The sequence below is a fragment of the Hordeum vulgare genome, chromosome 7H (genome assembly GCF_904849725.1).
Source record: "Hordeum vulgare subsp. vulgare chromosome 7H, MorexV3_pseudomolecules_assembly, whole genome shotgun sequence".
Taxonomy (NCBI): domain Eukaryota; kingdom Viridiplantae; phylum Streptophyta; class Magnoliopsida; order Poales; family Poaceae; genus Hordeum; species Hordeum vulgare.
The window spans coordinates 52,907,457-52,978,461 of NC_058524.1; the positions used below are offsets into that span (position 1 = coordinate 52,907,457).

Below are 71,005 nucleotides of genomic sequence, written 5' to 3' on the forward strand. Positions count from 1 at the left end.
TCAACCAATCCATAAAGAATCAACAAGTTTGATTGGCTAGGGAGAGAGATCGGGCACTTTTGAGCTTAGGGAGCAACAATGGAGCTTGGGAGGGAAAGAGATGGGGTTCCACAGCTAGAAGAACCCTTTATATAGTGGGGGGGGGGAATCCAACCGTTTTCCACTCACAGCCCGTGCCTAGCGGTACTACCGCTGGATGCAGTGGTACTACCGCTAGCACTCTAGCGGTACTACCGCTGGCTGCATCGGTACTACCGTTGGCACTCCAGCGGTACTACCGCTGGCTGCAGCGGTACTACCGCTGGGCCCCTGGTAGTGCATAAGCACTACCACCGCCAAGAAAGTCTTCGCAAAAAGGTCCGTCCACGTACAACCGCTAGGCAGGCGGTACTAAGTGTTGGGGAACGTCGCAAGGGAAACAAAAAAAATTCCTACGCGCACGAAGACCTATCATGGTGATGTCCATCTACGAGAGGGGATGTGTGATCTACGTACCCTTGTAGACCGTACAGTAAAAGCGTTAGTGAACGTGGTTGATGTAGTGGAACATCCTCACGTCCCTCGATCCGCCCCGCGAACTATCCCGCGATCAGTCCCACGATCTAGTGCCGAACGGACGGCACCTCCGCGTTCAGCACACGTACAGCTCGATGATGATCTCGGCCTTCTTGATCCAGCAAGAGAGACGGAGAGGTAGAAGAGTTCTCCGGCAGCGTGACGGCGCTCCGGAGGTTGGTGATGATCTTGTCTCAGCAGGGCTCCGCCCGAGCTCCGCAGAAACGCGATCTAGAGGAAAAACCGTGGAGGTATGTAGTCGGACTGCCGTGGCAAAAGTTGTCTCAAATCAGCCCTAAAACCCCACTATATATAGGAGGAGGAGGGGGGAGACTTTCCTTGGGGTCCAAGGACTCCCAAGGGAGTCGGCCGAGCCAAGGGGGAAGGTCTCCCCCTCCCAAACCGAAATCCACTTGGTTTGGAAGGTGGAGTCCTTCTTCCCTTTCCCACCTCCTTCTTTTTTTTCCTTTCCTCTTTGATTTTCTTTCCTATGCGCATAGGCCTCTCTTGGGCTGTCTCACCAGCCCACTAAGGGCTGGTGCGGCACCCCAAATACCCATGGGCTTCCCCGGGGTGGGTGGGCCCCCCCGGTGAACTCCCGGAACACATTCGTCATTCCCGGTACATTCCCGGTAACTCCGAAAACCTTCCGGTAATCAAATGAGGTCATCCTATATATCAATCTTCGTTTCCGGAACATTCCGGAAACCCTCGTGACGTCCGTGATCTCATCCGGGACTCCGAACAACATTCGGTAACCAACCATATAACTCAAATACGCATAAAACAACGTCGAACCTTAAGTGTGCAGACCCTGCGGGTTCGAGAACTATGTAGACATGACCCGAGAGACTCCTCGGTCAATATCCAATAGCGGGACCTGGATGCCCATATTGGATCCTACATATTCTACGAAGATCTTATCGTTTGAACCTCAGTGCCAAGTATTCATATAATCCCGTATGTCATTCCCTTTGTCCTTCGGTATGTTACTTGCCCGAGATTCGATCGTCAGTATCCGCATACCTATTTCAATCTCGTTTACCGGCAAGTCTCTTTACTCGTTCCGTAATACAAGATCCCGTAACTTATACTAAGTCACATTTCTTGCAAGGCTTGTGTGTGATGTTGTATTACCGAGTGGGCCCCGAGATACCTCTCCGTCACACGGAGTGACAAATCCCAGTCTCAATCCATACTAACTCAACGAACACCTTCGGAGATACCTGTAGAGCATCTTTATAGTCACCTAGTTACGCTGCGACGTTTGATACACACAAAGCATTCCTCCGGTGTCCGTGAGTTATATGATCTCATGGTCATAGGAACAAATACTTGACACGCAGAAAACAGTAGCAACAAAATGACACGATCAACATGCTACGTCTATTAGTTTGGGTCTAGTCCATCACATGATTCTCCTAATGATGTGATCCCGTTATCAAGCAACACTTGCCTATGGCCAGGAAACCTTGACCATCTTTGATCAACGAGCTAGTCAACTAGAGGCTTACTAGGGACAGTGTTTTGTCTATGTATCCACACAAGTATTGTGTTTCCAATCAATACAATTATAGCATGGATAGTAAACGATTATCATGAACTAAGAAATATAATAATAACTAATTTATTATTGCCTCTAGGGCATATTTCCAACACTAAGCTCCTGGAGCGGTACTACCGCTGACCAGGGGCGGTACTACCGCCAGCTAGCGGTACTACCGCTGGATGCAGTAGTACTACCGCTAGCACTCCAGCAGTACTACCGCTAGGGCCAGCGGTACTACCGCTAGGCCCAGCGGTACTACCGCTGGGGGACCCTTTGCAAAGATGAAGGAAACACTACGGCGGGAGCCACTCCAAAATTGTCGGCAAGGGGGAAAATATGTGAAGTGTGCGCGTGCAAAATTGATTCCACCCAAACCTTTCCACTACGGTTCCCCTCTTAATAGTACGGCTTTCCTATGACTCAAATAAAGAGAATCGTAGAGAACACCGTGCTTTTGTTCCACGAAAGAGGGGGCGAGTCATCTTGTGTCGTTGACGTGTGTTATCTGAAATCTTAATACACACGGTTAGTCCTTTGCGGTACTGTCATCAATCACCAAAATTACTTAGGCATAAACTATGCCCCAACAACTGGAGGCCATGAAACCCGAGAGAGGATCCATGTATAAAACAAGGTGTAGACTTTGGAAGAACTACTTGATGGTAGTAAGACTAATAAGTAAAGATGGATCTTTAAAAGAAAGACAGACGATGATGGTGATAAGTCACTATTAAGAAAATCTCGACTTGTCGCAAAAATGTTTTCGACAAGATCAAAGAGTTGACTAGGATGTGACTTTCTCACTCGTAGCGATGCTAAAAGTCTGTTAGAATTATGTTAGTAGTTGCTGCATTATTTGTGAAATATTGCACATAGGAACACAAGACATTGTTTCCTCGACGGTTTCCTTGAGGAAAGATTGTATGTGATACAATCAGAAGGTTTTGTCGATCCTAAGGATACTAACAAGTATGCAAGCTCCAGCGATCCTTTTATGGACTGGTACAAGCATCTCGGAGTTGGAATATATGCTTTGATGAGATGATCAAAGCTTTTGGGTTTGTACAAGGTTTATGAGAAACTTGTATTTCCAAAGAAGTGAGTGGGAGCACTATAGTTTTTCTGATAAAGTATATGTGGTTGACATATTGTTGATCAGAAGTAATGTAGAATTTCTGTAAAGCATAAAGGTTGTTTGAAAGGGGTTTTTCAAAGGAAGGCCTGGATAGAGCTACTTGAAACATTAAGCATCAAGATCTATGGAGATAGATCAAAATGCTGAAACAGAACTTTCAAATGAAATGCATACCTTGACAAGTTTTTGAAGGGGTTCAAAATAGATCAGTAAAGAAGGAGTTCTTGGCTGTATTGTAAGGTGTGAACATGAGTAAGACTCAAAAGCCCGACCACAGAAGAAAGAGAAAGGACGAAGGTCGTCCCCTATGCCTTAGCCGTAGACTCTACAGTATGCCATGCTGTGTACCGCACCTGATATGTGCCTTGCCACAAGTCCGTTAAGAGGTACAGAGAGTGATCCAGGATTGAATCACTGAATAGCGGTCAAAGTTATCCTTAGTAACTAATGGACTAAGGAATTTTTCTCGATTATGGAGGTGGTTAAAGAGTTCGTCATAAAGGGTTACGTCGATGCAAGCTTTGACACTAATCTGAATAACTATGAGTAGTAAAACGGATTCGTATAGTAGAGTAGATATTTGGAGTATTTCCGAATAGCACGTAGTAGCAGCATCTATAAGATGACATAAAGATTTGTAAAGAACACACGGATCTGAAAGTTTCAGAACCGTTGACTAAAACCTCTCTCACGAGCAAGACGTTCGTGGGACGGATCGAAACGGATCATGAGACGGATCGCAAGACGGTTCATGCAACGGATCGCGAGACGGTTCGTGGGACGGATCGCGGGACGGATCTTGGGACAGATCGCGGGACGGTTCGTGGGGTGGTTTGAGGGACGTGAAGACGTTCCACTACATCAACCGCATTTCTTAACGCTTCCTGTTGTGCGATCTACAAGGGTACGTAGATCCAAAATCTCCTCTCGTAGATGGACATCACCATGATAGATCTTCGTGTGCGTAGGAAATTTTTTGTTTCCCATGCAACGTTCCCCAACAGAAACTCACCAGGTTGAACCTACTACAACGCACCTCTCTCATCGAAGAAATAGCAATCTGGTTGGCCAAACTATTTCAATAGATCAGAGAGAATTACGAAGCTATAATAATCATGCACATAATAATCATATTATATATCAGAGCAGGCTCAAATATTTATCATGAATAATCTGAACATAAACCCATAATTCATCGGATCCCAACAAACGCACCGTACAAAAGAGTTACATCATATGGATCAAAGCGAAGATGCGATGATCATTGTATTGAAGATAAAAGAGAGAGATTGTCATTTAGGTGCTGGCTATGGACACGTAGGTCTGTGGTGAACTACTCACGCATCAGCAAGAGGGCAGCAAGGTTGGTGAAGAAGCCCTCCTGATCAACCCCCCTCTGACAGAGTGTCGGAACGGAGCTCTAGATGGCCTCTCATCAGAACACAGACTTGCGGTGACGTAAAAAGTGTTTCGGGACCTCCCTCAAAGGATTTAGGGTAGATAAGAATTTATAGGCCACACAACAGGGTCAGGAGAGCCAAGAGGGGTCCACAAGCCATCAGGGTGCCCCCAGGTCGCACCCTCTTGGGTTAGTGGGGTCTTGTGCGCCTTTCGACCCTCTTCTAATGCTCCATGGTCTAGGTTTGGTCCAAAATAATCACAAAAAATTCAGGTCAATTGGACTTCATTTGGTACTAGAACCTCTAAAGTGGAAAAACATGCAGAAAATAGCAACTGTCACGGGGCAGTGGGTCAATAGGTTAGTGATCAAAAGTAATATAAATTGGTAGATAAGTGCATAAAAAGTGTTCTAAAATGACAACATAATATCATGGAACAATCAAACATTATAGATACGTTGGAGATGTATCAAGCATCCTCAAGCTTAATTTATGCTCGTCCTCGAGTAGGTAAATGATAAAAACAGAATTTTTTATTTGACATGTTATCCATGATGTATTCTTAGGCATGTATGCTCACTGAGAAACGATAAATTAACAAATATTAACACAATAATATATATAAGTATAAGCAGCAAAACAATTAATTTTTCAAAGTGTACGATCCTCAAAGATTATTTCAACCCTATCCATCTTTATTATATTAGCAAGGTATGGCTCCATCTTCATCACATAACTACAAATGTAAAGCACCACGGTGCCCAAGTCAGGTAATTGGATCGTACCTTTTCAATATGCATCAACTTTTTATTCTTCACGCAATACATGAGCGTGAACCATTGGACATAGTATAATGGTGGAATAGAATAAGGTGGTAGGTTTCAAAGGGTTGAAAAGTGGAGAAGATAGTCTCGTATCAACTAGGCGTACCAACGGGCTATGGAGATGCCCATCGATAGATATTGACACAAGGAGTTGGGATTTCCATGCAAATGATGCACTAGAGCTATAAGTGTATGAAAGCTCCACTAAAGCTAGCTGGGGTGTGCATCCAAGTTGCTTGCTCATGAAGACCTCGGGCATTTGAGGAAGCCCGTTATCGGAATATACAAGCCAAGTTTATAAATGTTTTGACTCTGAACATGGTGCCACTTTGAGGCACAAGTGCGGTAAAGGATAGTAGCAAAGTCCCTTCTCTCTTTTTCTCTCATTCATTTTTTTATATAAGGTGGGCTCATTTGAATTCCCCCATCTTTATTTCGTCACTGGGACAATGCTCCATTAATGATGATTATCACACTTCTATTTACTTACAACTCATGGATAACTTGATATGATGAACTATGAAGCAACATGACTCCAATATAAATATCTCTGGCACTGTACCAGGATGTGCAATGATCTAGCGTGACATGTATTCAGCATATGATATTTAGTGGCATTGCCACAAATGCTATTATAAACGGTGGCTTTGCCAGAAATACTTCGTCAGCTCTAGATGATCATACAAAGTAATATGATGATGAACGAACTAGTCATTTGGAGTGACGATGGAATTTGCATGAAAATATATCTCAGAATGGCTATGAAATGCCATAATAGGTACGTATGGTGGATGTTTTGAGGAGGATATAATAAGGCTTATGTGCAACAGAGCATATCATGTCACGGGTTTGGATGCACCGACGAAAGTTGCAGCAATCCTCGAGGTGAGAGTGGGCTATGCGCGGTACTGGAGAGGTTAGCAAATATGAGGAGGTGAGATTGCGTGTGTCCAAGATGTCACATTAGTCATAAAGAACTCATATACTTATTGCAAAGTTTTATTAGTCTTATCACAAATCAAAGTACTACTCGGATGTCCCGAGGGAGAGGGTTGGTAGGAATTAACCATCGTGCGACTCTGACTCCAAACAACACTAGGTTTTCAATGAGGAATAGAAATGCACACACATAATCACCATGCCATTTTAATTTTTGAGATGTTCAACAAGTTTTAGCATCTCTTAATATCAACACCTCTGTGAATTAATGATTATGCACTCACACCTTTTCATATCACCATATCAATATCATTTACCACAATTTCCCTATGTGTGCTACATGATGGTTTTAATTATCACTCATTGAACACACGTTATTTTTTATCTACTCTTATGACCAATGCAAATTACCGTCACTATTCATTAACTCTCAAACAAATATAAGTTTTGATCTTGTCGTGCCCTGTTGGCTTATGGGCCCCTAGAGGCCTTCCCGACTCCGTTCTCTCGCTTATAAATTCCCATATACACCAGAAATACCAGAAAGAGTCCCGAAACACTTTTTATGCCATCGGAAGTCTCTGTTTCGACGGGAGGCCATCTGGAGCTCCGTTCCGGCACCCTGTCAAAGGGGGATCGATCATGGAGGGCCTCTTCATCAACCTTGCTGCCCTCACAATGATGTGTGAGTAATTCACCACAGACCTACGGGTCGATAGCCAGTACCTAGATGGCAATATCTCTCTCTTTGATCTTCAATACAATGATCATCGCATCTCCACTTTGATCCACATGATGTAAATTCTTTTGTGCGGTGCGTTTGTTGGGATCCAATGAATTGTGGATTTATGTTCAGATTATTCATGATAAATATTTGAGTCTCCTCTCAATACTTATATGATTCTTATGTGCATGTTTATGATAGCTTCATAATTCTCTCTGATCCATTGAAATAGTTTGGCCAACTAGATTGATGTTTCTTGATGAGAGAGGTGCATTGTAGTAGGTTTAACCTGGTGAATTTTTATATCCCTATGACGAAAGGGGACAAGATGTTTCTTTGTATTGCTGCTACTAAGGATAAAACGATGGGGTTTATCCATATTGCTTCAGTTTACTTTATCTAAATCATGTCATTTTTCTCCATGCATTACTCTGTTTTACTTAATACTCTAAATTCATGCGGGATAGTGGTCGATGAGTGGAGTAATAGTAATAGGTGCAAGCAGGATTCGGTCTATTTGTTTATGGACGTGATGCCTATATATACATGATCATTGTCGTGAATATCGCATAGCTATCTCCTTTTTTGTCAAGTGCGCAACAATAATTTATTTACCCACCGTATGCTATTTTTCATGAGAGATGTCATTAGGGAAAACTATGGCCCCCCGAGTCTATTCAGAACATGTTGATAAGACCTTCAATACCTTGTTTCCATTTACTTGTTTTTATTTTATCTTGCTATCTACAATTATCTACACACCTCACTCGCTTGCAAATAACAAGAACAAGAGGATTGAAAACCCTCTTGCCCGCATTCGGTGCAAGTTCTTTGTTCTTTTGTGTACAACCATTGAAGACGGTTGTGGCTGATATTCCTATTGATTCGATAAACCTTGGTTTCATAACTGAGGAAAATATTTACCCACATTATGATGCGATAACCCGTTCCTCTTCACGGAAAACCCAACGCAGATCACAAGTATCATACCACCACAGCAGACACCAAAAAAAAGAACGATGGATCACCTACTCACCCGAGCTCGACACGGCTTCATGGCTAATATGCAGATTTGTGGACCTCCAAGGTGGCTCACAAAATGTGAAAGTCTTACCGTTGAACGAATCAGACCGGGGCAACACCTCGGACATGCCAACGAACTCGAGATCTGGCACCCCACCATGACTAAGACTTCGAAAGAGGAAACCATACATGTCATCCACTAACCACAAACCCAACACACGTTTCGTTTTCAAAATGTCCTCGATGCCAAGCTTCGACATTTGTTTTGTGTCTAAAATATTGTACGTGCACCGCACCCTGGGCCCACCATACCATATTCTTGTATCCATGAAATATGTTATTAAGGTACTTTATTAAAAAAATGTTTACTTAACTTGCCAAAATGTTTTATAGAAAATAGGACAAACTTAGTTATCTTAAATTTAAACTTCTTTTTAATAGAAATGAGTTATACTATCAAAATAAATATTTTACACAATAAATAGATCAGTGAAACTGTATTGCTTGACCATTTTCATAAATAGATCCATAATAAGTTATCTAAATATATGAAACACAAAAGACACTACCAAATAGCATTATGGTAATAACGATAATAAAAAAACAAAGGAACAAAAAAACTAACGAGTTTATAAAATGGGGCCTGCTACGCTTCTCCCAGATGATGTTTACAACACATCCTCCGCCTTGATAGCCATAGGATCGGGAGCTTGTTCGATCTTCTTCCCGTGCGCATGCCGAACCTTTTATGTTTGAAACAATACCTGTGTTTTTCAAACAAGAACGCTGCTCCAGAAATGGTAGCCGTAGAATCAGGAGCTCGACAATTGGTTTTTGATTATACGATCGTAAGCAAGCCTCTTTGTATTCACATTTTTCTGCAACTGAGCATTTGTTTCAGAAAAAGAGAGTTTGCAACGGCGGAGACTCGTGCGGCTGGGAGCGCAACGATGACGAGGATTTCCAGCCGGATTTCTACAACAAGACATGTGTTGCAAAGATTTCTTTAACAAGACCTATGTTGCAAAATATTCTGCAACAACTTTGTTGCAGTGATGAAAGACGCCACTCTGCCGCACGATTATGGATCTTTTTTTTTTGCAGAAGCGTTCTTGTTTCAGAAACATAGGTCTTGTTTCAAAGAAAAAACGGTTTGGCACACGCACCGGAAGAAGATCAGACGGTTGTCGAGCTCGTGATCATACAACTACCATTTCTGCAGCAACGCTCTTGTTTCAACGAAAAAATGATTTGGTACGCGCACGGAAAGAAGATCGGATGGTTGTGGATCTCGAGATCCTATGGCTATCATTTTTGCAACAACGTTATTGTTTCAGAAATATAGGTCTTGTTTCAAAGAAAAACCGGTTCAGCACGCGTACGGAAAGAAGATTGGACGGTCGTCGAGCTCGTGATCCTACGACTACCATTTGTACAGCAACGTTCCTGTTTTAGAAACATAGGTCTTGTTTTAAAGAAAAAATGGTTCGGCACGCGCACGGGAAGAAGAAGATCGGACGGTTGTCGAGCTCGCGATCCTACGACAACCATTTGTGCAATAGCGTTTTTGTTTCAAAAACATAGGTATTGTCTCAAAGAAAAATGGTTCGACACGCACACGGGAAGAAGATCGGACGGTTGTCGAGCTCGCGATCCTACGACTATCATTTCTGCAGCAACGTTCTTGTTTGAAAAACATAGGTCTTGTTTCAAAGAAAAAACGGTTCGGCATGTGCATGAAAAGAAGACCGAACAAGCTCGCGATCCTATGGCTATCAAGGCGAAAGACGTTTTGTAAACATCATCCAGCAAATGCGTAGCAGGCCCTTTATAAAATAGGGTTGACCAACGAGAAAAAGCTCGGCCCAAGTAGGAGTGTGGCACAAAAAAGGAGAAGCAGCAAGGCACTTCAGGACCAAGGACATGGTGCACGCTACATATGGACTTTGGTTGGCCAGGAACGAAGCAAGGGACGGGAAGCGAATCGCTCCACCACATGCGATATTAGAATCTGTTTCTGCTTTGGTAAGAGAGTGGAAGAACACACACGAGCAACCTGCGGGTCAGCCAAAGCATAGGCCGATTCAGAAATGGACAGTGCCGGAAGAAGGGTGGATTAAGGTCAATTCAGATGGTGCTATGTCTAAATCTGCTACGAAGGGGGGCGGTGGTGTGGTGTTGCGGGACCATAATGGAGCTTTCCTGGCTGGTGCTACTCATTTCTTCGGCGATGTCAGGGACGCGGAAGCGGCTGAGATCCTGGCTTGCAAACGGGCGGTGCAATTGGCAGGACAGCGGGGAGTCGTAAAGATACACCTTGAGCTTGATAATCAAGGTTTGGTCCTGAGGCTGAAGGAACAACAGATGAATATGGCTGTTGTGGGGCCTTGGATCCAGGAAATTAAATCGCTGTTATCGACCTTTGAAGCCTGTAGAGTGGACTGGGTTAGGCGATCAGCTAATGGTGTAGCACATAAGTTTGCTAGGGTTAGAGTGGGTGATGAACTTTGTAAGGTGTGGGTGGGGTACCCCGGACTTTGTGTTAGCTGTAATCTCCGATGACATTCCTAGCTTTGTTGGCTAGATTATAAAGGGTCAGTAAGTTTAAAAAAAAAGGACCAAGGACAAACAGTTCCTCCCGTTCAGTTGAGAAAAAGGAAACCCTGACAAGGAATCGGAACAATACCGAGACGAGGAGAATACGGACCCGGCGGGAGGAGGACGGCCGAATCATGCAGGCACTCGGAGACCAAAACTCACTATAAGAGCAGAGGCACCAAACGAACCAGGCCATCAATCAATCCATCGAACAAACACAACAACATCACCAATCGATCGAAACAAGCTCTTCAGCCAGCGAAACACCTACGGGATCGTCCTAGCGAAGCAAGTCAACAATGGCGAGCGGCACGAGGGGTGTCGCCGCGGCGACCATCTCGCTCGCCGTGCTGCTCCTTATCTTTTGCTTCTCGCCAAGCACCGCCGCCGCCGCCGCCGTCCCCAGCATCGACGCCACGCGGACGCGCCACCTGCCGCTGCCGCGCGGACTGCTGCGCGGCCCGGAGAGCGTCGCCTTCGACGCCAAGGGGCACGGCCCATACAGCGGCGTCTCCGACGGCCGCGTGCTCAAGTGGAACGGCGACGCCCTCGGCTGGTCGACGTACACCTACAACCCCGACTACAGCAGTGAGGCGTGCACGGCGTCTCTCCTTCGCCCGGAGACGGCCACGGAGAGCCACTGCGGCCGTCCGCTCGGTCTGCGGTTCCACCTAAAGTCTGGGTACCTGTACATTGCCGACGCCTACAAGGGGCTCATGAGGGTCGCGCCGGGCGGCGGGGAGGCCACCGTGTTGGTCACGGAGGTTGATAGCGTACCTCTCCGCTTCACCAACGGCGTGGACATCGACCAAGTCACCGGCGAGGTTTATTTCACAGACAGCTCCATGAACTTCAACAGGTCACAACATGAGATGGTTACCAGAACCGGAGACTCGTCGGGCCGGCTAATGAGGTACGACCCACGGACGGGAAAGGCCGTCGTGCTCCAGGCAGGCATCACTTACCCCAATGGACTTGCCATCAGCGCTGATAGGACTCATCTCATCATCTCGTCGACCGGGCCGTGTAAGCTGCTACGATACTGGATCAAGGGATCCAAGACGGGCACGATGGAGCTATTCGCCGACCTTCCTGGCTATCCAGACAACGTGAGGCCCGACAAGAAAGGAGGATATTGGGTGGCACTACACCGTGAGAAGAATGAGCTCCCCTTTGGCGTTGATAGCCATCTGCTAGCCTTGAGGATCGACGCGGAAGGTAAAATAATCGAGGAGATGAGGGGGCCCAAGAGCGTGAGGCCGACCGAGGTGGTGGAGAGGAAAGGCGGCAAATTGTTCATGGGATCCGTCGAGCTTCGCTATGTGTCCGTCGTTATACGCAAGTAGGGAAATCAATTAATATGTAAATTAAGGGTTTTTTCTTAGGATATGCTTGCTTTTTCACTGTTGGGATATTGTTTTGTCATATTTTAGTTGTGTAGTCTGTTAAGTGGAGTTTTCTGTTGGACAAGGATCATGTATATTTTAGTATAATAAAGTGGTATCAAACTATCTTCTACTCCCACCGTTCACAAATTTAAGATGTTCTAACTTTTTCCTGAATCAGATGCATATATTTATATATATGTTTTAGTATATTTATTCACTTATTTCAATTTATATATAGTCTATACTAGAAGGATTAAGCACGTGTTGCTGCGTCGTTGGTGTTGTTGTGTTCTTATAAAATAAATTAGTCTCTTTGTTTTAAAATATTGGTGCATTGGATTTTTAAAAAATATTGGTGTATTAGTCTCTTCAAGTTTGACCAAATTTGTAGAGAACTACATTAATATCCATAACATCTCATTGCATCATTAAATTCATTATGAAATGAATTTTCATTTTATTTATTAGTACTGTGGATGTCGATATTTTTTATTTTAAACTTAGTCAAAGTTAGATAATTTGAGTGTTCAAGAACAAAATCACACCTTATATCTTAGAACCGAGGGAGAATTTGATTTGGCTAGTGTGAGAGATGATGGAGTATTTTATTTTGTTTTATTTATAATGCGGTGTTTTGATGGGCTTTTTATGGTGTGATTCTGTGTTATGTGCTAATCAACCGGTATTTACATCTAAAACTTTTCTGCGTAATTCTCTGCATGTACTGTTTAGTGCTACAATAATATATTTCTAGGTGACAAGGGGGTGCACGGAATTGATATATTTTTATAAGTCAGTTGCTCCCGATTGATTTTGAAAATCATTGTCCGAGTCTAAATCATGAACCAAATCCCAAATCAATAAAAAAGCTTCAAAATTACAGAGCATAGTGAATTAGAAGAATTGAATGGAAAAGCTTATTGAGAAATTATTGACTCTCATTAAAACTGGGTGACCAAATTTCAATTGAAGACCTTAATTGATTGCGAGGCCTTCAATCCTAAAAAGTTTTGTATTATAGAGGATATTGAAGTACAATTGCGACTTGTAAAGAGCAAAATACACAAAAGGCACTAGAATTGTTGTGAATATATATCTGAACGGAGGAAGTACTAAGCACTATATGGAAGTACAGTTGCGACTTGCAAAGAGCAAAAGACACAAAAAGCACTAGAATTGTTGTGAAACAAATTGTTCAAAAAACAGAGACGGTCTAGATAGTTGTACAAGTTAACACGCACAAAAACAAAAAATAATCGATTCTTACAAAAGTAAAATGATTTGTTAAGAGAAATCACCTGCGACGGTATGAAAATTGGTTAAATGACTTTAAGCAAAATTCTACAGGTGCATCAACATACTCGTTTGCAATTTCATCCAGAACAAGAAAAGACAGTTCACCGAGCAACACGAGGCAAAGCATATGTTGCACAAGAACATCACGGTTCTTCCATTTTACACTACAAAGAATCGTCACATTATTGTTCATCGTCGCACCAAACATCCATGAATAATCCAATCCGCCAACGTATATATATCCCCCAGACTCACCTGCACATACGAGAAACGCCATATACAAAATACACAAGCGCCTACACGGATCGATCCGAATCCGACAAACCAGCTACACTCCTTTGCTCCCGATCAACGGCCGTGTCACTCCCCCCATTCCTACCTGAGCTACAAAGCCGTCACAATGGCAGCCAAGAAAAAAGAACATGGGCAGAACAAAGTTTTCATCTGTGAACCACCGGCTAGATCAGCCCGGTGTACGCATTGCCCTGGACGGCGTGGAGGGGCATCATCCCGGTGCCAGCGCCGCCGTAAGGGTGTTGGGCACCGGCGGGCGCAAACGGGTTGGCACCGAATGGGTTCGCCGGGGCTGCTTGTGCCTGGTGGTGGTACTGTTGGGCCTGAGGGTGGTGGTTGGCCATCATCATCTGCTGCTGAAGCATGAAAGCCTGCTGCTGCTGGGCCATGGCGGCCATCTGCACCGCATGGGGCGCCGCGTACCCGTTCGAGCCGTAGAACGGGTCCTGCATTGCTGCTGGCTGTTGCATCATCGGGGCCGGGGCGGCACCGGTGGTCTCCCAGGGGTTGTAGCTTGCGGGCTGGCTCGCTCGTCGGTTCGCGTCTTCGTATAGGCTGTCAAGGGTGAGCAAGTCCAGTCCACCAGCCTGCAAAAGGAGTCAAATTTAGTATGACCAAAGGATAATCAGCAAGACAGGATATAATTGTTGCATCTGTAGAAAAATGTATCATACCAATTTTTTGCCTGAAGCGACGGCAGTTTCATTTGAACTGGGTGCAGTGACAAGGGCCAGTTCCCAGCCTGTGACTCCATTTTCAAAAGCAGGAGCGGCCTTGGGTACGTCATCTGGAGCGATCAAAAAAGATTAAGGGCTGTGTATTGACCAGATTCCAAGCAATGAAAAGAAAAACATCTGGTTTTAGTTCACAGGAGAGAAATGTGTACCTATTGGAACAATCGCCAGCGCTAGAGCATTCCTCTCGTCTATCTCAGCCACAGCAGGGTGTGTTTCATTCAGACCCTGACAAGCAAAGGAAGTGTTAGCAGAATCTATGCATGGGTAGTGACCTCTTTGTGAGTGGCAGTGTAGCACAGTATGTTACCAGCAAGTCTGTTGGTTCAGCAGCAGGTGCTTCCTCTTTTACTGGCTCTGGTTCTGGTTCGGGCTCCGGCTCTTGTTCCACTTCAGGTTCAGAAACCGGAGGCGGTGAAGTTGGCTTGACTTCCTCCTCTGGCTCTTTGTTGTATTCTATAGCCAGTATGGCCTGAAAACAAATCAAATGGGTCAGGGCAAACTCAACAAGAAACACATAAGGAAAATCATCAAAAGGAAATGATCGAAATAGTTGCAGGGCCAAAGTAACTCCTAGCAATTTGCATCACATGAGAAGTTCCAAATTATGTGCAATTAAACACATACCTGATCATGCTAATCATTTACTAGGATGAACATGCAACTTTCTTTTCTTTTTTGCTTAAGGCTCATTCAGCAACCGGCATACACAACATTAATTTAGCTGCACTTCTCTAATATATTCACTCGGCTCTAACAGACACTGTTACAAGAAAGCTAACTGAAACGAAGTACAGAGAACTGCCTAGCAACCCAGATAACAGAAGTACGCAACAATGCTAGTTACTTTGTTAGAAACTAGTTCTGGACTAAATGCATTGTCCTCCTGATAGTGGAGATTCTGATAACTACATGATGATGTCTTACTTGATATCTATAACAAAGTTCTGGTTTTAAACAGTTTTCGAACCTTATCTTTCATCGCAGGAGCATCTCTCACATATTCCTCCATGGTTTGCATGAATGATGCCGGAGGCTGCAGAAGTTATCAACAGAATACTGTCAGCTGCTTGGTAACATGGAAAACAGATACCAAAGACTTGCAAATCAAGTATTTAACAAACCTGTTCAATTTTCAAGAACTTCTCACCACGTGCTACGTGTATTGTTTTACACACTTCATAAAATTCTGACAGTCTCTCAGACTGCGAAAGAAAAAAGTAAAAGAGAAGATGAAGTTAGATCACATATTCTTATTCAACACAGTTCACAAGGATTAAATCAGTGGTTCAGAATTTCAGTTTTAAAATCGATCAGCGTCAGTGGAGCTGATGAGGTTGAAGGGGAAAAACATGCTTTTATGATGGGTTTTATTAATATTCCATACATTGGTATCTAAAACTAAATTAAACAGAAGCTTTTGAATCCCCATGCTGAACACTTGCTTGAGAATGCATATAACTAATCCTCATTAAAGAGAGATATCATATGGAGAAGCAATAGAATGGGCTGACATGGCTGCCCTAAGATTTTTTCTAACAGTTTTCATCGATCAAGCACTGAAGCAATAGTCTGTCCACAATAATTAGTGGGTTATCCCATTGTATTCCTATGTCTCCTAAGTGCTAACAGATAACCAAGGCACTTTATACGTGCAAGAATTTTGAGTTATGTTCGTTCAATAAAAGGAATTTTAGTTGTGTTGCTATAAACAGGGGAGGAAATCGAGTGAACAATATAATAGCAGATCAGCAACAGAGAAGGGGTATGGATTTTACCTGGTTAGTTGCTCTTTTGTATATGTCAAGGGCCCTAACAGCGTCATTTCTTTGCATTTCAAAGAACTGCAACAGGTAATAAGGTGTAAATTGGATGGGCAAAATAATAAAAGAGCTTGTGATTTAAGAAGTTCCACAAACACCCTAAGCGACAGCACAGAAGTTCACCTTGTCAACAAGATTTATTGTCCCATCACTAATGGCAGTGTAGATCTTGACACTCTCCAGAGCAACCTTTCAGTAATGCATGAAACAAAGTCATTGAATGCCAAACCACTCATATACAATGCCTAAAAATGAAACGCGTGTGACATCGAGGCCGGGGCGATGCCTCCTTTTCTAAAAAAAATCTCAAAATAAGAAACAGAGGAAGCGAGCATCCTACTTACCATTGAAAGTGCATGCTGGATTATGACATTATAAGATGATGCCCCTTGTGGCTGCAAAATTTCAGTAATTTGTATTTAACATGTCAAGAACATCGCATGAAGAAAGGATTTGGTGAAATTAAAGAAATTGTAGTTGGCAAATAGCTCGTTACCTGGCAAGCAAGAAGCCGGAAAAGAAGTTGCTGCAGTGGTGGCAGATGATCTAGCACACCAACAGTATCAAGATCCCGGGTCCTCTGCAGATATCAGAATTTTCCATAGAATTAGATGCGAAACTGAACTATTGGAACATAAACATTTTATGTTAACGTGTATTTTAAATAGGATAAAATAACTAGTTTTAAGTTTTGGCTTCAGGGTGTACTATCCGTTGTGCATTGAAATTCTTGATCTAGGTATTAATCAAGCACATGAAGCATGCTCCACATAATTACATCAGCAATTAAGAAAGTCTCATAGATGCAGGTAAGAGGAATAAGTAGGACTAGCATTGTATTTATGATTATTTTGCTGTTGAGGGGAAACAATCCTGGTATACATACCGGAGGATCTGACTCCACATCATACTTCAGCACTCTGAAACATTCAAGTCTCTCTTCCAAATATGAAGCATAAGTGCGTACCCATGCAGAATAATCCCAAGCTGAACCAACAAGTAGAGAGCAAACAATCATGAAAAGTTTCTCAAAACTAGAATTTCCAGTATATGTATACAAATGACGGTACTGGTAGGAATGTCAAGGCGGCACCCAAGATAACAAAACTACTAGCAATTAGTACCTCCTGAACTAGAATCATCCTTAAAGTAGGCCATGTTTAGCATATGTGATCTAGATCTGCCATAATTAATAAGCTCTTCACGAAACGTGGGGTCAACTTCTCGAAGGGCACGATGTATGACAATTAATGTCTTCAGTGCAACCTGAGGAATAAGTAACCAAGCAAAGAATGTTTATAAGTTCTTTATTGCATCACATACGAAAAGCATTATAAAAAAAACAAGGAAACCATCCACCATTCAAATAAAGTTTTTTCTTCTAGGAAAATTAATAAAGAATCAACAAGTTGATTTGCTAAGTTCAAACAATATATTATGGGCCTCAGAAGTTAGAATATAAAATTTCATTCAGAATTAAGCACCATGAGGGAGGAGATATGTTAGTTTAACAAGAAAAAATTAGGTCTGAACCTGAATTTGAAATTAAATATGGAAAGTTACAGAGAATCATTTTGCATAGTTAAGTACAATAGGAATCTCCAGCTCACAAGCATGCCAGGACAAACCATCCACCCCATTCCAAGTACATATCAGTACGAATTTTGAAATTTAGGCATTTCAAGTTTTGCATATTGTTACCATAGCCTTATGAACATCACAAAGTTTACAAGATTGCACCGAGATACAATATGTAAAAAGAGTTTTTGATATTGGTACATTCTAACAGAACAGCAATCATAAGAACACAAAGATGACAGGGGTTTTATTTGACAATCTTAAATGGAAGAAATAAATCCATACCGCCCAGTTCCGTGTCTTTGAAAGGCGCCTCGCAAGGGCATGAATGCAGTAAGCTACGTCTGCCCTTGGCCTTGCAGCAGAAATGGAAAGGAAAATTTCTGCAAACCAACAAACATGTTACTTATGGCAGCTATAGAAGATATCTACTAACAACTAGAGAGAAAATTAGCGTGTCTGCAACATGAATATCAGGTTTCTACCGACAAAAGTATCTAAGAGACAGGATAAACCATTACCTCTTATGTACTTCTCCCTCGATGGACGCTCGCTATGGTTTGTGGCCTTCACAATTGCAATGTCCAGTTCCTGTTGTTCCCAAGAAACGGTAAGCCAGCAGCGAATGAAGCACGATGGAAGTAGAGGTTCAGATATGGAAAGCTTCAAATACAATTCAACATTCAAAGGAGTCATGAAAGCGGCCCGACCTTGTAATCGCTGTTCACTTTCGCCAGGCTCACAGTTGTGGTGTCCTTGAGGGCACCAAGGTACTTCCTGAGGCTCTGCTGAGTGCCACCACCCGCCATTATCCCCGGTTCACGTGTGATGTCCTAGCTGGCCTGATTGTGAAGCAAAGCAGCAAACAGTATGAATGAGATGTGCGCCAAACGCAAGCCAAATAAATGCTGCTTTCTCAGACTGAACTAGACAATGTAACAGATGCATGGGGCCTGGAACAATTGCAGCTTTGCTTGAGCAAAAACTACTTGTCACCAAACTAGAAGCATTTACTACAAATCTACAGGCATAAGATGGAAGCAATTACTACATGATTTTAGCCGGAACACGCAAGATCAATACGGCAACGGATCCAGAAGAAGATAACCAGAAAAGCGGATCGAAACGAGCTGCAGACAGAAGAGGGCGACAGAGGGGATCAAACGCCGCCAAAATCTCTGACGCACCCAAGGGATATATCCCGCGAGATAAAGAGGAACAGGATACCAAACCAAAGTGAACTCCACCGAATACTTGTGCAGGACAATCGATCAAAATTGGTGGGATAGAAAGTGGTCAGGACCACGAATCATATCTACCAAGGACCATCTCCGGCAAGGCACCCACTCACCTACGGAGCAGAATCACAAGAACAGCGACAGGATCGAAGTAACAGAGCTGGTGTGTGTGATTGCAGAAGGCTGCCGAGACAAATGGTCGAACGGAGGCTGCGCCGATGATACTATCGGTCAGCCAGCGTAATAACCATATACAGTACTACGAATGAACGAGATGAAAACAGGGGAGCCGAGAGGATGGTTCCTCCAAACCGAGCGGGACAAGGCGGGGCAGGAATCCCGTCCGGATTCCCCGGAGAAAGCGGCGCAAACTTCTATGCCCGACAAAGAACAAGGGGACAAGCATAAATTCAAGCTTGGATTCAACGCAATGGACAATTCAATTCAGCGCAGCATACTAGTATTACTGACGCCGACGGAGGAAGGAGCCCAGCTGAGCTGACCCGCTCCGGCAAGCAATCCCTGGGAGGCCGGTGGTCGGATCCAGCCGCGAGACCAGGGATCCAGCTGAGCAACGGTAATCAAGAAGGAGTCGGACGGGACGGAAATATAGCGAATTTCAAACCGGAGCTCTAGCAAAGAAACAAGAAAGCAAATAGACAATCATTCGCCGGCGCGGCGCCCCAGGAAAAGAAATGGCCTTTAATCAGGGCTCGAGCCCTGCGCCGCCACGGCACGGCCAGGCCAGAATCGCCCAAAAAGCTGGCACCGCCACGCGCAGCGCCGCAACCGAGAAACCGTAGACCCGTAGCACAAAATTACTCTAGTGTTAAGCAGGAAGGAAATTGAGCAGCTTCTTGGCGCACCTCCGCGGAGCCGCGGGGGGGAATCCGGACGGACGGGGAGGGGGGTGGAGGAGCCTTTGCTGCACGGGGCGTGGGAGGAGAGGGGGGGTGCGGGGTGGGGTGGGTTCTTGGCGACGGGGAGAGGAAGAGGAGGGGGAGGAGGGGAGGTCGCTTTCGCGGCTCGGCCAACCCGGACGCGAACCACCACCCGGTGGCCGGACAGGGACGCGGTACCGGAGATTAAACTATGGGGAGGGAGGAGGGAGACGACGGCCGCACACAGCGCAGCCGCAGCCCACAGCCGGAACTACTTACTTACTTCCACCACGGATCAGCGTACGAGCTCGGCTCAGCTGGATTAATTAATCGGGAATTATTATGGACCAAGTAGTACTACTCGTTGTAGTGTTGCTAAGTGCACATTAAGGCATCCCTACTAAAATGTGGATTAGTTCTCTCTCTTTTCATTTAACTCCTCTCCTTTAACACAGACGAGTTTTGAATTGGAGGGTTTGGAGGATAATAAATGCTCGTTAACTTAGGCCCTGTTTGGAACCATCCAGATTATATAATCTGGTTTTTATAATCTATTGTATTTCCAAACAGGACAGTTTATATTGTAGATTTTATAAACTAGATGACCAGATTATTATAATCTCATAATCTCCTCTACCCCAGCTAAAATGAGATTATGGGTTACAAATGATGTGTTATCCTTGTAAACTTCAAGAGAATTACGCAGTGACACCGCCACTTTCCTATTTTTCCTTGTAAACTGAGGGCAAACATGTCATTGTACAATTTAAAAGCTGGTTTACGGTTTATATAATCTGACCTCCAAACATGTCCATCTAGATTATTTTTATAAACCAGATTATATAATCTATGTTCATAATCTAGATTATTATAATCTATTATGGTTTCAAACAGGGCCTTAATTTTTAGTCTCTTTAGTATTTGGATCCAAACATGGGTGAGGCTAACAAGTTTTAGTCTCACTATTTTTAGTCATGGGACTAAAACGTATTCAAGCACCCTCCTAGTCCCTATCCGTTTGTTTTCATGGACTAAACAAGGACTATAGGTTATTAAATGACATGCAAAAAGATCATGTTACTCATACTAATGTACTAGAAGATATTAAATGGCATGTTAAAAATAGGGGCACCGTTGAAAAAAGTGTTAAAAAAGTCTAAAAAAACCCTCTCATAGGGACTTTTTATTTAGTCTCAAATACCCCATTTTAAGTCTCTAAAAGTCTTTTCTGTTTGTTTTATATGAGAGTAAAAATAACTTTTTTTAGTCCTACATCGAAATGTGCGTGGAAATAAACACCCTCTAAGCTTAGCTCACCCGGCTGTCTTTTCCGTTTGTGTTTGATAAGTGGGTGGTTGATTGGTTTGGAGCCCCTTTTCCGTTTTCCATATCTTTTCTTTGCGCCGTCCTCCTTTTTCCTTGATTCGTTGCCTCCCCTCCTCGTCGGTGGAGAGGAATAGAATGGAAAGGAATATTGGGATGCGTTTTTTGTTGTGGGATTTCAGCTTGATTTTTAAACCATTTTTTTGTGGAAGGAGGAGGGGGGGGGGGGGGGGGTGACGGTGACTTTGTTTCGGTCAGCGTCATGGTCCCTAGTACTTTTCTCCTCTCCTCCTGAAACGTTGAAATGCATAGGAGGCGCCGTTATCGTTTTGATTTTTCAAGATGGCTAAGTTTGGTGGAAAGTGCCCTTTTGCTACCGAGTTTAAATGAGCTCCGCATTTTCAGAGTATTGGTTTTTTTAATTTTTTTGTCATGCCTTATAGAAATGTTATTTGGGGCTGAATTTTTACGCGCACTTAAAACTTTTATCAATGTTGTTCATAGAACTTTTTTGGAATTTTTGGAATTTTATTTAAATTATTTTCAATTTTACTGTTTATCAAACTGAAATGAGCTCTGGAGTAATCCAAGTTTGGTCCTGATTTGAAGCTAGCGCGCGATACAATAAATCAAGTTTGGTCCTGATTCTGCACATGTGGCACGAATGACGAAGCAATTCCGTTCTGACGTTTTTTGATGAAAACTTTAGTTATTCGAGGATGACAATTTTAGTTGTAAAGCATGACAACTTCTCTGTTTTGGTTAACTATAGTTGTCATGTCTAATTGACGATAGTTGCCATGTGGGGTCAATCCATAGTTTTCATTTATGGTCAATCATAGTTGTCATGTGTGATTAGCTAGTTGTCACATGTGGTCCAATCATAGTTGTAATGTGTGATTAACTAGTTACCACGTGTGGTCCAATCATAGTTATCATGTGTGATTAACTAGTTACCACGTGTGGTCCAACCATAATTATCATGTATGATTAACTACTTGACACATATGCATAACTGTAATTGCCAACTATCACCGTACGAGCGTCATGTGAGCGAAGACCATCGCCCACACGACATGGACTCGATGGTGTCCATGTGGGTGAAGAGCAGTTCACAACACGACGTGGACTGAATAGTGTATGTGTGGGCGAGGACTGATTCACCCACACGACGCAGCGACAACGGCGCGCCGTGGGTCGTGTGGACGAACGCTCTAACGCCCACACAGCACACTACGTTTACATAGTACTTCAATCTCGTCAAAAATCAACAAGATTCGTGCAAATCAAAATAAACGAAAATTAAAACGTGTGAACAAAATATAAAGATGTCATACATATGGACGTTATCGTTCGGCAACTTCTATGCTCTACGAATAAGCATTGATGCAGGCCGAGGTAATCCCCTTTTCAAAGATAAAAAACAAACGCCGATGCAAACAAAAATAGAGTTGTTTCTTCTAAGCACCTTGCATGGTTGAAAGACTGGTTGTTTGAGTGACTCGTCGCGGTCGTATGTAGCCCCACCCGTTTCTCCCCGTGATCACTTTCTTTGCACCGTCCTATTTACTTAATTTAATTGGTCTTTGTCGGTGGAGAGGAATGGGATGCGTTTTTGTTGGGGTTTAGTTTGATTTCTTCAAGGATTTTGTGGTAGGAGGGGATGAGCGCGACTTTGTTTTGGTAGTCAACATCATAGTGCCTACTTTTCCTTCCAAAATACGAAGAACGCATTGGAGGCGTCGTTATTATTTTGTTATTTTTAAGTTGGCTAGTCCCGATTTCAAGCGAGTGCGTATCCGATCCTACAATTTCTAAGTGACTCATCACGGTCCTATCTAGCGCAACTCGTCTATTGCCTCAACTGTTGTGCCGAAATAAGGACCCGCAACATGGCATTTTCTGTCGTTGGCAATTAAGTAATTTTGCAACAAGGGCTTCTATGACATGCTTCCACTTCTTGGGCTTCTTCTTCTTTCATCCATGCAACCCCTAATCACTCCACCTATGGCCATCAATGGGCATGCGTGCTACGTTATCGACGGAGACATGAGGCAAGAAGGAGAAAGGGGCGCTACTGCTGGTGCTATGGTTTTCATTGGTTTGTTGTTGCCACTGTATGACCATCGTGTGTCATGTCTCCAGACTAGTGTTATACAAACGCCCTAATCCCGACAAGAATTGACACTGTCGAATTAGTTTTACTTAACTAGGTTTCATTACAAAAACTCTCATTTGCCAATACATTTATGGCCCTTTCCAAGTTGGGATTCAACAGAGGGGTCACGGTGGTTCCAAACTCTGCCATCAAAAAATGAACAAGATAACTATGTCGATTATTTGGCATCGGTCAGCATCCAAGGTTTAGAGGCTATTATTAATTGATAGTGCGGGGGGTTACTAAAGAAAAAGAGAAGTAAGTACCGGAGGAAGATGAAGGCGAAGGATTTGAGGTCATGCCCACGCAAAACCAAATCCACGGCATCAACGGTGAGATGACCGAGGTGGCCAACAAGATAGACGAACTCATATTGTTGTGAAGGATGGTCTTTTGTGTATTTGGGATTTTTGGGGCATACCAAAAGTTTCTGTAGATTGTCATGTGCTAGCTTGCAAGATTCATGTGCGGTCTTTTGTAATATTAGGATCAACTAGGGACCTCCGGAATATTGTTGGGACTTTATATGCACTTTGCACTTTCCCAAGGATGAAATGACATTGTTAATTTTTCTTTTTCAACCTAGTCTTAACTACTTTCTAAAAAAAATATAAGTTCAATCATGTCATACTATTATAAACTTTACCCATGGTATGTTTGTAAGAAGAGAAAATATATTGATGTAGTCTCAACTAAGAATCGTTTTCGCTTTACCACCTAATGGTGAAATCATATCAGAGAGAAAGCATAAAATAGTGAGGGCCAAATAAAAATTATGTATTAGACTCAAAGAAAATTATAAAAACATTTTCCAAAAATATAGCTTGAAAATTTATGTGAACATGGATCAAACCAGCCTATCCAATGATTTTATAAGACCCAAAAGAACCACCGTAAAATCTTTCAAATCATGTTTTCAAATATGTCCGAGCAAATACCCGATCCGCGACTAATCTACCTTTGCGCCTCTTATCTTATGATGAAGCAGGGCAGGAGGGTGTGGCAGATGAAACAATTGTTGATCTTTTTTAAGGAAGATGGAGCAAGGTGTTGGCCAACCTTTGGTTGCATGAAAGAAACCAGAAAAGATAAACATGAGAGTGCGTGGATTAGCACTGTCAGGGTTGAATTCTTATATCCATGGATGACTCGAAACGGTGGGCAGATAAATTAACATGCCACTATCATATATAGCGTCCCCAAGCGTACGTGTGTTACTCCAAGCAGGTTAATTGGTTGCACACTGGCTGGCAGGGCGGCGTCGTGGGTTTAGTTTAAGCGGTATGATTAGAGTGAGTGACCGGTGACGCACGAGGGACAACCAACACCGGAGTGGCAGGGGGTTAGATCAGCTAGGCCATCAATCAGTGCATGCTGCTAACCTTTTATTATTCCATGGAAGGGAAGGCATAACAATAATACGTGTAAGTAAAGTAGTGTGTGGTATTTTATGGGCAGCCCACCGTAGCCGCTGGTGAGTCGAAGAGAGGGGAGTGGGATGATAATTGGGGCGCACCATCAAACGTGGGTGGTGCTGCTGAGTAGGAGTTGCTTGTCTCGGCTGTGAGCCTTTTCTCGCCGTTGCTAGACATTATTTTTCTGCCTTGCACTTGCACGCAGGTGCATGCGCAGCTCCACGTTTCGCCGTCCCGCTTCGGTACGTGCACGTGTACGGTCGCGCCTTGCTTGTATATATGCTCCGCTTGGTCACGTGGCGAAGTTGCATATATGCCCTCCGCACATTTCACTTGCCCAAAAGCCCAAATGACACCCTGTATTTTGAAACCTATTTTACACCCCCCCCTACCCCACCCCCCTCTTCTCTCCCCGGCATCTATATGAGCTGCGAGGAGCGACCCCGTTTCGAAAGTGTGCAAGCCTTGTGCAACGAGCGAGCGGGTCTTATGGGTGGCTCGCCAAGCCGGCGGAGGCGACAATAGCAGCTGTTGGAGCTAGGAGGCATTGAAACGAAGTTGAACGTGATTGTGTGAGAGCCGCCGCAGAATCGGAGGCAGAGAAGAAGGCAAGAGCGATGGTGCGGCGACGAAGGATTTAGGAGAGCGACCAACGTGAGAGAAGAATTCTGTGGAGCAAGAGATTTTTCGAAGAGTCGGTGTCGTTGCCGCCCAAAGCAATGCAACAATGTGGAAAGAGGTGGTGGTGGTAGGACGGTCTAAGAGGCGGAGACGGATAGGGGCTACCGAGAGAGGAAGGGAGAGAGCGTTCGTGTCTTGCACACAAATTGTAAAATGTGCAATTCCCTTCTTTCTTTAGGAGGGGGTATGGAAAGCAGTTTCAAACCTACCTATAGGTAAATTTATCCAAAGCCCCTCGGTGAACAAGACATAAAGCTACGGCAAAAAGGCCACATGACATGGTTCCTTAATATGAAATGATCCCTGATCACCCGAACCATCTAGCTTGAACGGGAAGGGAGGAATACACTTGTCAACCTGTGGCAAGTTCCCCATTTTACGATCCGGCGTCGTGCACCCAGGCAGTGCTCCACCCAACCCAAGCCGAACGAAGGCATGCAGCACCCCACTTCACCAATGCAAGGCACGCGGATCATACCTACTTGTAAGCCACTGGAGAACCATGGGGTCTAACCCAGTCGATGATCGATCATCTTTGTGAAAGGAAAGGAAAGCCGGTGGATGGATCGTTTTCCAGGGTCTGCAACGCGAAAGCGGCGCCTTCACCTACCACCCCGCCGAATCCAGTTGTCCCTAGCTAGCTCTTAGCTTGTGGCCGTACCGCATGTATGGTTTTCGCTTGGACGGCATCGTTGGCGACCGACCGACCGACCGAGAGAGAGATGATTAGATCAGCCACCGAATAAACAAGGCCCTAGATGGGATCATTGGGGTTGAGTAGAATGTGGGGGAGGAAGCTGCGTGCAGCGCGGAGACGAATACAGAAGGGAGGGAGGCGGACATGAAAGTCAGAATTGGGTAAAGCATCTAATCCTGCTGGCTGGCTAGATCGGCCGGCGCCATCATCGCCAGCAGGACAGAGCGGAGGATGCCACCAGCTAGCTAGCTAGCTGCTGCTATGCTAGCGCCGACATTCCCTGATCGAGCGATCGATCGCCCGATTTCACATTCTCTCCTTCACTGCTGGCAGTTAATTGTGGTGGCAGTAGTTAATTGTAGTGTACTATACAATGATTGAGCTGTGTGTGTGTGTGTGTGGTGGGAGCGGGATCATGTCTTTTTTAGAAAGGAAGCAAGGTCATGGAGTCGTTTCGTATGGGAGGATCCATGGTGCATGGGGGTAGGTAGATTGTGTTGCCGTTTGCTCTCTTTTTTCGAGGATCAAGCGTAGGCGTAGCGTACTCCATATGTTAGCGGGTGGCCCGTCGACGGCCCGGTCCCTGCTCCATTTTTCAGTACGAAACCTTGAAAGCCCATGTGAGCGGTATGTTTCCCGTTAAGCGAGATGGTAGCAGCTCTCGCTTGAAGGTGTTTCCTCACCCCCGCGTCGTATTGGACCGGCCCATTCACAGGCACATACTCCCTCCGTTTTTAAATATAAGTAGTTTTAGAAATTTCATTAGAGGACTACATACGGATGTACATAAACATATTTTAGAACATAGATTCACTCATTTTTGTTTTGTATGTAGTTCACTAGTACAATCTTTAAAAAGACCTATATTTAGAAACGGAGGGAGTAGTAGTAAGTAAAAGGAGCACACAGAGAAGTAAGGATCGATCCCTGTTCTTTGGGGAGATTGCAGGCGCTGCTAGCCTCTCCGACAAACTCCCATTCGTGGTAAGTAGTAGGCGCGTCTTACTTGAGGCGATTCGACAGGTTTTCCTCGGGGAGGGGGGGGGGGGGGGTTCTTTTTGTTTCTTTTATTTTTTGCTTTCTTCATTTTTTTTCCTTATTTTTTCAGTTTTCTTTGTTCTGTTGGTAATTATTCTATATTTTTTTGTATATGTGAACAAACCAATTCTAATACATGTCTAACATTTTACCAATACAATTAAACGTTTTTGTAATACATGGTCAATATTTTTTCTATACACATTTTTAACTTTTTAATTGCTTGATTAACATTTTCTCAATATAAGATTAACATTTTATGAATACATGGTCAATATTTTTTCTTTATTTTTTAAAATACTCGATTACCAGTTTTGGAATATAAATGTACTTTTAAATACATGGTCAACATTTTATATATGAACATTTCACATTTTTCAAACGCTTGGTTAATATTTTTTTCCTTCGGATAAATATTTATATATATGTTCATTTTATATGTGAACATGGTCAACGGTGTCACGCTCTGAGTGTTTTCCTCGGATTTTATTATTTTTATATATTTTTGATTTTTATTTTCGCATGCGTTTTTGGTTTTTTAGATTGATTTTTTGGGTGTTTGTTGTGTTTGTTTTTTCATCGATCTTTCATACCTTTTTGACAAAAAAAATTCAAAAAATTATGTGAAAAAAATGTGTTCTTTAACGAGAGGCATGGTTTTGTGTTCACGAGAGGCACGATCGTGCCTTTCAAAAACGAAAAAAATGTGTTTTCTGTTTTTTTAGAGAAGCGCGATTTTGCTTCCCTGAGAGGCACAGTTTTGCGTTCGCGAGAGGAATGTTCGTGCCTCTTCGAAATAGAAAAAAAATATGTTTTTTGTTTTTTTTCTGAGAGGCACGATTTTGCTTTCACGAGAGACACAGTTTTGTTTTCACGAGAGACACGGTTGTGATAAGTTGTACACGGAAAATATGCACCTCGTTTTATGAAACCGTGCTTCGATTCATGAGACCGTACACGAGAGACATGGTTTTGCTTTCGCGAGAGACCCGGTTGTGATAGATTAGTTGGTGTGAGAGGCACGGAAAGCATGAAACCGATGCACCTCGTTGTTCTGATTCCTTTGAGGCGATCGGATCATAGTTTCGTTCACTCTATATGTTGAATTTTGTGCTCACATTTGAATCTTTTTTGGAGGAATTTTGTCATACTCGTTGGACACGGTCGACCGTTTGAAGTTTTCTTTGAGGAGTAGTTTCACCTCGCTGTTTGACACGACTTTCGTATTGTGTATTTTTTTTGTTTCACTAGTCCTTGGCGAGTAGTCACTGCAGGGTAGACCTCCTCGCCGAAGGAGACAATGTCCTCAGAATTTTTTACCAAAACTATGTAAATTTGTACAAAGTGTGCCCCCACTTCTATTGTTTGCCCCCACTTAAAGTAGTTTCTAGGTCCGCCCCTGAATGCCACTGAAGGTATCCTTGTGCGTAGTGGAGGTGTTGCCGTCGTTGTAGGCCAGGAAGCAGCCCTTGCTCCTTCAGACGTCGACGCGCCGCAACAAGTGAGCTTCTTGGTGGCCGCGGCGAGGCATGCCAAGCAGTCTCTCAGAGGCAGCAACAGTGTCGTCCAAGGCAGGTGGCGGGGCATAGTAGTCCATGGCATAGTTGGTCGTGAAGCGCAGCTCCATGGTGCGACCGAGCGACAGGAGGACGAAGAAGAGGTGGACAGCAAGGACGGCTATGGTGGTGAGCGTGCAGGCAGGCGTCATGGACGTGCTTGACAGTCCCTCATGCCGATGGTGACAGTGGGTGAGCCGGTGGAGGAGGAGCCACGAGAGGCCAGACTCAGTTCTGGTCTTAGTGGCAGTGAATATTCCATTTTAACCTTTTTGTTCAGTATAGTCGTTATTTCTCAATTTCTAATCACCATATATGTATGCAACCAAACACCGGATAGAGAAGTCTTCCACGATGCAGACAATCTATACTATATGCATGTAACCAATCAACATGCAAACGATGTATTTTGGCTTATATCTTCTTGCCAGGCTCTATTTGGCCTCACATGTTTTTTTCCATGCAACCTCGGAAAAACGGTGCAGGTTGTCTGTCATGTGTTGTCTTACTAGTAGCGATCCCAGACTTCCAGTCGGGACGCCGGCCGTGAGCACAGTAGAGTCTTCCCTGATGGAGACCCACCATTGAAGCTCTCCGTTTCCACGATAATGATTCGCCGTATTCCTTTTCAACTGATTTACGTGCCATGCTATGGTAATCAAAAACCCATTTTGCGTCCAGCTGAAGACAAGGATCCAGAGGAGCGACCTGATCTCATGATTACTCGTGCTGAAAGAACCGCCGAGGACAAGGACAAGAACACTCGAGGAAGAAACATCGTGGAATCGCAGGTCTTTACTGATGTGAGGTTTACAGATTGCGCTCGGTCCATTCCACACTGATGACTCGTGGAAAACTGCACCAGGACCAGCTTATATAAGGAAGAGATTGATTTGGTTGCCTCGTTAGGATATCTCCAACAATACACCTACCCCTACTGATCATGATGGCCGCCATGAAGGTTGTCGACGGGGTGACGCAGTGTACCTGGGTACAAAAGACTTTAGGATGGAATAGCGTCATCGTAAAAGGCGGATGACAATGCATGTATGGCGGCAGGAGAGGTACAACGACGACGGCGGAGGTAAAGGATGCGGATGCAAAGCAAGGTAAAGAAGTGGTGGAGTGAAACAAAATAAGACCGAGAGGGCGGATTTAGTTGTCCTAGGGTGTCAAAGTCCAACGTGGTTGTTGTCCGGACTCCCGCATCCCCCCCCCCCCCCACACACACACACTTTGTCTTCATTTTACCGGAGAACGCGTGTCCGGACCGTCAAGCGTACCGATATATGTCAACGTTGGATGGCTTCTGCGGCCGGGTTCGCACGGTCCGAACAAATGCTGATGATATGAGGGTCAGCGTTGGAGATGTCCTTATAGAAGGAATAGATTGATTTGATTGCCTCGTTACCCCAACATATTTGAATTGCCTCCTATCTTACGGATTGGTCATGCCGTCATTAATCCCAATTGTCTGAGTTATTTTTGACAGATCCCTCGATAGGGTGCCTTGACGAGAGGGGTAGATCAGATGAAAAACAATGAAATATAGTCAGTTTTATTTAGGTTCGGATCCTCATGATGAAGGTAAAACCATACTTCATGCTCAGTTGTATTAGTTATGTGGTTACAAAGCTGATCCACGGGTATGGAACTCTAGGTTCTTGGGGTTGACCTTGGCTTATAAGGATAACCGGGTGTAGGGTCATATGATGTTAGTCGGAAGGACTTATTTTGGACATTGGTTTCCCTGTCGTTACTTCAAGTCTTTCGATTCCTTCCCTTCATACAGCCGATGAGCCCGTACAACGACCGTGGAAGGGGGGGGGGGTCAGACCGGCTTCTCGTATGACGAGGCATCCCTGTGCCGTAACACCACCACCAATTAAAAATCCAGGGAAAATAAGTATTTCATTTATGTTTTCTTAAAATATTTTTTATTGTGAATATATTTTTGCTTACCTTTTCCCATTTTTTAAAATAATATGTTACTATTTTTAAATAATATATTGTTGTTTATATCCAGTTTTGATTATTCTCATTAATAGTTTCTATCTTAAAACACATTGATAACATAATAAAACCTTTTGTTTCTTTCTATTGAAATGAAAAGGGAAGAACATATGGATTTCTACTCACAGAGTCATAGGCTGCAGTCACTCATGTTGGGATTGTTTGAACTTAACATAGGTTCCACCAACGGCTTGGACAACATATCGACGACCATGACACTAACCGTACTACCATGTGGCTCACTCACTCACATTGAGACTCTTTGAACTTTCTGAATCTAGGTTCTGACAACGGCTTGGACAACATATCCAGGACCATGACACTAACCGTACTACCATGCGACTCCAGTCACTCAGGTTGATATTGTTTGAACTTTCTGAACATAGGTTCCGACAACGGCTTGGACAACATATCCACGACCATGACACTAACCGTACTACCATGCATCTGGACATCTTTTGATTCTTCCTGCGAAAAGTTAAACCGTTGTTTATCAGTTTGTGATAAATAAATCAAAATGTGGTGGCTAAGATTTTTTTTTATTTTTTATTTTTTTTGCGGAAGTAAAATGTGGTGGCTAAGATGATCACAATCATTTTGCTCAAGGCATTTGTATCTCAAGTCTTGGTTTCAAATTTGTAGATTTTTTTTTAAAATATACAAATCAAAGTTGTCAAAAGTTAATTGGAAGTACAAAGCTCCTAAAACATAATAAAAATACATCAAGGTCTCTAGATGAACGAACGACCACTACCGTCATTAGAACGAGTTGTTGACGCGTTGTTGTTGCCGCTCCTCTATCACAGCCTATTCGACCTTGTGAACAACAGTCGTGAAGTCTTCGTGCATGTGCCCCTAAGGGATATGAATTAGCACCCTGGAGCTGCAGTAGTTGTTGCTGAACCTCTGAATAAGTCTAAAGCAATATACATCAAATCTCGCCATGAGGATTGCACTTCTTCTGAGGCTCTCCTGGTCGCTCCCGCGAGCGGCTCGGGAGCCAACCCTAGCCACCGCTAGTGAGATCCCTGACCGTCCTCTCCTTCCCTCGTCGTCGGGCGAAGCCTGCGCGGCTCGGCGGCGGCGGGGCCCTTCCCTACTCTGGCTTGGACGGGGCGATGCGGGTTGTCCGCTGTGGCTGGAGCTCGGCGCGGCTGCGTTCGGGGCGGTCCGGGTGGGTGCGCGGGGCGCGGCTCGGCCTCGCTGGGCTTCGGCACGGGGCAAGGCTCGGGTGCGTGGGGGCTTTTGGCGGTGCAGATCTGGCGCCTTGCGGGAGCTGGCGGCGGGTGAGGCTGCCCTCCTTGCACGGTGTTGCGGCTCCGACGAGTGGGGCCCCGAGGCTGCGTCTCCGGCGGGTGGCGTCCGCGGTGGCGTCGTCGGTAGGATCTAGGGTTGTGCCCTGGAGGCTCCTGCTCGACGAGTGGGGGTGGGGTTGCACCCCCTTCCCATGTCTTCGGGCCCTTCGTCTTCGCGTGGGCTCCTTCTTGCTGGCTCATGGGGTTGTTGCGGTGTTGCATGGAGGTGGTGCCAAATCCGGTTGCTTTTCGACCGGTTCCGGCTCGTCTGTGGCTGCTAGCGACGTGGATTGGCGATGGCTCTCGCGTGCCGTCGGCGCAGCGGCCTCACGGGAGGTGTGCGGGCTAGCGGAGGTGCATCGCGTGAGGGTGTGGTGGTGGGCGATGCTCCAAGCGAAAGTTTGCTCGCCGGCGGCGTCGGCGTTTGTGGACGTCATTCTACCTCATCGGAGGCGCCGTCGAGTAGTCCATCCGTGCACACCGTCGGTCCCAAGTCTTCGAGTGAAAACCTAAAGCCCGGTCGGACTAGGCGTCGGTGTTGGCATCATCGCTTCCCCCTTTGGGGCGTCGTCTTGAAGGCCATGTGATCCGGTTTGCCCTCTTCATGGGCTAGAGCTCACGACGCTGCAGTCGGCTGGTGCTCGACTGGTAGTGTGGAGGTTATGGTGTCGCAACTTGTGTGCCCGACTTGCTCTTCCTAGGCCGCCGCAGCTCGCTTGCGCACTACTCCCTCCGTTTCTAAATATAAGTCATTTAAGAGATTTTACTAAGAGACTATATACAAAGCAAAATGAGTGAATTTATACTTTAAAGTATGTCTAAATACATCCGTATGTAGTCCTATAGTGAATCGTGTAAAAAGAATTATATTTAGAAATGGAGGGAGTGCATTTTTGCCGCTCGCGTCCTGCTCGCCGTCGCGACCTCCACTCCGTGACGCGCTTGCTCTCGAGTCGGTGCTACGGCCCTGCTCCACGCCGTGTCCACTCCCAAGCCGCAGTTGCCGCAGCTCGTCGCACTCGCCAGCGAGCTCGCGCCTGCCCCCGCGTGCGCGCTCGTCTGCCCCCCGCATGCTCGCATGTCATCGGGGGACCCCGCACTCCTCGTCGGCCACCATTAAGCCTAGGCCGTCGCCGCAGCAGCTGTGCCGCATTCCCGCAACAGCCGTAGAGCACAGGAAGGAGGCGGAACCTTGGAGAGGAACGGGAGGCCGTTGGGCCAGCGCGCGACGACGACGGGGATGGGGGCGGCGGACGTGCGCACGAGCCAGACGCCGAGGGGATCGCCACTGAGGAGCACGACCGAGGGCGCGGCCGATTGCGTGCCCATCCAGAGCTCGGCGTAGGGGAGCGAGGGCTGGTCCGGGTCGGCGACGCCGGGGAGGCGCCTGTCGAGAGGGGGGCGCCACGCCGGCCTCACCCGTACTGTTGCACACCGCAGCGCAGCCGCCGCCGCAGCTCCGGCGTGGCCTCGATCGGAAGCAGGAAACAATTTGTGTGGGCACGATGCGGGGCGAGGCGAGCGATGGCGAGCAGGGCGCGTGCGACAAGGCGGCAGGGCGCAGGCGAGCTGCGAGAGCAGCGACTCGAGAGATGACTGGTCAACAGATCCATTTAACTGGACATCAGAGTGAAATGCGGTGCTATATGATGAGTCAATGTCATATAATCACTCGTTTCACATATATATAAACCGTAATGACCGTATCATGTTTGGTCTTCTATACCTTTTCTCTCCCTAATAATAAGGACTGTCTAAGTCTAAGTCGACTGAGACTTGGCCAAGTCTCAGTCGGCTGACGTCACCCGAAACAGATTAGGCCCATTTTTTATCCTTTCTACTTTTCTTTCATCTGTGGGCTTTGTTTGTTTGTTTGTTTTTTTGTTTGTTTGGGCCGTTTTGACTTTTCAGAACTGGCCTATAAAACAGCCTCAGTCGCCAGCTACAAGACAGAAAAGATGTAAAAAGTCCTTTCTAAACCCTGAACCCATCCCAACCCCTCCCCCCACCCCAAAACACGCCAGCCCCCTCACCCCCTCCCCCAGCTGCACTTTCCCCTCGTTCCTCTCCTCCCTTCCTCCCTCCCTAACCCTATGCAAGGTGGTGGCGGCTGTACTTAGGCATTGAAGAAGCTTCACAAAAATCAAAAGAAAAAGGGCACATCATGGATAGAAGGGGAGGGAAAGAAGCTCACGAGGATGGTTTGTTGAAGGATGGTTTGTTCTGCTCCATCCATGGATCCAATTTTGTAGTTCTTTTTCTCCTCTTCTTTTAGATCTGAAAATCTTGATAAACTCTGTTTTTTTCACAGGAATCTTGGAGCAGTATGGCCAATTCCTTATGGGCAGCCAGGTTTGTTTGTTTTTGAGACCAACTTTGCATGCAAAAACTACATGTGTGTACGTACCATCTGATGCCAAGAAAAAAAGACATAGTTTGTTAAATCTGACTAAAAAAAAGGTAGGGAGGAAGAACTGTAAAGCTAGTAATTTTCTGGCCACTTTGGGTAGCATACATGAAATAGTTTTGTTTCACATTTTAATACCTTGCTGTTAATTGATCATTCCAGACTGAGAAAAATCCAGTTGCAGCAGGCACAACATCCAGATTACTCCAACCAGAGAGCCCTTTTGCAACAAAATCTTCAAAATGTTGATGCTCCAGCTTCCAAGAATTTGCTGACCACTGTTCAGGTAAGAAAAAAGAAAAATTCATTGCAATTTGCTGACCCCCGTTCAGGTAGAAAACAAAAAATTCAGTTCAGTTGCACCACATGTATTTCGTTTATGAATAGAAAAAAGAACTCTTCAAATTCATTGCATCGAAGTATTTTGTGAGATGCTCCAATAACAAAAACTATAAAACAAAAAATGCAGGATATGGATTTCCTTGAAGGTATCAACTTAACTTACACGCAGTTGTTGATGGCTGCCAGTCAAGAGGTACTATAGGAGAAGTATTTTTTATACTTTCACATGTACTACGCAAAAAAAATGGGAAAAAGAACAAAATGTCCGAACTAACTGAATAAAGCAAATTGCATAACATGTTTACTGATAACAGGGTGGGATTGGTGGATCCCAGCATTTTGGTCACAAAGAAAACCCTGGTGGAGGAATTAATCATGAGGTAAAGTTGACTGGATTTTATGTATGTACATTTCACCGCTCTCTTATGTGCCACGACATGAAAAAAAAGATTACTAATTTTGTTATTGATGATGCAGAATGACATGTTCATGCTGACCGAACGATATGGACGCTTGGAACAGGATAACAACATGTGTCAAACAACAAAAACAAAGCAAATACAGAAAATAGACGTTGGGGCGGAAGGTTTTCCTAGTTGGATCTGGGACAACAACCGAACTGAAGAACACACAGGCAGTAGCTACCACTCTGGATACAGACCACACAGCAGTGATGACGATGAAATGGATGACGAATTAGACGATGATTTAACCATTAATGCTGATGAAGCTGCTGGTGGTTTTAGGCTTGGAGAACATTTTACAGATGATACAACTCCAGCTGGTTGTAGTCATGGTCCTAGTTTGACCGACGACATGAGTGCTGATGGTGATTCAGACAATTCTCAACAAGCGTATACGTTTGGAAAAAAACAGAATGTACCTCAATGTGATGATCAACAAGATGAACGAGATGGTGGTACTGGGCACAAGGAAAATATAGAACAGCTTTCACAAGAGGACATTTTAATGTTCCTAGAAAATGATAGTGTTGCCGCAGCTCAGACTTGCAGCCAAGAAGTGCGCAGCCACCATGTCCCGCATGTGGGCATGCCCTTTGTTTCTCATGAAGCTGCATATGCTTTCTATAATGAGTACGCAGCCATCTGTGGTTTTGCAATTAAAAAGGCAGGTACTTACCATGCCAGTAACCCTGGTGGCAAGGCGGTAACACGTTACACTTTCAAATGCAACCGCTCAGGGAAAGTTGTTAGTGAAGATGTGCTGGAAGAAAGGAAAAAAAAGAGACAGCTCAAGAACCAAGAGAAAACAGGGGTTCCACCGCCTGAGAAGGTGAAAAGGAAAAGAAAAAACTTCATTGAAATAACTGGGTGTCAGGCTAAGATGGTTGCAACACGAAAAGGAGAAGTTTGGCTTGTAACATCTATTGGTATGGAACACAACCACACCCTAAGCCCTCCGGATGAGTCCAAATATTTAAGATCACACAAGCATATGACAGAACAAGAGAAGTTGTTCATCAGAACATTCAACTCAGTGCAGATGCCCACTAGGAAGATCATGGCCATTCTTTCTTATCTACGTGGCGGCAATGCGCCCTACACAAAGAAATATGTTAGCAATGTTAGGACAACCATAAACAGAGAAAATGGCAAGAGCGATATGTTACAGGTGCTTGAGTACTTTAGGAACAAGCAGAAAGAAGATCCAAATTTCTACTATGCTTTCAAAGTTGCCGACGAAGACATCAACAAGGTCTTGTGCATATTCTGGGCAGATGGCTACTCGAGAAAAATGTATGAGCTTTATGGTGATTGTTTGAGTTTTGACACAACATACAAAACAAACCGTTACAATCTGCCATTTGCACCATTTGTTGGCATCAGTGGGCATGGTCTCAATTGCTTGTTCGCTTGTGCTATTGTTAACAATGAAACAGTTGACACATTTGAGTGGCTGTTTAAAACATTCCTAGACTGCATGCATCAAAAAACTCCTATGACAGTAATTACGGACCAAGATGTTGCAATGAAAAGTGCTATTCCTACTGTTTTCAAGGGAAGTGTTCATAGGTGCTGCCTCTTCCACATAATGAAAAAGGTTCAGGAGAGATGTGTGCGAACTTTTTCATTAAACCCAGAGTTGTATCCTGATTTCAGTGACATCATACATAACTGCCTTACAGAGGCAGAATTTGAGATGTTGTGGCCCCAAATGACACACAAATATGGAGTCGACAACCTCAAGTACTTCAGGTACATGTGGAAGTACAGGAAGCTGTTTGTCCCAGTGTATTTCAAGAAATGCTTCTTCCCCTTTATCCATTCTACTGCTCGAAGTGAAGGCACAAATGCTATATTTAAGGACAATGTAGGATCAACATTCGGTGTGGTTAGCTTTCTGCGTGAGTACCAACGGATATTGGAAGCAATGCAGGAGAATGAGAAAGAGCAAGACTCACTTACAAGGATAACAAAACCAACCTACTGGCTCTGCAGTGAACTAGAATTGCAGGCTGCTAACAAGTACAATAGAGCTATATTCTACAGATTTCAGAAAGTTATAAAGTTTGCAAACCAGTTGCATGTGGAGGAAGTTGAGAAAAACAGTAGATTTGAGGTGTACAAGACAAGAATGCTTGCTGACAAAGATTTCAGAATCCGCAGATATGTTGTCATTGTTGACATCCACCAAGAGGACTTCACTTGCATTTGTGCGAAGTTTGAAAAAGATGGTCTTGTGTGGAGCCACATTCTTAGAGTGTTAATGCATCTTAACTTGTCGGTGTTGCCCGAGAAATACTACATTCACATATGGAGACCAAAGGAAAAAAAAGACATCAGAAAACTAAGGTATGGAGTCCCTGAGGAACTAACAGCAGGTGACCATCACCTTAGGTACATGTTGTTGTCTAGCAGACTCAATGAATGGGCTTCTGATGCTGCGTCGTCTAATGAAAAATACATGTATCTGGTTGCTGAAGGCGTTAAGATAGAGGCAAAGCTAGATGAGATCACTTTGGCAGAGGAGCAACAAAAAATGCAAGGCAAGCAGTCTGAACCAAGTTCACCTCCATCTCCTGTTATTAACAAAGAACACCCTGATGGTTATGGAGAGAACCTAAAAGATCCATATGTTATTATTTCGAAAGGGCGTCCACAGGAACGTTACAAGACTTTTTTGGAGAAATTACATGCAAAACAACAGATTGGGTGTGGCCACTGTGGTCAGCATGACCATGTTTTTGTTTCATGCACAAACAAACACATTCCAAAGTCTCAATTTCACAAGAAGACTACAGTTGGCAAAAAAACATCAGGTATTTTTAGTTTTTTTGCCTGAATAAAGTTGAAACAAACCTACTAATTCATTGCATCGTAGCTTCCTTGCACCCTCATGGTTGTAAGTAACAAAAAAACCTTGTTGTTGCAGATGTGACTCCTACTTCGCATGATACTTGTATGAAAAATCAAACAGAAGGTAGCAAAAGAAAAAACGAGAAACGGAGTTCACAAAAAGATGCTACTAGTGCACCTAGTGCTGCAAGGGGGCTACCAACTAGTCGTGCAAGGGGGCTACCAGGTAGAAAGACACAAACAGGAGGAAAGCAAAAAAGTGTTGATCAGCAAACAAGTCAAGAAGATTTTGCTACTGCATCTTGAAGAAGACATATCTTGCTCCATCAAGTATTGTAAAAAGACTAGAACCTATGTCATTGATCTGAAAAAATGTTGCTCCATCAAAAAAATTCTGTAGTGGAAACTATGTATTGCTGCAAAAAAAATTGCAATGCAAATGAAGAATACCTTTTTGCGGTGTTGTTGATCTTTGTAAGTGTTGCAAATTCTTGTTACGAATGATGCACAACAAATGGCGACGCATGTTTGTTCTCCCCTCTTTTTGAAGGCTGATGAAATTTAAGATGAAAAAAGCTTTAGAAAAACAGATTCATAATAAATCTTTAAACAATACTAGCAGTGAACCGAATGAAAAAAACAAACAGTTGGTGGCCTTGTGCAAAAAAACAAAATACTAACCATATAGAAAAATCAATCATGAGGTTCTGTGTTGTTTACTCATTTGCCCTCCTCCAGCAAAATGCACAAAACACACACAAAAAAAATGATGACATATAAAAAAAGGAAGCAAAAAATGTTCCGTACGTAAAAATATTTTCTTACGGATGGAGACAAAAAAAATACTATAGACTTAAAAACTCTAAAACAAAAACATATTCATGTACTTTTTTTTAAAACCTTGGTGATGTATTTGCAGCTATTTGCATTTGCAAAAATAAGAATGAAGATAAAAGGAGCAGACTTAGGTTTCAGTACAATAACAAAAAATGGTAGAACGCAAAAAAATGTTTACATCTGTCCAACATGAAAAAAAACATCTAAAAAAATTTGTATTCTTTTTGCTATCCTGTACTATGCAGGATATAGTATTTTCGCTACATTTTCCTATATAAGTCTTTTGTCTTGTGTAGGCAACAGTTTGTTGAGTGGCCACTACTGAGCATCTGGCGTTTGTCTTTCCATGCCTGCGCAAGTTGAAACAAAAAGAAGGGGGAATAAGCAACAATCATTTTAAAGACAAGTGTAAAACAAAAAACAGACTATTAAAATCTGAAAAAAAAATAAGATACAAGAACAAAAAAATGCATGAATTACCCTATAGGCAGTACTCCTTGACACGTTTCTTTTCATCATATAGCTTGTTGTAGGGGCTGAACATGAGATCAACAGCATATCTGATTCTTGCATGTGGTATGTCTTTTGCTGAAAAAGCTATAGGGATTGGGTTCCTTGGGCACCAGTTTCATAGTGAAAATCCCACAATCAGTGCTGACGCAAGTAAAAGGGCAAAAGAAAAAAAAAGTCAGTTTGTTTTGTAAGCCAGAGAACAAAAAATTGTATAAACACAAGGAAAATAACAACGACAAGAACGAGTCGCAAAAAAATATAGTTCTGCTATTTTCTTACTCGTTGTTTTGTTGAGGGACTCTGGGGTATACTGTAGTGAATGAATTGAAGTTCATTGCTTTCATCTGAGATTCGTACCAAATGCAAATAAAACTTGAAATCTGCCATTCATAAGAACAACATGTCTTCATGTTAGCACACATAAAATGCAGAGAAAAACAAAAAAATGTACAAAAGATGTAGTGCTTCAGCTGCAAGTTGAAAATAAAAAAACACACAGTTAGAAAAAAGCTTTGGCTTACAATTTTTTTCTTGATGCCCTTGTGGTACAAGCTGTTCTCGTCATAGACCGAATCCAAAAAATTGAACGTGCGTCCAGTCAAGTCCACGACGAACAGAAAGTAATGTGAGTTGTGCAGTGTTGGAAAGTATAGCTTGTGTTGATCCATTGTGAAGTTTTATCAAAGAAAGTAAGAGTGCAAAAAAAAGTTAGTTTTGATTAATTATGGGAAAAACTAGAAAAACTGTATAGATAGACAGAAAAAAGTTGGAAAACACACCTTATGTGACATGTAAAGGTCATGTGCTTTTGAAGCTCCGGTGAAATTTGTAATTAGCTTGTTCCTCCACCAAATCCTTGCCTCGTCGTTTTTCCATTTTCCAAGAAAATATTCCTTTGAAATTGTGTGTAAGGTTAGAATTTTTAGAATAACAGAAAAAATAACTAATTAAGAATGATGACAGAAAAAAATAAAAAAAAGTAAAAACGTCAAAAGAAGTTCACAGTATAGTTGTATGTTTGCTTACAGATGCAGTGTGAAAGAAGTAGTGCTTTCGTGAGTTCCTAGGATGATTTGAATTGAATAGATGCCTGCAGTACACGTTTATAAGTATGACTCAACACGAGCATCTGTTTTCATTGAGTTCCCGAGCTGTCCGTATGTGGCGATTGTTTTGTCAATGTTAACTACTGCTTTGCTGCACATTTTGAAAAATCAAGGTAAAAAAATACATAAAGAAGCAGTAAAAAAAGAGCAAAAACATTCAGAAAAAAATTTACTGCATGTTTTAAGGAAAACTTACGTTGCTATGCCTTCAACATCACCCAAAAATGTTATGATTTCGTACATCTTTAACTCATGTTGCATTATTGGACCCCTATCATCACACTCATATGGAGAACTGAGGTACCTGCTTGGTTGAATAACCCTCTTTGGTGGTAAATTTTCTTTTCCACGGAAACTGCTTGACGTTCCTAGCGACAGACTTGTATTGTAAATATCATCTGTTCTATTCACCATTGTGTTTCTTTGTTCCCTGAAGTTGCTATCTCGATAAATTTTGAGCTCTCCTGGCTATGTAAAATGGGGGAAAATTTCAAAAAAAAAAGGTCAGAGTTGTAATCAAGAAAAGAAGGGGACAGAAAAACAAAAAAGAAGAACAAAAAAAGAAGAAAAACAGACTAAAAAATGGCCCCCTACAGATTTTTCTTCTATGAAATGTACTTCATTTCCTTTGCTATCGATGGAATCTTGGTCATAGTTTTCTTCCTCAACAAATAACCTTCTACCTACTATTGGTACATTGTAGTATTGCTGTGAAAAACACACAAAAGGCAACAGAAAAACAAAAAACATCATTAGATTCAAACAGAGAATGAGAACAGTTGTTCTTGGGCAAACAAAACGTACATAAAAAATTTGAAAACTACCTTCCTCATTTTGAGTGGGGGGCTTTCTGTTTTCATGTGGCTATTACTTTTCCATGGCGAGTAGCAGGTTTGCTTGTGATTCCAAAACGTTGTTGCTTGGACTTCAGGTGTTACCTGCAGCAAAAAAATAATGAGAAAATGAAAAAAATGAAACTTAACAAAATACTCACCATACATTTCTATGGGCAAAAAGAAGTATAGTTAAAAGATAAACCACAAAAATAGATTTTGAGTGCTCACCAAATCAACAATCTCCTCATCTGGTATGGCAGGTTTTGGTGTTTTGCACATCTGGTAACTTTGTGGGTCCCTCTGGGCACACTGAATGCTTATAACCTTGAACGAACTACTGCTTCCCTGTTTTTGTGATTAACAACAAAAAAAACAAATTTAAAATACGACACAAATAGCAACAAAAAATTTTAAAAAAGTTATCGTACCATACCTTTTGGTTTGTATTATCTTGGAGATGAACATCAAAATCTTTAGACTGTATTTCCTTGAAGTTTTTTGCGATTTTGAACTTTGCTTCCTCCTTATAGAAAAAAAAAATGTAAGTGCTACAAAAAGAAGTTTGATGTTCACAATACAAAAAATTTACATGCACCAGAGAAAACAGACAAAACAAAAAAACAGACCTCTATGTTTTTGTTGTAACACGCATCTTTCATTCCTACGGGCCTCCATAGTTCATGTTCTTCAATAATATTTGCACAATCATCTACATCATCAGAGATCCTGAATGACGGGGTGATGTCGTCAACAAAGTAATATGTTTCCCTTGCGTTGTCTAGAAAATTACTAATCATATTGTATCCTCTTTGAAAGATCTCATCTGTATGTGCGGGAAGAAAGAAAATGTTAGACCGTTTGTGATTGTTTATGTGTTTTGGAAAAAAAATAAACAGATCAGACTAAGAGAAAAGACATAGTTACCACTCTCTGGTTCCAGTGGTACATTAATGTCTATACTTCGATTATCCAGACGCCCGATGAACTTGTTGGTATTCGGATCCTGTTTTCAACGAAAAAAAGGAAAAGTAGATGATGCAAACAAAAGTTGTACAAACAAAACTGTTGAGATGTGCATCTAATTTTTTTTACATACCAATTCCTGTACAGGAGTGTTCTGAAAACCAAAAAATGTTGTTGGCTTCAATTGTGAGACGTTTATTTTGGACTGAATGAGCTCTGTATGTATGTCTTCTTTCACAGTATGTACTACATTTCGAGTGTGATCTTCTTTACTATCTATGTTAAGCATGTAGTTGAAGCTGCTGCTCTTGTCCTGTTGATTACAAAAATTTTGTTCTTCCTCACATTTCTCCCTTGGTTCATTCTGTGAGATAACCTGTTGTAAGAACATACAAAAAACAAAAGAGAAGCAAAATTTGGTTGAGAACATTTTATTTTTTTGAAATCAGCTCCAATACAAAAAAAGAACAAAAAGTCATACTACATACATTGAAAGTGACTTCAGATGACTTCTTCTGCTTGATTGCACAAAAAGTTTGTTGTCCACTACTTGATTGCGAAGCTCCTCTTTTTCTTTTGTAGTGGATCAAAACATCTGTGGATGAATCAAGATGCAAGTCAAAAAAATAAATGTAAGTTCAATCAAAGACAAAGCTGATGTAATGCATTGAAATGGTCTTTACCTTTGTGTGAATGAGTTATTTGTGCTCTACTTCCTTGTACTTGGTTTAGTTCAACAAGAGTTGTTGTGGCTGTAACAGGTATTTGCATTTTACATTCTGTTTCATGGTTGGCCTGGGTAAGCAGCAATTTTTTCCCTGTTGTAGCATCATTTTTTGAGGTAAAAGACCCAGCAGACTGTTGACTCGATGATAAAACATCCATTTCCTTTTTACATTCTTCTTAGGGATTGGTCTCCTTGTGCAACAAGATTTTCCCCTTGACGGCATGATTTTTTGAAACGGAAGACCCAACAGAGTGCTGACTACTTGAAACAGCAGGCATTTCCTTTTTTACATTCAGCTTGAAGGTCGGTCTGGGTGCCCAGCAAGATTTTTTGCTCCTCAGCATTAGTTTTGAAAGCCGGAGACCCATCAGATTGCTGACTGCTTGTTATAACCTTCTTTTTTATTTTATTCATTTCCACAATATCTCCTGCAATGAGTAGAAGAATGATTTAAAAATTTTGACACATTCTATTCAAAAACAAACACATAAAAAGATGGGCAAAAAAAGACGTACAAAATATGACTTAACAACATACACACATACCTCCATCGTTATCGTCCGCATGGTCGCTTGAATTAAGCTTCATAGTGTCTCCAGATTTGTTGCATTCCTGACTTGGGATCAACTCAGTTCCAGTAGAGCCCACTTTAACGGTGTTGCCTCACTCGCATGACCCATTTGTTATGATCCGAATTGTCTCCAACACAAGCCCTTTTGCTTTCATACAGGTATTAATATCTTGATCCCTCATTTGTTTTCAAAAGCAATGAATATTTCTTCTTTGACCTGTTGCAACATAAGAACATGAGTCACTAGAAAATAAAAAAAGCGAATCACAAAAAATTGTAGTTTTCATACCTTGTCAGTCAAAAAATTTCCTGCAGCAATCTTAATCGCTTTCCTAAAATTTGTATTCTTGATGGTGCTTGCCCACTCACATGTTCCTTCTTTATAGCACGTCTCTATTTCTTTTTTTATCTGCAAGATGCATGCAAAAAATAGAAAACTATGAATACAGACAATCTAAAAAATTAACTTTCAAAAGCACATTGCAAGAAAAGAGACATATATAAGTTGATAATCTATGAAAACTTTCAGAAAAAAAAGACAAAAAAATGAAAAACTTACTCGTAGAGGTCCATATTTTCCATCTTTTCCAATGGTCATGTCACTGAAATGCTTAATCATTTGTCCTTTCCAAACACATATCCTAGGCATAAAAGGTGCCACCTGGATTGATCCAAAATCAATGTAATCTAAGCAACGGACCTGCAGAAACATAAAAATCAAAAAAAACTTACAAAAAAAGATTTCCATGTGTGCAAAATTCAAACAGATACTAGCATGAGGAAAAGAAAAAATTTGATACAGCAGAAAAGAAAAGTCAAAAGGCACATACTGCTATGTGGTATATGTGTTGGAAATATGCCCTAGAGGCAATAATAAATTAGTTATTACTATATTTCTTAGTTCATGATAATCGTTTATTATCCATGCTATAATTGTATTGATTGGAAACACAATACTTGTGTGGATACATAGACAAAACACTGTCCCTAGTAAGCCTCTAGTTGACTAGCTCGTTGATCAAAGATGGTCAAGGTTTCCTGGCCATAGGCAAGTGTTGTCACTTGATAACGGGATCACATCATTAGGAGAATCATGTGATGGACTAGACCCAAACTAATAGACGTAGCATGTTGATCGTGTCATTTTGTTGCTACTGTTTTCTGCGTGTCAAGTATTTGTTCCTATGACCATGAGATCATATAACTCACGGACACCGGAGGAATGCTTTGTGTGTATCAAACGTCGCAACGTAACTGGGTGACTATAAAGATGCTCTACAGGTATCTCCGAAGGTGTTCGTTGAGTTAGTATAGATCGAGACTGGGATTTGTCACTCCGTGTGACGGAGAGGTATCTCGGGGCCCACTCGGTAATACAACATCACACACAAGCCTTGCAAGCAATGTAACTTAATGTAAGTTGCGGGATCTTGTATTACGGAACGAGTAAAGAGACTTGCCGGTAAACGAGATTGAAATAGGTATGCGGATACTAACGATCGAATCTCGGGCAAGTAACATACCGAAGGACAAAGGGAATGACATACGGGATTATATGAATCCTTGGCACTGAGGTTCAAACGATAAGATCTTCGTAGAATATGTAGGATCCAATATGGGCATCCAGGTCCCGCCATTGGATATTGACCGAGGAGTCTCTCGGGTCATGTCTACATAGTTCTCGAACCCGCAGGGTCTGCACACTTAAGGTTCGACGTTGTTTTATGCGTATTTGAGTTATATGGTTGGTTACCGAATGTTGTTCGGAGTCCCAGATGAGATCATGGACGTCACGAGGGTTTCCGGAATGGTCCGGAAACGAAGATTGATATATAGGATGACCTCATTTGGTTACCGGAAGGTTTTCGTGCATTACCGGAAAAGTTTCGGGCTCATCGGTAGTGTACCGGGAGTTCCGGGAGGGGTGCCGGGGACCATCGGGAGGGGTGTCACGCCCCAAGGGGTCTCATGGGCTGTGGGAAGAGATAAACCAGCCCCTAGTGGGCTGGAATAAGTTCCCACTAAGGCCCATAAGGTTTGAGAAGGAAAAAACACAAGGTGGAAAGAGTTTCCAAGTGGGAAGGTGGAATCCTACTCCAAGTAGGATTGGAGTAGGACTCCTCCACCTCCAATTTCGGCCAAACCTTTAGGTTTTGAGGCTGCCTCCTCCCCTCCCTCCCACCTATATATACGGAGGTTTTAGGGCTGATTTGAGACGACTTTTCCACGGCAGCCCGACCACATACCTCCATAGTTTTTCCTCTAGATCGCGTTTCTGCGGAGCTCGGGCGGAGCCCTGCTGAGACAAGGTCATCACCAACCTCCGGAGCGCCGTCACGCTGCCGGAGAACTCTTCTACCTCTCCGTATCTCTTGCTGGATCAAGAAGGCCGAGATCATCGTCGAGTTGTACGTGTGCTGAACGCGGAGGTGCCGTCCGTTCGGTACTAGATCGTGGGACTGATCGCGGGATTGTTCGCGGGGCGGATCGAGGGACGTGAGGACGTTCCACTACATCAACCGCGTTCTCTAACGCTTCTGTTGTACGGTCTACAAGGGTACGTAGATCACTCATCCCCTCTCGTAGATGGACATCACCATGATAGGTCTTCGTGCGCGTAGGAAAATTTTTGTTTCCCATGCGTCGTTCCCCAACAGTGATATCAGAGCTAGGTTCATGCGTAGATGTCTTCTCGAGTAGAACACAAAAGTTTTTGTGGGCGGTGATGTGCGTTTTGCTGCCCTCCTTAGTCTTTTCTTGATTCCACGGTATTGTTGGATTGAAGCGGCTTGGACCGACATTACTCGTACGCTTACGAGAGACTGGTTTCATCGTTACGAGTAACCCCCTTTGCTCAAATATGACTGGCAAGTGTCGGTTTCTCCAACTTTAGTTGAATCGGATTTGACCGAGGAGGTCCTTGGATGAGGTTAAATAGCAACTCATATATCGCCGTTGTGGTGTTTGCGTAAGTAAGATGTGATCCTACTAGATACCCATGGTCACCACGTAAAACATGCAAACAACAAAATTAGAGGACGTCTAACTTGTTTTTGCAGGGTATGATTGTGATGTGATATGGCCAACGATGTGATGTGATATATTGGATGTATGAGATGATCATGTTGTAATAGAAATATCGACTTGCACGTCGATGGTACGGCAACCGGCAGGAGCCATAGGGTTGTCTTTATAACTAACGTTTGTGCTTGCAGATGCATTTACTATTTTGCTAGGACGTAGCTTTAGTAGTAATAGCATGAGTAGCACGACAACCCCGATGGCGACACGTTGATGGAGATCATGTTGATGGAGATCATGGTGTGACGCCGGTGACAAGAAGATCGTGCCGGTGCTTTGGTGATGGAGATCAAGAAGCACGTGATGATGGCCATATCATGTCACTTATGAATTGCATGTGATGTTAATCCTTTTATGCACCTTATTTTGCTTAGAACGACGGTAGCATTATGAGGTGATCTCTCACTAAAATTTCAAGATGAAATTGTGTTCTCCCCGACTGTGCACCGTTGCTACAGTTCGTCGTTTTGAGACACCACGTGATGATCGGGTGTGATAGACTCAACGTTCACATACAACGGGTGCAAAACAGTTGCGCACGCGGAACACTCGGGTTAAGCTTGACGAGCCTAGCATGTGCAGACATGGCCTCGGAACACATGAGACCGAAAGGTCGAGCATGAATCGTATAGTTGATATGACTAGCATAGAGATGCTTACCACTGAAACTATTCTCGACTCACGTGATGATCGGACTTGAGATAGTGGATTTGGATCATGTACCACTCAAATGACTAGAGAGATGTACTTTTTGAGTGGGAGTTCTTAAGTAATATGATTAATTCAACTAATTGTCATGAACATAGTCTAATGGTCTTTGCGAATTACGATGTAGCTTGCGCTATAGCTCTACTGTTTTTACATGTTCCTAGAGAAAATTTAGTTGAAAACTGATAGTAGCAAAACTTTGCAGACTGGGTCTGTAAAACCGAGGATTGTCCTCGTTGCTGCGCAGAAGGATTATGTCCTTAATGCACCACTCGGTGTGCTGCACCTCGAGCGTCGTCTGTGGATGCTATGAACATCCGACATACACGTTTATGATGACTACACGATAGTTCAGTGCAAAATACTTAATGGCTTAGAAGCAAGGCGCCGAAAACGTTGTAAAATGTCACGGAACATAAGTGATGTTCTAAAGAGATGAAATTGTGATTTCATGCGTGTGCCCTTGTTAAGAGGTACGAGACCTTCGACAAGATTATTTGTCCACAAAGTAAAGGAGAAAGGCTCAATCGTTGAGCGTGTGCTCAGATTGTCTGAGTACGACAATCGCTTGAATCAAGTGGGAGTTAATCTTCCAGATGAGATAGTGATAGTTCTCCAAAGTCACTGCCACCAAGCTGTGAGAGCTTCGTGATGAACTATAACATATCAAGGATACATACAATGATCCTTGAGCGATTCGCGATGTTTGACACTGCGAAAGTAGAAATCAAGAAGGAGCATCAATAGTTGATGGTTTGTAAAACCACTAAGTTTCAAGAAAGGCAAGGGCTAGAAGGGATACTTCGTGAAATGGCAAAACAGTTGCTGCACTAATGAAGAGACCCAAGATTAAACCCAAACCCGAGACTAAGTGCTTCTGTAATGAGGGGAACAATCACTGAGGCGGAGCAACTCAAGATACTTGGTAGATAAGAAGGCTGGCAAAAGTCGAAAGAAGTGTATTTGATATACATGATGTTGATGTGTACTTTACTAGTACTCCTAGTAGCACGAGGGTATTGGATACCGGTTCGGTTGCTAAGTGATTAGTGAAGCGAAATGAAAGCTACGGCATAAACGGAGACTAGCTAAAGGCGAGGTGACGATACGTGTTGGAAGTGTTTCCAAGATTGATATGATCAAACGTCGCACGCTCCCTCTACCATCGGGATTGGTGTTAAACCTAAATAATTGTTATTTGGTGCTTGCGTTAAGCATGAACATGATTGGATCGTGTTTATTGCAATATGATTATTCATTTAAAGAGAATAATGGTTACTCTATTTTCTTGAATAATCACCTTCAATGGTTTATTGAATCTCGATCGTAGTGTTACACATGTTCATGATATTGGTGCCAAAAGATACGAGGTAATGATGATAGTACCACTTACTTGTGGCACTGCCGCTTGAGTCATGTTAGTATAAATTGCATGAAGAGGCTCCATGCTGATGGATCTTTATACTCACCTGATTTCGAATCACTAGTGACATGCGAATCATACCACATGAGCAAGGCCTTGTTTTCATTGAGATGAAATAAGATAGTAACTTCTTGGAAGTGATACATTTTGATGTATGCAGTCCAATGGGTGCTGAGGCACGCAGTGGATATCATTATGTTCTTACTTCACTGACGATTTGAGTAGATACAGGAGTATTTACTTAATGAATCACAAGTCTAAAATGTTGAAAAGTTCAATTCCGTTTCAGAGTGAAGTTCGTCGTAACAAGAGGATAAACTGTCTACGATATGATCATGGAAATGAATATCTGAGTTACGAGTTTTGGTACACAGTTAAGACAATGTGGAAATTGTTTCGCAGTTCATGCCACCTGGAACATCATAGTGTGATGATGTGTCTGAACGTCATAGCCACACACTATTTGGTATGGTGCATACTATGATGTCTCTTATCGAATTACCACTATCGTTTATGGGTTATGCATTAGAGACAACTGCACTCACTTTAAATGGGGCACCGCGTATTTCCGTTGAGATGACACAGTATAGACTGAGGTTTAGAGAAATCTAAACTGTCGTTTCTTGAAAGTTTGGGGTTTCGACACTTATGTGAAAAAGTTTCAGTCTGATAAGCTCGAACCCAAAGCGGATAAATGCATCTTCATAGGATATCCAAAACACTTGGGTACATCTCCTATCTCAGATCCGAAAGCAAAGTGTTTGTTTCTAGAAACGGATCCTTTCTCGAGGAAAGGTTTCTCTTGAAAGAATTGAGTGGGAGGGTAGTAGAACTTGATGAGGTTATTGAACCATCACTTCAACCAGTGTGTAGCAGGGCGCAGGAAGTTGTTCATGTGGCGCCTACACCAATTGAAGTGGAAGCTGATGATGATGATCATTGAGCTTCGAATCAAGTTACTACAAACCTCGTAGGTCGACAAGGTCGCGTACTGCTGCAGAGTAGTACGGTAACCCTGTCTTGGAGGTCATGTTGTTGAGCAACAGTGAACCTACGAGTTATGGAGAAAGCGATGGTGGGCCCAGATTCCGACAAATGGCTGGAAGCCATGAAATCCGAGAGAGGATCCATGTGTGAAAACAAAGTGTAGACTTTGGTAGAACTACTTGATGGTCATAGGACTATTGGGTAAAAATGGATCTTTAAAAGAAGACATGCGATGATGGTGATAAGTCACTATTAAGAAAAGCTCGACTTGTCGCAAAGATGTTTTCGATAAGATCAAACAGTTGACTATGATGAGACTTTCTCACTCGTAGCGATGCTAAAAGTCTGTTAGAATTATGTTAGTTGTTGATGCATTATTTATGAAATATTGCACGTAGGATGTCAAAACATTGTTTTATCGACGGTTTCCTTGAGCAAACATTGTATGTGATACAACCAGAAGGTTTTGTCGATCCTAAAGATACTAGCAAGTATGCAAGCTCCAGTGATCCTTCAATGGACTGGTGCAAGCATCTCAGAGTTGGAATATACACTTTGATGAGATGATCAAAGATTTTGGGTTTGTACAAGGTTTATGAGAAACTTGTATTTCCAAAGAAGTGAGTGGGAGCACTATAGAATTTCTGATAGGTATATGTGGTTGACATATTGTGGATCAGAAGTAATGTAGAATTTCTGTAAAGCATACAAGGTTGTTTGAAAGAAGTTTTCAAAGGAGTACCTGGATTACGCTACTTGAACGTTGAGCATCAAAGATCTATGGAGATAGATCGAAAGCGCTTAATCGAAGTTTCAACAAGATGCATGCCTTGACAAGTTTTTGAAAGAGTTCAAAATAGACCAGCAAAGAAGGAGTTCTTGGTTGCGTTGTGAGGTGTGAATTTGAGTAAGACTCAAAACCCGACCACGGCAGAATAAAGAGAATAGACGAAGGTCGTCTTCTATGCCTTAGCCATAGAATCTAAAGTATGCCATGTTGTGTACCGCACCTGAAGTGTGCCTTGACTCAAAGTATGTTGAGAGGTACAGAGAGTGATCCATGATTGAATCACTAGCAGCGGTCGAAATTTATCCTTAGTAACTAATGGACTAAGGAATTTTTCTCGATTATGGAGGTGGTTAAAGAGTTTGTCGTAAAGGGTTACGTCAATGCAAGATTTGACACTAATCCGGATAACTATGAGTAGTGAAACGGATTCGTATAGTAGAGTAGATATTTGGAGCATTTCCGAATAGCACGTAGTAGCAGCATCTATAAGATGACATAAAGATTTGTAAAGAATGCACGAATCTGAAAGTTTCAGAACCGTTGACTAAAACCTCTCTCACGAGCAAGACGTGATAGACCCCATAACTATATGGGTGTTGGATTCGTTGGAATCACATGGTGATGTGAACTAGATTATTGACTCTAGTGCAAGTGGGAGACTGTTGGAAATATGCCCTAGAGGCAATAATAAATTAGTTATTATTATATTTCTTAGTTCATGATAATCGTTTATTATCCATGCTATAATTGTATTGATTGGAAACACAATACTTGTGTGGATACATAGACAAAACACTGTCCCTAGTAAGCCTCTAGTTGACTAGCTCGTTGATCAAAGATGGTCAAGGTTTCCTGGCCATAGGCAAGTGTTGTCACTTGATAACGGGATCACGTCATTAGGAGAATCATGTGATGGACTAGACCCAAACTAATAGACGTAGCATGTTGATCGTGTCATTTTGTTGCTACTGTTTTCTGCGTGTCAAGTATTTGTTCCTATGACCATGAGATCATATAACTTACGGACACCGGAGGAATGCTTTGTGTGTATCAAACGTCGCAACGTAACTGGGTGACTATAAAGATGCTCTACAGGTATCTCCGAAGGTGTTCGTTGAGTTAGTATAGATCGAGACTGGGATTTGTCACTCCGTGTGACGGAGAGGTATCTCGGGGCCCACTCGGTAATACAACATCACACACAAGCCTTGCAAGCAATGTAACTTAATGTAAGTTGCGGGATCTTGTATTACGGAACGAGTAAAGAGACTTGCCGGTAAACGAGATTGAAATAGGTATGCGGATACTAACGATCGAATCTCGGGCAAGTAACATACCGAAGGACAAAGGAAATGACATACGGGATTATATGAATCCTTGGCACTGAGGTTCAAACGATAAGATCTTCGTAGAATATGTAGGATCCAATATGGGCATCCAGGTCCCGCTATTGGATATTGACCGAGGAGTCTCTCGGGTCATGTCTACATAGTTCTCGAACCCGCAGGGTCTGCACACTTAAGGTTCGACGTTGTTTTATGCGTATTTGAGTTATATGGTTGGTTACCGAATGTTGTTCGGAGTCCCGGATGAGATCACGGACGTCACGAGGGTTTCCGGAATGGTCCGGAAACGAAGATTGATATATAGGATGACCTCATTTGGTTACCGGAAGGTTTTCGTGCATTACCGGAAAAGTTTCGGGCTCATCGGTAGTGTACCGGGAGTGCCGGGAGGAGTGCCGGGGACCATCGGGAGGGGTGTCACGCCCCAAGGGGTCTCATGGGCTGTGGGAAGAGATAAACCAGCCCCTAGTGGGCTGGAATAAGTTCCCACTAAGGCCCATAAGGTTTGAGAAGGAAAAAACACAAGGTGGAAAGAGTTTCCAAGTGGGAAGGTGGAATCCTACTCCAAGTAGGATTGGAGTAGGACTCCTCTACCTCCAATTTCGGCCAAACCTTTAGGTTTTGAGGCTGCCTCCTCCCCTCCCTCCCACCTATATATACGGAGGTTTTAGGGCTGATTTGAGACGACTTTTCCACGGCAGCCCGACCACATACCTCCACAGTTTTTCCTCTAGATCGCGTTTCTACGGAGCTCGGGCGGAGCCCTGCTGAGACAAGGTCATCACCAACCTCCGGAGCGCTGTCACGCTGCCGGAGAACTCTTCTACCTCTCCGTCTCTCTTGCTGGATCAAGAAGGCCGAGATCATCGTCGAGCTCTACGTGTGCTGAACGCGGAGGTGCCGTCCGTTCGGTACTAGATCGTGGGACTGATCGCGGGATTGTTCGCGGGGCGGATCGAGGGACGTGAGGACGTTCCACTACATCAACCGCGTTCTCTAACGCTTCTGCTGTACGGTCTACAAGGGTACGTAGATCACTCATCCCCTCTCGTAGATGGACATCACCATGATAGGTCTTCGTGCGCGTAGGAAAATTTTTGTTTCCCATGCGTCGTTCCCCAACAATATGCACCCTCCTAATGTCATTGTTGTTCGATTTTGCTTCAGCTTTTCCTTTTGGTATTTCTTTATATACACCATTTCCCATTCATGCACGAACCTGCACCAATTTAATTCCTTGATCTCCTCCACATTTAGTAAAGCACCCATGTATTTTGTACTTGGTTTTGTATTCAATGTTGGACAGAGAAATGTTGCTAATGATACAACCATGAAACAACGAAGGAAGTCATTGTCACACAACTTTTCAGACAAGAGCTTGTTACCAAAAAACTTGATTGTTGGGACTTCTGTCAACCCAAAAAGAGCAAGAAATGCTTGCTTGCCAGCTTCTTCTTCTTTCATGTTTATGATTTTTTCTCCTGATGGAATTCCCAATACAAACTGCAGTGACTCACAATTGAGTGGAATGATGTCCTTGCTGAAAACAATTGCCTTTGCTTGTGTGTCAACATTGTCAGCGATCCATTAAACAAATGCTCTGGGGATAAAACGGTCATCCAATTCCAACAGATAGCCAAAACCTATGTTCCTAACTAGCTGGACCTTGTGATTGCTTTTTAGAACAGAAGAGACAATCTCGTAGAAGTAAGGCAGGCTACAACGGCTGTAAGCTTTGGTGACAATCTCATCAATGACAGCTTTTGTTGTGGTTGGATCATTCCTTGATCTCTGTTGCAGAAAAAAACAAACATGGGCATTGTTATATATGTTTGGGTGGCGATACTACGAAAATGAAAAGTAAAAACTGATGAAAAATACAACAAAAAAAGTACCTTCTCTTTCTTCTCTAGAAATGCTTTGCGTCGCTCTTTCCTTTGAGCACTCTTACTCAGCTGTGATGTTGACAAACAAATAAAAAAAGATCCATCATGTCTCAGGAAAAAAAATAGCAATGAAAAAATGTATAAGGAAAAATCTTCATACAACAATTTCCAAGTGACTAAAAAATTTCATAGTTTAGTTAGTACCATTATATAGCTTTTTGAATGTTTTTGGAGTTCTGACATGAATAGCAAACTAGACGGGTTGACTACTGTTATGAGTAGAAAACTGAAGTTGCTAGACAACAAAAAAAATTGCATGAAACAGAAAAAAATATTGAACAAAAGTAAGGAAAAAAGAAAAAAAATAATGCATTACGAACCAGTGTTGCAACTTCTTCGAATAACAAACCATCAGACGCTTCAGTGTTAGTGATCTCTACTTCATATCGCTTCTCTTGAAAATCAATATCTTCGAGACCCACTTGTCCGTGCTTTTCGTTTGTGTCACACCCAGGTTCGGTTTTTATGTCTTTGATATCTATACTTGTTTGCTTCTGAAAACAATAACATTGTACATGATACATCAGTACTCTTATATAGCCTTCTCCATTCAATATTGTACTAGAAAACATGTGAAGTGGTGTTGAAATACATGATTTTTTTATAAAAAACACATAAAAAAATTAAACTGCATCAGAAAACAGAGAGCCCAGAGTGCGTACAATTTTGTCCTGCTCACGTGGTGCTTCTTTCAAAGAGACCTCAACTTTATTTTCTGAATCATCTTCGATCATTTTGTGCGCATCCATTGTAAACTGCTAATGAAAAAGAAAAAAAAGAGAAAAATAAAACATTTGTTAAAACATTTTCAGTACAAAAAAAGTATTTAATTATTCAAATTTTTACTGTGACTCTACTTTTACATATGCATTGTGATGTGCTACTAACAACTACTCACAATAAGGCTCAGTTGCAACCAGAAAAAAACATCTTAAAAATGGGGCAGACACTAAGATGTTCAGTCTGGTTACGCGAGAAAAAAACAAAACCTGATACGAAACACATACACATCAGCAATCGTAAAAAATACATCAAGAACTAACTGAAAAACAAAAACTGCAAAAAATAAAACAGTGCAAAATTAAGAAAAACAAAAACCATGAAAATGACTAATGCCTAGTACAAAAAACTTAAAACTCACAGGCTGATGCTAAAAATAACAGCAGCTACCAGCATTAGACAAACAACTTAGATACAAAAAAGGGATTTCCAACAACTCGAAAGCACTTTTGAAGCCTAAAAAAAGGACCTCACTCGATGAAAAAGAAAAGTGCATTTTGAAAATCAACTGATGAATGCCGTGGGATCCACTTTCAAAATAAAAACGATGACTCCACTCCTTCTATTTTGAACGTCTTAAAGTGTACCACTTCAGAAAAAAAGTAAAACACTTATGAACAAAAAACACTGAACTTAACTTGACACTTGCAGTTAAAAAAATACTTATACTAAAATACTAAACTTAACACTTACAGAACACTGAACTACTAGGAGAAGCCCCTTATTCAAAATAATTCAAAATAATTGCAGATGAATATGGCAAAACACTGAACTTAACACTTGCAGAAGATATGCTTGAAAAAATGAAAAGTCTGGGAACTAACTGAACACTTATACAAAAACAAAAAATGAACACTGACCCCTGAAAAATAAAACAATGAACTAGCTGGAAAAAACTGGTTCTGCCAAGTCACGAACTGAAAATCGACCCTTACACTAGATTTGCACAAACTAGAAAAAATCACAGGATGCCGTTCGCAAAAAATTAAAATCTGGCGCGTAATGGTACGGGACAACCTACAGGATAATCCCTGAGCTCACTCAAACCAACAAGTCGACAGTGTGCATAAAAATACAGCTAATGAATTGTTGTCACACTGCACCACTTCCCTAACAAAAACTAACTTAAAACTCCTTGCCCCACTAAACATACGTTGCACAACGATGGGCATATCATTATTAATAATTGCAGTCACTGAATGTACATTACACAAAACAATCAATCAACATACCGTTATCAAAAAATAAATCGATCAGCCTTGTCCCTCCCTGGTTCACTCAACCCAACAAAAAAGTACACACCCCATACAGTATACAACTACGCTGCTTTCGATTCAGATTTGTTGCTTGAAGTGATAACGCAGAGCCCAATTATCCACTGGGCACACATTGCTTGCCGACTACAGATTAACCTACAAGGTAACAAAAACTACATCCCACACAGTACAGATTCTCCCCTCCTGACTCAACCAAAAACATCTGCATATTAAAAACACTACCGCCATACCTAAAAACTATTAAACCAGCAAGCATATGTTTCACAAAACAAAAAAACATATCATGAACAGCAGAACCAAAAAAACAAACCACAGACTCCTCATGAATCTCTGTCTCAGTCAACCAAACATGTGCATGTCAACACTATCCCCATACCTAGACCTAATCACTCAGTCAACCAAAACATGTGCAGAAGCTAAAAACAAAACAAAACTAACAGCAGATATGAACTGAACTAAAAAACAGCTTACACACATTTTCCATGGAGAAAAATCCTAGGGATTAAACAAATTGGTCGGAAGTTTGCTAGGTGGGCTTAAATCAGCTTGCAAATTCTGTCTCGGTATCGTCATTCGCAAGCAATTTAGACGGGAACCAAAAAAATTGCAGATCCAAAGCTCGATTTGGGCTTCACGCACATGGATTCCTGTGCTGAGGGGGCTGCAACAGCGTCAAAAATACACTCGCCTCCCGCGAAAATAACTAGGCTCCGCTTGACCAACGAAATCGTAGATCTCGTGCTCGATTTTGCTTCTCCCATTACACAGGCAACGCGGCGCGCGGGATAATCGTGGAGATGAGGAGGAGGAGGCAGAGGGGAAAAGGGACCAGCGCCTTACCTGATCCTCACGGTTCCATATGTCTGGGGGCACACCCGCGTCGCCGACCATCTCGCCGCCGGCAACTTCCGCGGCACGAAGCTTCGATTTGGTCGCCCCCGTGATGCAGCTTCCTTCCTCACCCGTTCTATCTCTCTCTGTCCGCTGCCTCTCAGATTTCGAACAGTGTCGTTGACTGTAGTAGGGGAAAAAGGAGTTTGTCTGAACGGGCCCACATACCAGAGACTAGCTAAACAGAAAAAATGGTTGCTCCATTTCATTTACAGAATAAAACGCTCTTTTTCCTACAGAAAATTTCAATACTCTGCAAAAACATAATGATTATTTTCCAAAACAGGAGTTTTTGTACCATTCTACAGCAAAATTCTCAATACAAAAAAAACATTAGTTTGTTGTGTGTGCATACGCTATGTCGCATGTCCGTGCACTTATCCCTAGACACGTGTGCCTCTTTCACTTACATTTTGTTTTGTAACATTTGTTTTTGCTTTACAAAAAGTGCAACTGTAGCAAAAAAAAAGATATAGTTATATAAAAGTTGAATGTAGAACGTCCACCCCCCCCCCCTCAATTTGCGAGAACAAAGAGTGGACATGCAGTCATGTGGCTTTTGGATGGACATACAAATGGTTGTTGGCTAAGCATCCGCCTTCCCCCGCCCCCTTAGACCCATCGAGTTGTGACGATGATCGTGGTCATACAATTCCGTAGTCGGGTTTGCACATGCAACTGCTCATCACACAGCCAAAAAAGCTGCAACTGTGATGGTGCACATGTAGTTGCTTAGCTCTGGTTCAACATGTAAAAGTTGTTAGCGGCCCACCGCCTCCCACCTAAGTTGCAAAAAACAATCATCATGAACAACCAGTTTGTTCATAATGATGGTGCACATGCAATTGCATAGTTGTGCTTGACATGAAAAAAATGTTAGCGTCCCCACTTTCCCTAAGTTGGAAAAACACAATCATGATTGACAAGCAGTTGTGTCTCTTATGGTTAGACATGCAAAAGTGGTCGTCGCACAACCAAAAAAGTAGTCACCGCACGCCCCCCGAAAGTTGCAACAAATGATAGTGGACATGCATTTTGCATACATGCCATTGGACGTGCAAAAAAGTAGTCATCGTCCCCCCGCTTCCCCCCCCCCCCTAAGTTGGAAAAACAATCATAATGGACAACAAAACAGTTGTGTCTCTTATGGTTGGACATGCAAAAAAGTGCTCGTCACACAGTTGCGTATGTGTGGTTTGACATGCAGTTGCATACTTGTCGTTGGACATGCAGTTGCATCTGTGTGGTTGGACATGCAAGTGGTCGTCGCACCCCCCCCCCCAAAAGTTTGCGGCGATGATGGTGCGCATGCAGTTGCGTCTGTGTGGTTTGGACATGCAAGTGGTCGTCGCACAACCAGAGTTGCGACAATGATGGTGGGCATGCAGTTGCGTCTGTGTGGTTGGACATGCAAATGTTCGTCACACAAACCAGAATTGCGACGATGATGGTGGGCATGCAGTTGCGTCCGTGTGGTTGGACATGCAAGTGGTCGTCGCACAAACCAAGTTTCCGACGATGATGGTGTGTTTGCAGTTGCGTCTGTGTGGTTGGACATGCAAGTGGTCGTCGGACAAACCAAAAAAGTTGCGACGATGATGTTGGACATGCAGTTGCATACTTGTTGTTTGACATGCAAAAAAAGGTTGCCAGCGTCCCCCCCCCCCCGTCCCCTAAGTTGCAAAAACAATCATGATATGAAGTTGCATCTGTGTGGTTTTGACATGCAAGTGGTCGTCGCACACCCCCAAAAACAGTTGCGGCGATGATGGTGCGCATGCAGTTGCGTATGTGTGGTTTTGACATGCAAGTCATCGTCGCACAACCAGAGTTGCGACGATGATGGTGGGCATGCAGTTGCGTCTGTGTGGTTGGACATGCAAGTGGTCGTCGCACAAGCAGAGAGTTGCGACGATGATGGTGGACATGCAATCATGTCCGCGTGGTTGGACATGTAAGTGGTCGTCGCACAAATCAAGTTTTCGACGATGATGGTGTGTATGCAGTTGCGTCTGTGTGGTTGGACATGCAAGTGGTCGTCGGACAAAACCAAAAAAGTTGCGACGATGATGTTGGACATGCAGTTGCATGCTTGTCGTTGGACATGTAAAAAAAGGTTGCCAGCGTCCCCCCGTCCCCTAAGTTGCAAAAACAATCATGATATGAAGTTGCATCTGTGTGGTTGAACATGCAAGTGGTCGTCGGACACCCCCAAAAACAGTTGCGGCGATGATGGTGCGCATGCAGTTGCGTCTGTGTGGTTTTGACATGCAAGTGGTCGTCGCACACCCCCAAAAACAGTTGCGGCGATGATGGTGCGCATGCAGTTGCGTCTGTGTGGTTTTGACATGCAAGTGATCGTCGCACAACTAGAGTTGCGACGATCATGGTGGGCATGCAGTTGCGTCCGTGTGGTTGGACATGCAAGTGGTCGTCGCACAAGCAGATAGTTGCGACGATGATGGTGGACATGCAATCACGTCCGTGTGGTTGGACATGTAAGTGGTCGTCGCACAAATCAAGTTTCCGACGATGATGGTGTGTATGCAGTTGCGTCTGTGTGGTTGGACATGCAAGTGGTCATCGGACAAAACCAAAAAAGTTGCGACGATGATGTTGGACATGCAGTTGCATGCTTGTCGTTGGACATGCAAAAAAAGGTTGCGAGCGTCCCCCCCGTCCCCTAAGTTGCAAAAACAATCATGATATGAAGTTGCATCTGTGTGGTTGAACATGCAAGTGGTCGTCGCACACCCCCAAAAAAAGTTGCGGCGATGATGGTGCGCATGCAGTTGCGTCTGTGTGGTTTTGACATGCAAGTGATCGTCGCACAACCAGAGTTGCGACGATGATGGTGGGCATGCAGTTGCGTCTGTGTGGTTGGACATGCAAAAATGTTCGTCGCACAACCAGAGTTCCGACAATGATGGTGGGCATGCAGTTGCGTCCGTGTAGTTGGACATGCAAGTGGTCGTCGAACAAGCAGAGAGTTGCGACGATGATGGTGGACATGCAATCGCATCCGCGTGGTTGGACATGCGAGTGGTCGTCGCACAAACCAAGTTTCCGACGATGATGGTGTATATGCAGTTGCGTCTGTGTGGTTGGACATGCAAGTGGTCGCCGCACAACCAAAAAAGTTGCGACGATGATGGTGGGCATGCCATCGCATCCGCGTGATTGGACATGCAAAAGGTGGTCATCGCACAAAACCCCCTCCCCCCCCCCCACGAGTTGCAACGACGATGGTGGACATGTTGTTGTTTCTCTCTGGGTGGACATGCGAAAACGGTCACAACCCCCCACTATTCTTGACCAGCAATGATGATGGTGAGCATCCGTCTGCATAGCTATGGTTGGACATGTCTATGGGTTGACATGCAAGCAAGCTGCCGCCCTTTGGACCGAGTTGCAACGAATTGCTAGTGGTCATGCAATTTGCGTGGCTTTTGTGGGGACATACAAAAAATGGCCGCCGGCACGCACACACACCTCCCCTGCTAGTTTTGTGACGATGATGATGAGCATGCAGTTGCATGTCTTCGGGTGGGCCATACAACTGTTGCAGTTTAAACTACTCGTTTTTAGTTGCGGCAAAACAAAAGTAGTGTCTAAAAAAAATAGGCAAATGTCCTTCTGTTTTTCTTTTGACATGAGTAAACGACAAATTAGAGCATGAAAGGTGACACACACAAACAAATAAAAAAACTGAAAAAAAAAGTTTTACAGCAAACCTAAAATTTTACCTCAGCAAAAAAAACAGGAAAATGCAGGAAGCTTTTGTGTGATACCCTTCCATATATATTCTCACACAATAGTTCAATAGGGGCCCTTGCATATAACAAAAAAGGTCATAACTCAAAACTTTAAAAAGTACACATAACAGAGTACTCAGCACAGAAATGTGAAAAAGAGAAAGTTCTACATAAAAAGACATACATCAAACATATATAGTTCTGCAACTTCCCCTTCTACATAACTATGCATGCATCTTTTTAAAAAAAATGCAGCTATTTCTTATTGTGGAATGCACTGCTAGACAAAAAAAGTGCCTAGCCAAGCTTCCTCATGATCACCAAAGCGTCGACGTCCTCCCTCGAGCTGTTCTTGAAGCCAACAAGAACAGCCATGTTGACATTGAGTTGTCTGCTAGCTGCAAACTCTTTCCTCTTCTTGCAGCCAAGAACAATGCGACCATCGTCTGAAGTGTGATATGGTATTCTTCTGAAATTTCCACTGTCCAAGCAAACACCAACAATCCCCTGTTCTTCGAAAGGTGCAGCAGCAGCAACTATCTTCGGTATTTTCTATTAGGCACAAAAAATGTATATCAGCAAAAACAAAAAATGAAAAAAAAGACAAAACAAAATTACAGACTAGTTAAATGCCAAAAAATAGAAAAAATAAAACTACACAAAAAAAGAAAAACATACCATCATGCCTGCTAAGACATCTGTCCTTGTGAAACGGTGAACAAAGGGCAACCCAACAAAGCTGTTGTCCAGAGGCACCAATGACTGAAGCTGAGTTTCCTCAATCGCAGTCAATTCCAGACCCCTTGTCCGAACAATGACTTCATCAATATTGTGTGGAACATCTCCATCATCATCGTCTTCGTCATCATCTCCCTCTGAACCTTCATCATCCTCTTCGATTGATTCCTCATCGTTAACTTCTGTTGTTTCTTCATCTTCTGAACCGTTGTTGTACTGGATATAGCAAATAGTTGCACGCGGTGAAGGCTCATCTAGGAAAAAGTACACCAACTGACCCTTCCCCAGCTTGTTATCTGCATAAAACTTCCTCCAACCACTACCATACATTGCGCTCTTTCTGTCTCCCTTGTAACACTTTACAGTGTACGTACAGCCATGTGCAGCAAAAGTCACCCTCCGTCCTGTCGTGTTGTTGAACCACTCTCTTCTATTGCATGGCACAACCTACATTTGTTGAAACATAGAAAAGAATAAAAATACCACATAACAAAAGTTGAGAACGTGTCAATACAAAAAAAGAGTAACATATCAAAACAGAATTTTAACTGATAACTTACCCCTGCATTTTTAAAGTCTTCCCAAACATACATGCTCAAACTGCTTCCAGTGTTCCCATAATAGCAATGGTTCAAACAAACTCCGCAAACCACATCCTGTTCACACAGACAAAAAATTATTAAGAATGATTTTTCTAACTTGCTACACATGGATTCACAAAAAAAGAAAGAACAAAAATGAATCCATACAAATATATTTTACATTGTACTCATGCACAACAACTTAGTTTCCATTTCAGAAAACATACTACTTCTAGATTACAAAAGAAAACATCAGATGTCGTTCGCTCTCGTCAAACATTCTATCAAAATTATACATACTACATATCTAGACAGTTTCAGACAACAAAAAATAAACAAACAAAAACAAAAAAAAAAATATGAACACAAACAACAATTACCTGCTACCAAGATTTAAAAACAAAAGCAAAATCAACTGCAGACAAAAAATATATAAAAACACACACAAGATCACACTGCTACCCTGCTACCCTGCTACCCTGAACATGCAACTCATTCAAAAAGAACTTCATAGTGAAAAATCACACTGAGCTTCAGACAAAATCAAACCACACTGTCCACCACCTAAAAAATAAAAAATAAAAGAACTCTATTGATCTCACTAAAACAGATCTCGTATATAAACAAAACACCACACATTGAACAAAAAAACTGAAAACAGCTACTACTGCTCTAACATTATGGATAGCCCCTGCATGTGCAGGACGACATTATGAACAAAGACAGAACATCACCGAGATGACACTGCATCTGACATTCAGAAGAAAACCCCCTAAGCCAATAACTGAGACAAAAACAGCACATATGCTACTGGTTGTATATTCTGCTATTGCAGCACAGAAAATGGATCAAACAAACCCTCAGATCTACTGCATTCCGAGGGCAAAAACTAGACACAAAAAAATAGAAACGCTAGCAAGTGGACAAGTGCTTACCCTATCAGCAGCATCCCCCATTTCTCTGCCTGGCCGTGGAGGATCCCAGCTCGCCGGAGTCGCTGCGCTGAAAAGAGGAGATCCAGATGGAGCAGAGAGGAAATAAAAAGACATGAAACGATGTAATGAGATGGGGAACGCTCTTTTCACCTGTCTCCCCCTCGTCCCTTCCCCTTCAGACACAGGCCGCCCGCCTTACACACAAGCAAAAAATAAAAAAGCCCAACAAACGATCGTGAAAAAAAGAAAACAGGCCGCCAGCCCCTTAGACAGGCCAAAAACGCTATGAAACTTCTCGAGCACGAATCTCCAAGCGCCAGCACATCGGACGGCTAGGCAGTCGACTGAGACTTCATCAAGTATCAGTCGACTAAGTTTTAGCCATGGCGTAATAATAAAGCAAATTCGGTCTCTGTTCGTCCGTCTTGGAAATTACCCTTAAATTTTGCATAAATTACCCACCATACCACCGGTAAGTAATATAAAATGTTTCACAAAGCGAAAAATCTTCGACTGGGCTGGCCCATGTAAAAACCTCCTATGTTACTCTCTGCATGCTGGAGAATATCCAACACACCGTATGGGCCGGCCCATGCATAGGCGACTACTTTTAGTTCTGTTTATTTATTTATTTTCAGTTCCGTTTTATTTTTTATTTTAAATAAATTAGAACTTCAAATAATCTTTAAAATTTTAATAAACTGAAAAATATAAATCAACATATTAAAAAAATTAAAATGTTTGTGACTTCAAAAACTGCTCGGAGTTTTGTAAAACATACTCGCATATAAAATAAAATATTTGCAATTTTAGAAAAAATGTTTGTACAATAAGCAAAGTCCATGATCTCAAATACAATTCCATGTATTAAAAATTATTAAAGGCATTTAACAAAATGCTTTCTAATTCAAAATATGTTAATGCATTTAAAAATGTCCTAAAATTTTAAAAATAGCTAATGCCTGTTTTGATAGTTTCTTTTTTTATTTAAAATTTTCCGTTCCATTTTTGCTTATTTATAAGTTAAATAATTTAGAATTACAAAAACTTTCGCATATTAAAAAATAGGAATTTTGAATTAAAATGCTGACGAATATTTATTTTGAATTAAAAATAGGATTCAAAAAAAGCGCCGGATTTTATATATATTTTGCAAATTCCAAAACAATGTCCATGAATTTAATAAATATATGACTGATTTATAAAAATGTTTGTTTATTCAGAAAAGCTGTATGCGTTTCAAAAAATGTTTGGAAATTTAAAATAAAATCCTCCAACTTCAAAAATTATGTTCGTCTTTTCTTGAATTGGTCGCCAATTCAAAATAAAATATTTAAACCCGTTCGAAATATAAAAAATATTCACGATTTCTAATAAATGTTTGTGAATTGTAAAAAATGTTCTCGATTTTAAAATTATTCCCATATTTGTAAAATTGTTCACGAAAGATCTAATTTATGTAGTTAAACATTAATGCTTATAAGTCTTTGTGACAATATACCTGTGTGAATTTTGAAGATTTAACTGTTGGATGGATCGGATCATTATTGTATATTTTCTAAAAAAAATTCTTGAAATTCAGAATAAATCTTTGAGTTACCAAGATTTTTGACAACCATGATATATATTTTTTGAAAATGTAAAGGTTGCTTCAATTTTTAAATAAATTTAAAAAAAGAAACATTTTCTTGCATTTGTGCACAAAATTTCTAAATCAAGCGATGATATGTGAACATAATGTGGTCACCATCATTGAAGATTATGTTTTTTTTTCTTTCGTGGCAACGCACGGGGCATTTTGCTAATTACTAATAAAAGAAATAGATATTCTTAGCCTATCATTAGTATTTACAAAAAAGTTCCTATGTATTATGATAATCAACCCGCACCGTGAATAAATACAGTTCGCACGTTGTATTTGCTTTTTTTCACCCGTACGTCTTGGTCTTTTCTCGTCCATATGATTCACAAGGTTTCTTAGTTGGAGTGCTTCCCGTGCCGCAATGGACATGTCAGCCGTCGCCTGAGGGGCGATGCGCACTGATAGCTTCGCGTCGGCGAGCTTTCATCTTAAATCTTACTCCAACTAAGAAACCTTGTGAATCATATGTTTCATACGAGCGAGAATTTCGGAAAACTGGAGTAATTAATAACAAGTTAACAACACAAAGCGAGAATTCATAGATTATAAAAATCAAAAATCCCACGTATATGAGGACTTGATCTGTAGAACTTTTTCCGTTTCACCCTGCAGCATATAAGACAGTCATTACGGAGGAGAGGGCCTAAGCAAAAGCAGTGGGCAGACCAACGAGGTAGCAAACTTGCACTAATATGTTTCATACGAGCTTAGTGCTTTCTTATTCTAATTATTTAAATTTGATATTTGACAGACATGTTTCATGAATCATGATAGAGCACATAATTTTACTTCCTTCCTATTTTCTGCTGGATTAGTTCCAAATTACAAGGATACGAGTGTTCAAAAGATAACTAATTGAAACACTGGACATGTCAATTTGATGACCTCCGACTATCAGTTATATGCATGTTAATTGGAAAAGTGCTCTTCTACACCCGAGCTCAAATAAGCTTGGGTGAACAGTAAATTCATAAAATATTTTAAATATGTTAAAAAAAAATCCGGATTTTTTTACAGTAATTTTTGACAAATGTTTTAGTAGCTTGCAAAATTTCAACACGAAATCACATTTTTACAATATTTTTTGAATTTACTATTCACCCGAGCTCATATGAGCTCGGGTGCAAAAACATCATGTCTTGTTAATTCTTCCTTCCTGGTGTGTGATATGGATTACTGAATTTCGACGAATACATATGTTTTAGAATTTTTGCTGATGTTTTGTCCAAGCAAAGTAGAAACTTAACTATGCTTGATTTTTTGGTAGGGAATATCCATACAATATGTCCTTGATGTAAATTATTTACTTTGTTGTCGGGAGAAAAATACAAAAATATGACATGTATGCATGTATTTCTTTCTTTTCCTTGCGAGTGTTAGATGACGTGAAACTGTTAAATGCCATGTTTCTAATTTCAGTTATCATTTTTTAAAGTTGGATCCCTTGACCAGCTTGAGATTTTGTATATGTTGTGACATAATCTCCTATTCAAGATGTGCCATCTTCATTTCACTAAATCAGTTTTTCTCTCCCACACGGATGCTCCATGTAATTAATAGTTGGCGGGTGCTCTTGGTATTGTTGCAGATCTGTGCAATAGTGTAGCTGCAATGTTCTAACATATACTCCTACTTTTTTTTTTTGCGGGATAAAGGGAGTTTATTAAGATGTCATAGTGTTACAGTCGAGAGGCCACAAACCCTCAATACAAGGTGGACCGAACGCAACCACACAGCTGTAGTTCGCTCAGAACGGCTATAATTGGCCAACCGATCGGCAACTCTATTCTGAGTGCGATAAATTTTCTGAGGTACAAACTCCCTATTACTCATCAACTCCTTAATCTCTCGGACAAAATGACCATAAGTTGAGCGAGTTAAAGCATTGCTCGATAGGCCCGCTAAGGCTTCTGAAGAATCCGACTGGACGACGACTGGAAGATCCGTGTGTTGGATTGCCAAGGCCATACCTTGCATCAGCGCATGAATTTCAGCTTCCAGGGCATCGTTGCAATAAAACAGGACCCGGTATGCAGCAAAAATGATCTGTCCCTCATGATCTCGCAGAACCATACCGGCGGCCGCCGAGCTATCTGACTCCTGAAATGATCCATCAACTGACAGAGCAGCATATCCTGGACTCGACGCCGACCAAGACAAGGAAGGAGCCTCCCTCCTGGGCAGAACTATCTGAGTTGCCGAAGATGGCATTTTACCATTCAGAATTTATCCACCGAATAACGTCCTGCTAACTTAATGGATTTATAATAACTGTTCAGGAATTCCACCGTAGAAGAAACTGGCGGTATCTCCTTACCATGAGTTCGGTCGTTGCGTAGCTGCCAAATGCGCCATACTAGCATGATAATCATGTCACGCACATCATCCGAACACCTGTATAAGAGGTGCATAAGCCATTCCCTACCATTATCAACTAGGAGATCATCAGGAGGTAGGGGCCATCTTGTACGCATATTCAGCCAAACCTCTCTCGCATGAATGCATGCGATCAAAGCATGATATGTACCTTCCTCCTCCAGACCACAAAGTTGGCACGTTGAACTTGTGGATATATGTCGCAACACTTTACATTGTTGTGTCGGTAGCACTCCAGAAACAATTTTCCAAGCAGTTATCTTCATCTTCTGCAGAACCGAGGATTGCCAAACACGGTTCCAAAGAGAGCGAGAACCATTTGCCGCCGCACTTGAGGCCCCTCCAGAAAAAGTTGTGTCATGATCGCATGTGGCTAATTTGTAAGCACTCTTTACTGAAAATATTCCACTCTTTTCTGGGAACCATGAAATAAAATCAGAACGTTGCCCTAGAGAGGTGCGTATCTTGAGAATATGCAATACATCCATCTCCCAAAAGTATTCACGAAGACGATCAGCCCTCCATGCCCCATTGGCGTCCAGGAAATCTGAAACACGGTTCAAACGACAATTGCCCTTCGGGGTGACTGGACGGAAGGAGGACGGCCGCGGAATCCACGGATCACGCCAAGTACGAATGTGCTCCCCGTCACCCACCCGCCATATAACTCCTTTTTTCAACAGTTCCAACCCATGCAATATACCTTTCCATACTGCAGAACCAGTGTTAGGAAACACAGTGTCCAACAACTGACCATGAGGGTGATACTTTGCCTTCAATAATCTCGCACATAGGCTGTCAGGAGAATCAATAAGTCTCCAGGCTTGCTTAGCCAGCAACGTTTGGTTGAAAGCTCTCATATCTCTGAAGCCCATACCCCCCATGGATTTAGGAAGTCTCATTCTGTCCCAACTCATCCATGCCATTTTCTTCTTACCATTCTCTACTCCCCACCAATATTGGCGCATCATGCGGGTGAGCTCATCACAAACCGAGGCAGGGAGCTTGAACACACTCATAACATATGCAGGAATAGCTTGAGCGACAGATTTAATTAAGACTTCTTTGTTACCTGACGACATATATTGTTCACTCCAATCGATTAGTCTCTTCCTTAGACGTTCTTGAACGGTTTCAAATTTGCCTTTGTGCATTCTTCCTTCCGGTACTGGTAGTCCCAAGTATTTAGGCTCAAACACTTCCTGAGTTATCTCCAACACACTCTTAATAACAGTAACAATAGATGGCAAGCAATGATCTGAAAAAAGAATGGAACACTTCGAGGGATTTATCAACTGGCCCGTGGCCGATGCGAAGGTGTTCAACAAACCTTTAACCAGTACCGCCTGCTGTTCTGTTGCATGGAAGAATAAGAGTGAATCATCCGCAAAAAGTAGATAAGAAATTTCAGGTGCACCACGACAAATTTTCACCCCTTGCAGACCGTCCTCCCTCATAGATTTACTGATCAAAGCAGAAAGGGCATCAGCAACAAATAAGAATAGAAAGGGGGACAATGGGTCACCTTGTCGGAGCCCCCTCGAGGGGGGAAATGACTCCAATAACTTGCCATTAAACTTCACTGAATATTTGACATAAGTAACACAAGCCATTACTCGTGAGATCCAAGTTTGTGAGAAACCCCATCTGATAAGGGCCATCTCTAGAAAATCCCAATCCACACGATCATAAGCCTTCGAGAGATCCAGCTTATAAGCGCACAAGGCCGGTGAATTCTCCTTCATGGACTGAATATGGTGTATACATTCGAAGGCAATGATAGAATTATCAGAGATGAGTCTCCCTGGAATGAAAGCACTCTGATTCTCTGATATAAGTTCAGTAAGAAACGGGCGCAATCTGTTCACCAAGCACTTTGATACAATCTTAAACACCACATTGCATAAACTAATTGGTCGAAAGTCTTTCAGTTCCTTTGGATATGGAACTTTAGGAATGAACACAATAGATGTGTCGTTTACACCCTCCGGCATATTCCCTGTGTTAAAAAACTCTTGCACTGCTACAGTAATTTCAGGTTTGAGTACAGACCAATTACGTTGATAGAAACGAGTAGGGAGTCCATCACAACCAGGGGCCTTCAAGGGGCCAATTTGAAAGAGCGCATCAGGTATTTCTTGCTCTGAAAATGGCTTGCACAGAGCCTCATTCATCTCCAAAGTAACTTTTGGGATTATGCACTCAAGAACCTCAGTTGCAACCAGAGTAGGGTCCTTGGTATAGACCTCCTTAAAATAGGAGGACGCCATCCTCTCCATCTCCGTGGGCACGGAACACCAGGAACCATCCGCTTTCATCAAGCGTTGGATGTGGTTTCGCCGAGCTCTCCACACAGCCCGCCGGTGTAAGTACTGGGTATTTCGTTCACCCTCCTTCAACCATGTGATACGTGATCGCTGAGCCACAACATTTCCTCTCTGTATAATAGCTCATCTAGCTGATTCATTTTCGCCTGAACTTGAGCACGATCAGCGCCAGAAACCTGCAGGTCTGCAAGCTGAGAACGTAGCTGCTCTATCTCCTTTAGAACGTTACCGAAATTTGCCAAACTCCATTGCTTTAAATCCGCCAATAGTTTCTTGAGTGCTGCTGCTACCGAGCTCAGATTCCCGTTCGGTTTACTAGCAGCCCAAGACTTTGCAATCACCTCCGGAAGCGCATGATGCCTCTCCCACATTATCTCATATCTTGGGCTCGCATACCCCCTTCGGTTTCCTTGAACCCGCTCAAGCTGCACCAGGAGCGGGCTATGGTCCGAACATGATGATGCAAGGTGAAAAACCTAGCAGCTGGAAATAACTCTCTCCAAGATTCATCCGCACAAGCACGATCAAGGCGCACTTGCACATTGCGATTGCCATCCTGCCCATTATTGTATGTGTAGGGGATACTACTAAACCCAAGATCATCAAGCTCGCATAGCATTAGGCAGTCTCTGAAGGCTGCCAGCTGTGACTCAGACCGCATCGTCCTCGAGAGATGCTCGTGCTGCCATAACGCCTCATTGTAATCACCACATACAAACCAAGGATCCGGGGATGTGGCCCGTAAACTGGTTAAGTGATCCCACATATTTTGCATGTTCTCAACTCTTGGTTCCCCGTAAACAAAAGTTCCTCTCCACAAAGTACCAGCACCATTATCTGACACAGAAACATCAATGTATCTATTGCAAGAATCCAAGACGGTAACAGAGAGGGATTCGTCCCAAAAGAGCGCCAACCCTCCACTCCGACCATCACTGCAAACACCATGGAAACCCTTCAGACCAAGTCTCCATCTCAGCTTCTCGACTTTATTCGACGCTTGCCTGGTTTCGCAAAGGAAAACAACTTTATTGGCTTTTGAGAGGGCCACAACCTCACGAACTGTCCGGCGGTTCCCCCCACCCCGGCAGTTCCATGCTAAAATATTCATTGCGTCCGGCGTTTCATCCCGAGGGAGGCCGCCGATATCTCTTTTGTTTCAACTTCCGCTGACATCTTTGCCCGTTTGCTATTGTTGCTACTTGTAGGAGAACTAGTCTCCTTCAGGTCCATCCCCGTGCCATCCGTGATAGCCAGTAGGACCGGTGGAGTCGTGGTCGTGCCAACACCATTAGCTGCATCCAAATTCAGCCGCTTCCTAGATTCCTTCTCTCCAGATGATGAGCAGCCCAGTGGTATCACCGGACAGGTAGCTATGTCCATAGTAACAGGGCCTACAGGCTCCTTAGCTTTGGTGGCAGGCCCCCCTTTGATTGGCATCTGCTGCTGCTGCTCTCCTGGTATCGATCCCTTATAAGTATGTGCAGATTGGGTATCACCTCTCGGTTTGTTTGGTGCATCAGCATATAACCAGTCCCCGAATTTCAAGCTCTTCTCCTCATGGATGTCGGTACCACACTCCTTGAAATCATGGCCGACCAAGCCACAAAATTTGCAGAACTTTGCCAACTTCTCATACCGAACTAAA

The 71,005-nt window shown here is 42.7% G+C and overlaps 4 protein-coding genes and 2 long non-coding RNA genes across 8 annotated transcripts; 2 read left to right on the forward strand and 4 right to left on the reverse strand.

Annotated features, from left to right (window-relative positions):
- The first annotated feature begins 11,046 nt into the window (after positions 1–11,046).
- Positions 11,047–12,093, forward strand: LOC123407209 (protein STRICTOSIDINE SYNTHASE-LIKE 10-like). Its single transcript, XM_045100288.1, has one exon. It carries the CDS (start codon positions 11,047–11,049, stop codon positions 12,091–12,093), a length of 1,047 nt encoding a protein of 348 aa, XP_044956223.1.
- Positions 12,094–13,559: 1,466 nt separating this feature from the next.
- On the reverse strand, positions 13,560–20,219 carry LOC123407473 (putative clathrin assembly protein At5g35200). Of its 2 annotated transcripts, none has more exons than XM_045100608.1 (16): positions 19,965–20,219; positions 18,571–18,702; positions 18,382–18,451; positions 18,146–18,243; positions 17,407–17,548; positions 17,169–17,269; positions 16,779–16,862; positions 16,627–16,677; positions 16,406–16,471; positions 16,238–16,303; positions 15,584–15,664; positions 15,430–15,495; positions 14,770–14,931; positions 14,612–14,687; positions 14,400–14,512; positions 13,560–14,312 (listed from the first exon to the last, which is right to left on the reverse strand). In XM_045100608.1, exons 2-16 carry the CDS (start codon positions 18,667–18,669, stop codon positions 13,890–13,892), a joined length of 1,698 nt encoding a protein of 565 aa, XP_044956543.1. In that variant the 5' UTR covers positions 18,670–18,702; positions 19,965–20,219; the 3' UTR covers positions 13,560–13,889. The 2 variants fall into 2 exon arrangements, with proteins under 2 accessions (XP_044956543.1, XP_044956544.1); XM_045100609.1 differs by lacking the exon at positions 19,965–20,219 and adding an exon at positions 19,557–19,827.
- Positions 20,220–34,196: 13,977 nt separating this feature from the next.
- LOC123412263 (protein FAR1-RELATED SEQUENCE 5-like) lies at positions 34,197–38,662 on the forward strand. 2 transcript variants are annotated; one of them, XM_045105210.1, is made up of 7 exons: positions 34,197–34,371; positions 34,467–34,507; positions 34,747–34,848; positions 35,032–35,097; positions 35,219–35,284; positions 35,382–38,184; positions 38,298–38,662. In XM_045105210.1, exons 1-7 carry the CDS (start codon positions 34,320–34,322, stop codon positions 38,525–38,527), a joined length of 3,360 nt encoding a protein of 1,119 aa, XP_044961145.1. In that variant the 5' UTR covers positions 34,197–34,319; the 3' UTR covers positions 38,528–38,662. The 2 variants fall into 2 exon arrangements, with proteins under 2 accessions (XP_044961145.1, XP_044961146.1); XM_045105211.1 differs by having other exon boundaries at positions 34,750–34,848.
- Positions 34,453–34,739, reverse strand: LOC123412265. The gene is made up of 2 exons (XR_006613459.1): positions 34,701–34,739; positions 34,453–34,565 (listed from the first exon to the last, which is right to left on the reverse strand). It is a non-coding gene; the product is annotated as an uncharacterized LOC123412265 (long non-coding RNA).
- On the reverse strand, positions 34,750–39,682 carry LOC123412264. Its single transcript, XR_006613458.1, has 3 exons — positions 39,539–39,682; positions 38,672–38,772; positions 34,750–34,840 (listed from the first exon to the last, which is right to left on the reverse strand). It is a non-coding gene; the product is annotated as an uncharacterized LOC123412264 (long non-coding RNA).
- Positions 39,683–40,445: 763 nt separating this feature from the next.
- LOC123408256 lies at positions 40,446–44,621 on the reverse strand. Its single transcript, XM_045101407.1, has 15 exons — positions 44,605–44,621; positions 44,334–44,474; positions 44,064–44,183; positions 43,749–43,991; positions 43,160–43,631; positions 42,965–43,071; positions 42,610–42,852; positions 42,438–42,516; positions 42,140–42,336; positions 41,947–42,033; positions 41,742–41,858; positions 41,502–41,615; positions 41,272–41,385; positions 40,874–41,145; positions 40,446–40,768 (listed from the first exon to the last, which is right to left on the reverse strand). The coding sequence occupies exons 5-15, from the start codon at positions 43,359–43,361 to the stop codon at positions 40,675–40,677; spliced, it is 1,626 nt and encodes a 541-aa protein (XP_044957342.1). The 5' UTR covers positions 43,362–43,631; positions 43,749–43,991; positions 44,064–44,183; positions 44,334–44,474; positions 44,605–44,621; the 3' UTR covers positions 40,446–40,674.
- Between the last annotated feature and the right edge of the window lie 26,384 nt (positions 44,622–71,005).

Bases quoted from the DNA above. Each gene is read 5' to 3' on its own strand.
- LOC123407209 (XM_045100288.1), top strand. From the start codon at position 11,047: ATGGCGAGCGGCACGAGGGGTGTCGCCGCGGCGACCATCTCGCTCGCC.
- LOC123407473 (XM_045100608.1), bottom strand. From the start codon at position 18,669: ATGGCGGGTGGTGGCACTCAGCAGAGCCTCAGGAAGTACCTTGGTGCC. The intron at 16,304-16,405 runs GTGAACTTCTGT...TACCTGTTGCAG, and splicing joins CAATAAATCTTGTTGACAAG to TTCTTTGAAATGCAAAGAAA. The intron at 14,313-14,399 runs GTATGATACATT...CTCCTTTTGCAG, and splicing joins TCGCTTCAGGCAAAAAATTG to GCTGGTGGACTGGACTTGCT.
- LOC123412263 (XM_045105210.1), top strand. From the start codon at position 34,320: ATGGATAGAAGGGGAGGGAAAGAAGCTCACGAGGATGGTTTGTTGAAG. The intron at 34,372-34,466 runs GTTTGTTCTGCT...TTTTTTTCACAG, and splicing joins GGATGGTTTGTTGAAGGATG to GAATCTTGGAGCAGTATGGC. The intron at 34,849-35,031 runs GTAAGAAAAAAG...CAAAAAATGCAG, and splicing joins ATTTGCTGACCACTGTTCAG to GATATGGATTTCCTTGAAGG.
- LOC123408256 (XM_045101407.1), bottom strand. From the start codon at position 43,361: ATGGATGTTTTATCATCGAGTCAACAGTCTGCTGGGTCTTTTACCTCA. The intron at 41,859-41,946 runs GTATGGTACGAT...TCACAAAAACAG, and splicing joins AAGATAATACAAACCAAAAG to GGAAGCAGTAGTTCGTTCAA. The intron at 41,146-41,271 runs GTAGGGGGCCAT...CATTTTACATAG, and splicing joins ATTTCATAGAAGAAAAATCT to CCAGGAGAGCTCAAAATTTA.